Source organism: Miscanthus floridulus, chromosome 13, assembly GCF_019320115.1.
Source record: "Miscanthus floridulus cultivar M001 chromosome 13, ASM1932011v1, whole genome shotgun sequence".
NCBI classification, from domain to species: Eukaryota; Viridiplantae; Streptophyta; class Magnoliopsida; order Poales; family Poaceae; genus Miscanthus; species Miscanthus floridulus.
This window is the reverse complement of record NC_089592.1, coordinates 2,796,053-2,868,141: the sequence shown is the minus strand read 5'-3', so window position 1 is coordinate 2,868,141 and position 72,089 is coordinate 2,796,053. Positions and strand designations below refer to the sequence as shown.

Below are 72,089 nucleotides of genomic sequence, written 5' to 3'. Positions count from 1 at the left end.
TTGCAAACTAGTTGTAGCAAGCTCTTTAGTGTAGCTAGAATTGAGAGCTTGCTTTGTAGTTTAAGTTCATCTAGTGGAGCTCTTTAGTGTAGCAAGTGTGAGAGCTCTTAGTGAGTAGTGACATAGCAAATTGTGTGTTTAGTGATCATAACAACTAAAATTGTTGGATAGGTGGCTTGCAACCCTTGTAGAGCTAGAGCAAGTTTGCATTTCGCTATTTGTTATACTAATCAAATTGCTCTAGTTGGTTTGTAGATTTTTAAATAGGCTATTCACCCTCCCCTCTAGCCATATTAGGACCTTTCAAGTGGTATCGGAGCCATGGTCACCGTTTGATTGAAGGCTTAACAACCTCGGTGTCAAATTATGGCTCAAGTTGTGTTCAACCATGTGGGGGGCAAACCACCGTTCTTTGATGGCACAAGCTATGATTATTGGAAAAGAAAGATGAGGATGTATCTTGGTTCAATCAATGATCAAGTATGGGATGTGACCAAAAATGACTATGCTATCATTGATCCCGACAATCTCACCAACCAAGACAAGACCAACAAGCAATGCAATACAATGGCTCTCAACACCATATACAATGCCATTGATTCTAAGGTGTTTGAGCAAATCAATGATTGTGAGAGTGCTAATGAGGTGTGGAAGAGATTGGAGGAAACATATGAGGGCACACCAGAGGTGAAGAGTGCCAAGTTGTATATTCTCAAGGACAAGTTGACAAGCTTCAAGATGAAAGAAGATGAGAGCATTCCGGAGATGTTCCATCGATTGCAAGTGATTGTCAATGATTTGAAGGCATTGGGAGAGAGGATCAAGAATGATGATGTCTCTTATCGGTTCTTGATGTGCTTACCTCCAAGATTTGAGATGTTGAGATTGCTTATCATAAGAGGAGGATTGAAGGAGACTACCCCTAACCAAGTACTAGGTGAGGTCATAACACAAGAAACATACCATGTGGAAAGGGAAGGGGTTGACAAGGATGATAAGAAGGAAGATGATGATGATAAGAAGAAGAGTGTAGCATTCAAGGCTAGCTCATCATCCAAGAACAAGGGCAAGTCCAAGAAAGAATCAAGTGATGATGATGATCTTAGTGATATTGATGATGAAGCCATGGCTCTCTTTGTGCGTAAGATGGGCAAATTCATGAAGAAGAAGGGGTATGGTGCAAGAAAGAGAAGAGATCACACCAAAATCAAAGAATATGTGAGAAGATGCTACAATTGCAAGAGCCCCGATCATATTGTAGCGGATTGTCCCTACAATAGTGACAATGATGAGGATGAAAAGAAGAAGCACAAGAAGGACAAGAAGGAAAAGAAGGAGAAGAGGATGACCTTCCAAAAGAAGAAGGGTGGAGGATATGTGGTCACTTGGGATAGTGATGGCTCTTCGAATAGTGATGACTTTAGTGATGATGGCAAGAAATCTATCAAGAAAGCACTAGCAAGCATCGCCATCAACAACAAGCCCTCCATCTTCGACACTCCATCGACATGCCTCATGGCAAAGCCTACCAAGGTAAAATATGATGTGAGTGATGATGATGAATGTGAAAGTGATGCTTGTAGGAGTTATGATGATGAGGAGGAGGAGTACACCAAGGAGGAGATCTTGGACATGTGTGAGCAAGTGCACACTTGCGTTGAGATGAAGAGAAAGGAGTGCAAAGAATTACGCAAGAAAGTCAAATTTCTTGAGCAATCCTTTGATGAGCTCAATGCCACTCATGAGAGGCTAATAGAAGCCCATGAGAAGCTTGGCAAAGCTCACTCTAAGCTTGAAAAAGCTCACTCCTCTCTCATTGAGCAAGTCAAGAAGGAGGAAGCCAAGAAGGAGCAAGTGATTATGTCTTGTGATGTGGGACTAACATGTGATATTATTAATGAATCTTTTTATAAGCCCATTGTAGTTGCTCCCACTAACCCTTCTTGTAGCACTTCAACTTCAACTTCACCTTTGAGTGATGGTCTCACTTGTGATGCCTCACTAATGGTGGAAAATAAGACCCTCAAGAAGGAGGTGAATGAGCTCACTCGTGCCTTAGGCAATGCCTATGGTGGAGATGCCCGCTTGCTAAAGTGCTTGGGTAGCCAAAGATTTTCTCTCAACAAAGAGGGATTAGGCTATACCCCCAAGAAAGGCAAGGCGGCCTTTGTCACTCCCAAAGTTAGCTTTGTGAAGGGCAATGGTCGGTTTTGCAATAGATGTAAGCAAGTTAGGCATATAGAGCAATATTGCAAGACTAACAAGAATAAGCAATCTATTGTATCCTCAATTAAATTTGAGTCTTGTTATATGCTTGTTAAGGGTGCCAATGGTGTGAAGGCTAAGTTCATTGGTACACCAATTGTGGGCCCAAAGAAGAAGGCCATTTGGGTACCAAAGACCTTGGTAACTAACTTTTAAGGACCCAAGCAAGTTTGGGTACCTAAAAAGAATTGATCTTCTTTTGTAGGTCAATTATAAAGCCAGAGGAATGCATTGGGTGCTTGATAGTGGGTGCACAGAACACATGACCGGTGATCCAAGAATGTTCAATTTAGTCAATGAAAACAAGAGCAATGTGATTGATAGTATCACATTTGGTGACAATGGCAAAGGCAAGGTCAAAGGTCTTGGTAAGATTGCAATATCCAATGACTTGAGCATTTCCAATCTGCTAGTAGTAGAGAGCTTGAACTTCAACCTATTATCGGTAGCTCAATTTTGTGATCTTGGTTTCAAGTGCATATTTGGTGTGGATGATGTAGAGATCATAAGTGTAGATGGCTCTAACTTGATATTCAAAGGATTTAGCTATGAAAATCTATACTTAGTTGATTTCAATGCTAGAGAAGCACAATTGTCAACATGTTTGATTGTGAGGGGTCTTGTGCCTTCCCCGACGGAGCGCCGAAAGGTAACTCTAGTGGATTGCTAGTGTCATTGAGTTACCTCACTTGTGGGTAGGTTCTTGCGGTGTCCAATTATGTGGACGAGGTTCGTGCAACACCTCTTAGCCGCCGAACCACCAAGTGTTGGTCGACACAACGGGGACTAGCGTGCCGGCAGGCACGTGAACCTCGGGAGAAAAATTGGTTGTCTCTTGCCCTTTGGTATTCTCCCGGTGATTGATTTAGTATTCATCTTGTGATTGGTTCACTCCTCTACACTGCGGTATAATCACCCTACTCACTCATTTATATTCTTGCAAACTAGTTGTAGCAAGTTCTTTAGTGTAGCTAGAATTGAGAGCTTGCTTTGTAGTTTAAGTTCATCTAGTGGAGCTCTTTAGTGTAGCAAGTGTGAGAGCTCTTAGTGAGTAGTGACATAGCAAATTATGTGTTTAGTGATCATAGCAACTAAAATTGTTGGATAGGTGGCTTGCAACCCTTGTAGAGCTAGAGCAAGTTTGCATTTCGCTATTTGTTATACTAATCAAATTGCTCTAGTTGGTTTGTAGATTTTTAAATAGGCTATTCACCCCCCCTCAAGCCATATTAGGACCTTTCACGCACTCCATCCCCCGCCATGCACGCTCCACCTCGCTGCGCCCCATCCCACACTACGCCATGCCCTGTCCCTGCCCCTATGCACCTTGCTCTATGCCCCGCAACTGAGCACCATGCCTCATCCCCTCCACGCCAAGGTGGTGCCAAGGTGCTACCGACGCTACCATTCCCCACCAGAAGGTCATGGCCGCTTCGACGCCGGCACCGCTGCAACGCTCGTCCTCACTTCGTGACATCAGAGATCCAGAGTGGCCAAGCCATGCCAGGCGTAGGCGCAGCTGGCTGCCGCCATGCTGTGCCACCATCCTTGGCCATCGGCTATTCCCCGCTCTGCTCTGCATCATCCGAAAGAAGAAGGGTGAAAAACTAATGTTGCAAGTGTATGTTTGAAGTGTTTTAGATGTTTCAAGTGTATGTTGTAAGTGTATATTTTAAGTGTTTTAGATGTTTCATAAGTATATTGCAAGTGCTTCATATGGATGTTGCAAAATTAGATCGGAATGTTGCATACGTTGCAATGGTTGTACACGTATGTTGTAAGCGTCTGTTCTAAATGTTTCATCTATTTTTCAAGCGTATGTTTGCAAGTGTGTTTATTTGGATGTTGCATGCATTTAATCTGGATGGTGCATATATTTTGCAATGGCTTTTTCAACCATTTTTATGTATTTTTACAAGTGCTTTAGATGTATGTTGTAAATGTTTTATTTAGATATTTCAAAAGTAGATTAGGTGTTGCATCTCTCTCCTCGCCTTCTGCTGTCTCGCCTTGGTGTTTCCTTCTCTTCTCAATGCCGATAATGTTTGGGTGGTGTGGGCCCGCATGGGAGCGGGCAGCTTGGGTGGAGCGAGTCGTTCGAGTGGCGTAGAACCTGAGCAGGTGGGGCGTGTGGCACGAAGCAGGCGCGGGGAGCTACGTCCGGACATGGGCCTAGGGCTGGACGTCCGTGCGTTATCTTGTCCCGGGCCTGGCTAGCGCTAGGACATCGGGATGCCCACGCCTGCCCCGCTGCGCAAGCTGCTGTGGCTGTCCGCGCATGCTGTGCTTCCCGCCCGCCCTACGTCTGCTACTGCATCTACCCGATGTTCATGCGCTTGTTAGGTAGAGTTTCCGCGCCAAGCTCGAATTGCCACGGTGAGATGGAGGGAAATAAAGGGAATGGAAGGGAGGGGATGTAGAGGAAAGGAAAGGCCAAGGGGTGCCGTGTGAGAAAAGCGCGAGGTAGGAGCTGAATCCCTGTGGCATGCCGCTGTCCGCCAGCCACCGACACCATTGCAACATGTGCAACACTAGATCTACTTTTAAAACATCTATATGAAACATTTGCAACATAAGTCTAAAATAGATGAAACACTTGAAATACGCTCTTCAAACATACGGGTGTAGCCATTGCAACATGTGCAACACCAAGTCTACTTTTGAAACATTCAGATAAAACATTTGCAACATATATCAGAAAACACTGAAACACTTAAAACATAAGCTTGCACACATGCGTATTTTATCATTGGAACATATGCAGCATCCTAGATATACTGTTGCAACATCCAAATGAAACATTTAAAACAAAAGTTTGAAACTCCTGAAACAATTGAAACACAGCGTTCGCCTGCGAGGCCATGGCCTACCTATAGTGGGGAACTGCTGTAGATCAGCGAGGAGTATAGGAAGCGGATGGAGGCCACCCTGGGGGGCGCTGGAGTGGCAATAGCGAGCCCCAGTCAAGCAGGGAGGCCGAGCCGGGCCGCTGCCTAGAGGGGCCCGTGAGGAGAACCATCTCCTAGGCCACCCTCGACGTCATGGCTCGTGGGCTGCTCTAGCACCCTTGCCACCGCCGATAGCACATATCCCATCGAAGCCGCCTGGATGGACAGTGACGACATGGGGGGGGGGGGACGCGGCAGTGCGTGTGTGGATGGAGTGCAGCACGGGAATAGGGAGCCGTGCGTCGCCGGCGGGCGCGCGCATAGCGGGCAGGAGCGAGTCACGAGGCGGGTGTGTGAGTGCACGGCATCCGGATAAGGACCATGGGTAGGAGCGAGTCACGGGGAAAGACAGCCGCAAGACGGGTGTGTGGGCGTGCGGCGCCTGGATAAGGACGGACGCCTGTGTCAGAGTATTACTGTAATATAAAATATTTGTAATTTACTAAATATAATTTTATTTTTATAATAAAGGAAGTGGTAATGTTTATATGCAAATTTAAAGGGTTACTTAGATATATTATCTATCAGAATGGTAGTGAGTAAATTTGATATAAATTTTGAGGTTTACATTAAATTATATTTCGTAATGATAGAGTTGGGTAATTTAGATGTAAGTTTATGGGTTATCGGAGACATAAGCATTATAAGTTAATGTTTAATACCCTTAAAGTATAAAAAATAGTTATATTGATTATCTCGTTTTATTATTTTTCTAACACATACACATATATATACTATAATATTTTAAATTACGTATTCTCTATGTTGTTCTTGCACGGGTTAGAATATTAAGACACATAAGCACTAGAAGGTCATGTTTAATATCTACAACTGATAAAACTTAGTTTATTATTGTGTTATTTATCTTATCTAAGAATTACATGTGTAGTGGTAGGCCTTATTAACAAAAATAGTGTTTACAATATGTTGTCAGTATAGATATATCACAATATTTTTGTTAAATGAATACACTATATATCACTACGGGAAACACGTGATTTGCCGAGTACAAAAATATTTGCCGAGTGCCAAATTTCGGGCACTCGGTAAAGACCTGCTTTGCCGAGCGCCGCACTCGGCAAAATATGACACTCGGCAAAGAGGCCTTTGCCGAGTGCCTGGCACTCGGCAAATACCTGCACTCGACAAAGGCTGTCTTTGCTGAGTGCCTGGCACTCGGCAAAGGCAGACACTCGGCAAAGTTTGGTAGGGCTTAACGGCATCCAGCGGCGTCATCTTTGCCGGGTGCCCCCCATTTGGCACTCGGCAAAGAATTTATTTTGCCGAGTGCCAAAACTTGGCACTCGGCAAAATAATTTTTTTTGGTTTTTTGCCACCAATTTTTTTGAAGCTTTAGTACACTACCACAAACAACATGTTTAAATTTGGGACATTTTCATTGCCTTTTGGCATATTTCTATAGTTTATTTTGTTTTGTTGAATTTTTCCAGAAAATGCAAGTTTGAACTGCAGGTGCATCGAATAATGGATTACATTCGTTCAAAAAATGTTATCCTTGTTTCTTAGTGTACATTTAGGCTAAATCCAGGAACTGTCTCAAAATTTCGATCAACGTGCTCATGGGGCAACGCCGCCAACTTGCGTGGGAGTGATTTTTTAATTGTATAAAATGCGAACGAATTCCGAAAATCATGAAACTTGTCGAGTTGTCGCTATATCGTATGCGTATGCCGTGGAAAAAAATTTGAAAAAGTTTCGAGCACGTTGTCACGTACGATGCTCACAAACCGCCCCAGCCACCACGCCTCCCCGCCCCGGCCACCGCGCCTCCCCATCCCGGCCACCGCGCCTCCCCGCCCTGGCCACCGCGCCACTGCAGAAGAGAGGAGGAGGAGGTAGGGGAGAAGAGAGGAGAAGGGGAGAAGAGAGGAGGAGAAGGAGAAGGAGAGGAGAAGGAAGGTGCCGGCCTAGGCCCGTCGACCCTCACGCCGCTGCGGTCGTCCCCGCCGTCGTCGCCGACCCTCGTTGTTGCCATTCTCATCGCGAAGGTATGCCCTACACCTGTAGTAGTTAGTAGTAGTACTTAGTAGTGTTAGTAGTAGTTAGTAAGTAGTAGTAGTTAGTAGTTAGTAGTGTTAGTAGTATTGTTAGTAGTAAGTAGTGATAGTAGTAGTGTTAGTAGTAGTAGTGTTAGTGTTAGTGTTAGTAGTAGTTGTAGTTGTAGTAGTACTTGTTGTACTACTTTGATACTTTCATCTGTATGGAAAGAGAACTAAAGTACATGGCTCGTCTTGGTATATATATGTTTGTTGGCCTTCATGCCTATGTTTGGTATATATGTGGCTGTTGGTCATCGCGCCTACGTTTCTTGCAGGTTTTGGAAACCTCCCCGTGCAGGGGAGGTGCTGCCGAAATTTTCAATGGATTCTAACCTATTGCCTTTTTATGTAGGAGAAGGACCCGTGGGAGGGACTCGGCGACCCCGATCGTCTTCGTCGGCGCTGCTGGTCTGCCTGCACCGCATCGCCTCGCCACTGCACCGACATGCCACTGCCCCGCTAGCCTGACTCCACCGCCACCCTAGGTATAACCCCCTCCTCCTTTGCATGCATGTTTTATATGGTCACGTAGCCCAGTTAGGCGTCTCCTATTCGAAAGAGATACGGTCGGAGGTATGCAGATCTTTGCATATCTACGACCGTATCTCTTTCGGAGGCCATTGTGGATAGGTGGCTCTCGGAGAAGTGGGCGGAGAAGCACAACATCCGTTGGGACTGCCGCCTGCAGATGGGTGGGGGCGCCACACCACCAAGGCAACCGGAGCCTCAACGCGTACGCCCAGACATGGGTAATCTTCTTTGTGTTTTCATCTTTATTTATTTATTTTAACGCTCAATTCTCATTACTTGTAATCATCTTTGTGTTTTCCTCGCAGTCCCAGGCGCACCAAGGCCAGGAATGCAATGAGTTCATGGCGTACGCCCTGGCACACAAGGGCAAGGCGATGGCCCCGGAAGTCACCTACAACCTAGCGGATGGGCCCGAGGCATACACCAGCGCGAGCGTCCACAACAAGCTTAGCGAGTACACCTCGGTGGCCCGCGAGCGCCATGGGGAGGACTTTGATCCGGCCACCCAGCCCCTGGACACAGACCTTCTGATGAGGCTGGGAGGAGGGAAGCAGCACAGCCGGTACTGGATGGCGGACAGCACAGTCGACTCCGCCTCTATTCCCAACCTCGCCGACATTCGAGCAAGGACCACGAGGTCCTCCCTCCCCATACGCTCTCGGTAGCAGAGATCACAGCAGCAGATGGCGGAACTCCAGGTTAGTACTGTTTTATTCGTCGTTCATTGCTTTTACACATCTACCTTGCCTTTGCATTGTTTAAATATTGCGGGTGGAATGTTGCAGGCCGACTTGCGGAGGTTGGAGGCCCAGCAGGCGGCCCAGGCGGAGGCCCATCGGCTGGAGATGGAGGCTGTACAAGCCTAGAGGGCGGCTGAGACGCAGAGGCTGTAGGACATGTTCAGCTTCATGGCGAGCCTTCATGCCTTGCCAGGTGTGGTCGTGCCCCAGTCGCTGCTCGCTCTAGTTGTGGCTCCTCCTCCTCTTGTAGGGACTCCGGTGAGTATATATGGTTGTTTATTCCTTTTAGCTTGTGCGGCCCTCCTGTAGATACTCATGAATTCGCTTCTCCTTTGTGCAGCAATAGTCAACGGGTTCGAACCTGACTCCTCAAGGTGGCCCTTCTCCACAGGCCGGGTGGACAACTGGCCCTCCTCAAGGTGGCAGTTCACACTCCGGGTGGGGAGGCTGGTAGTAGGTACCGTTTATTTGTTTCTTTTCATGTTGCATGGACTTGTGTTAGACTTAGCCTTATGTTGGACTACTACTAAAGACATATATATATATATATATATATATATTGTGATGGATATTGTCATGGATGATGCGAATGTATGTGATGGATTATGGACAATGGATTTGTATGTGATGTATTATGGATGGTGGATGTGTATGTGATGGGTTATGGATGTGTATGTGATGGAATATGGATGTGTATGTGATATATCATGTGCTGTGTGTTGATATATATGTGATTTCTTTGTTTGCGCTGATGGAAAGCAAAAAACAAAAAAAATTGCAATTTTCTCCTCTTTGCCGAGTGCCACACTCGGCAAAGAGGGCTTTGCCGAGTGCCGTGACCATGGCACTTGACAAAGCTGGGAAGCAGAGACCCAATTTCTCAGCTTTGCTGAGTGCCAGAGCCATGGCACTCGGCAAAGATTTTTTTTTTAAAAAGAAAAAATTTCTTTGCCTAGTGCAAGAGTATGGCACTCGGCAAAGAATTTTCAAAAAAGAAAAAAAAATTCTTTGCCGAGTGCCGCTGAGGTGGCACTCGGCAAAGAGGCCGTCAGAGTTGACGTCGTTTTTTTTTGCCGAGTGCCGACGTGACACTCGGCAAAGGCTTTACCGAGTGCCCGATATGTGGCACTCGGCAAAGAAACCTTTGCCGACGGGTTCTTTGCCGACTGCTCTTTGCCGAGTGCGGCACTTGGCAAATTGCCGGTTTCTAGTAGTGTATGTTTACTTTGAGTTAGTTTTATATATATTAATAATAAGTTGATTTTTCTATATATTAATTATAACCTTTTTATTAATGATATTACAGAAAAACTACAGCTTTTATATAAGTTGTTCTCTCTTAACATATATAACGACAATATGGAACTCGGTCTAATCTAACTACGTAATTAAGCATGAGTGATCTTTTTGGGGATTTACTTCTTTTCATCAATGTTATGTGCGGAACGGATCTAGATCAACTCGCTATACCAACGAGGCAACGCTACCTACGTACACGGGAGCTCTATCATGTTCCCCACTATTAATTTAACCTGACAAGATATACATCATCTTTTTTTTGGTGGGGGGGGGGGGGGGGGGGGGGGGTGTGAGGGGGGGAGGACAGACAAGATATACATCATCTTGACTAGAAACACTGCAAGAACTGAAAATATGGTTGTTTTTTATACTATAACCACTTAATAATAAAATAACAAATAATAGAAACGTCTGAAACGAGTCATCTCAATTCATGCTTGCAGCCGGTACCACCAACCGCCAATAATTTTTATGGTGCTCTTTTTGTTCCTCTGCTCTTTCTGGATTCAAGATACAAACTGAAGAAAGCATGAGTTGCACCTAATCTGTGGATCACGATGAGATCATTCTTCACCCACTTGCAGTTTTACCAATAAACAACAATAACAAGAACCCAATGGTTTGTTTCTTAGCGTTTAATCTTTAATGTGTCTTGCTCAAAGCTGCAAGACGTACGTTTTTCCTCATGGAGTATAATATAATAAATAACTGGAGTCACTACGCTAGATTCTCACACTAGGAACATGGGCATTTTTACTGTAGGGGCGGCTGGGGTTGGGGGCGCCCCTACAGTGGACGTCCTCAGGCCCTAGCAGCCCAGCCGCCCCTACAGATGGCACTGTAGGGGCGGCTGGTAACCTGAGCCGCCCCTAAAGTTGAGGTTGATCTGTAGGGGCGGCTCAATCACCAGCCGCCCCTGCTGTTCGACTGTAGGGGCGGCTGAATCATCAGCCGCCCCTACTGATGGCGCACGAATAAATAGCAGCCACCCCCTTCTTCCACCTTGGGACACACTCTTCTACAAAAAAAAGGTTGGGAGGCCTTAGGCTCCTCCTAAAAATTGCTCTACTAAGGGGGAGGTTTTGATCTCAAATCCTTTGATGGGGAGGCTATAAAAGGTAAGGAAATGCTTCTCCAACTCTTTATTTGAAGTTTAATTCGTTGGTTAGTGAGTAATTTGATTTTTGGTTTTCTCTCTCTTCCATGGAGCTTGAGCTAGTTATGAGTGAAATTGGACCCTAATTTTCACTATACTAGGGTAAATTAGGTAGAGAAGTAAGATTGCACCCTTTGTTAGTACATCTTTGTTGATTTTAGTATAGTATTAGTGAAGTTTGGTGCATGTGTCATGAAACCCTATATCTAGATCTAGATCTAGGATTTTGTTTTTTTTTTCTTTTTCAATTTTTTCTTTATGTGACTAGGGTTTGCATGTAGGTGAATGTGTAAGATTTTAATTGTTGCTAATGTGTAAAATATTCTCTACCATGACTACTAATTATCATTTAATATTTATTTTGATTCCTTTCTATAATGTGTGTTTTTAATTAGTTATGGATAAATAGGCCATTAATTAATTATCCGCACTGATGACATGGTGGGATGATGAGCGCAAGGTGGGTGATGATACGATCGCACACCTGGCCGATTGTAGCCAGTGGCAAGCATTCGATGCCAAGTACAAAGCAGAATTCAGTGATGACCCACGGAATGTACGGTTCGGCTTGAGCACCGATGGAATGAATCCCTTCAATGAGAGTATGACCGACCACAGCACATGGCCAGTCATCTTGACCATGTACAACCTCCCAACGTATTTGTGTCAGAAGAGGAAGTACCTTCTCCTCACCATTTTTATCTTCGGCCCCAAACAACCAGACATTGATATAGACGTGTTCTTGGAGCCTCTGATGCAAGAAATGGAGAGGCTATGGAGGTATGGGGAGCCGATGTACGATGTGTTCCGGTGGGAGGACTTCATATGCAAAGCAATAATATTTGTTACTACCAATGATTACCCCGCGCTGTTTGCCCTGTCTGGACAGTTCAAAGGCAAGACTGGATGCTTAGTCTGTTTGGATGGTACTAAATGGGTGTTCCTAGATGGATCCAGGAAGATAGTTTACATAAGGAACCGGCGCTTCTTAAAGATAGGTCACAAGTACCGCGACAAATTGTACTAAGATACTATGGCAACATCTCAGAGGATGAACCCCCTCCAGAGAGACGTCGTAATGGAGAACATGTGTTCAGAATGGTCCAAAACATACACGTCGTCTATGGAAAGAAGAATCCGGATGGAACGATCAGAGATAGAAGCACACCTCCCATCGAAGGCGTACCATTCAAGAAGCAATCGATCTTCTTTCAGTACCAGCCTTATTGGCCAGACTTGGAGGTCCCCCATGCCATTGATGCGATGCACGTGCAGAAGAATGTCTTTGAGAGTCTCATGGCTACCTTGATGGACACGGGCAAGTCAAAGGATGGTCTCAGATCACGGAAAGACATGGTGCAGCTGAACGTGATGCGGGAGCTTTGGCCGGTACAGCAGGATAATGGCAAGTACAGTCTTCCCGTGGCTAGCTTCAACCTAACCCTAGAGGAGAGGAGAGCTATATGCAATTTCCTTAGGGGGGTCAGAGTGCCGACTGGGTTTTTGGCGAACCCGAAGAAGCTAGTGTCGATGAAGGACCTATCATTAACATACTGCAAGGCTCATGATTGTCATGTGATGCTGACAGTGTTCCTACCAATTGCAATCAGGGCTATAAAGCCAGAGTTCCTAAAGATGGCCATCACCCGCATGTGCTACTTCTTTTCGAAGATCTCACAGAAGACGATTCGTAGGCAAGAGCTGAGTGACCTACATGAATTCATGGTCACTACAAGAAATTTGATATTTTATGACAAAAGTCTTCATGATGAGGCATAATATTGTCATATATCATATCATTATATGACGACAAAATCAGTGGCGTCATAATTTCAGAAGCCCTAGAATTATTTATGACGACTCTCTCAAATGTGTCACATAAATGTGCCGAGCGTCGTCACAAAATGTCGACCGCCAGTAGCCAATCGTCGGTTATGCTTTTATGACAACATGAATTGGTTTGTTGTGACCCTATTTTTGCGTCACTATTTGTTTAATCTAACGTGATGCTACACAACGTCATTATTGAGCGTTGGTGTTTTAAAAAAATAAAAAATCATCAATATACGCCCAACAGAAGGAGATGGACTGGGAGACGATTTTGAATCGTTCCCCAAAATCCCCCACTCCCACACAGCGGTGGGCGGCGTCTTGGCTGCGTGGAGCGACGGCGGAGCATGGTTCGGGGCTGCCGACGGCTAGTGGGCGGTGTAGCGTGGCGTGCTTGGCGGCGGAGCTTGGCGGGTGGCCTGGTGGCGCACGGCTGGCAGCGGATCTCGGTGGGAGGCCAGTGCTGGCGTTGTTCGGTTGGGGCACCGGCTTGCTGGTGGAGCGGAGCATGGTTTGGGCAGCGTAGCAGAGTCTAGTTGGGCGGCGGAGCACGCGCTGTGGGCTGGCGGGTTGAGTGGCACACTGTGGCGGGCGGAGCTCGTTGGGCAGGGTTAGCTCGGTGGGCGGGCTGAGCACGGCGTGTGGGCAGGCGGAGCTTTGGAGGGGATTTGGTCGGGCTATGCTCGGTGGTCGGCGGCGGATGTCTTGGCGGTGGCTGGTCCCCATCGCGCTAGGTGGCTATGCCCCTCCCTTTCCCCCACTCGATCTGTTGCCTTTGACTATTGCTCACCTTCCCTCTTTCAGTTCTCATGTCGCAGGCATCGTCCTCGGCCGCTCTGACTCGGCGATCAAGTGCAGCTAGGTTTGGCCGGCAACCAAAAGCCCTTGCTGTTGTTGCTGCAGCGCCAACACCCACTGCTATCGATGTGCAGGCGCCCCTTGACGATGTGATTGGGTTGCCATTGATCATGTGCCCTGATTGCAAGGATGTGAGGTTGTTTGCTGCTACTACCACGAAGTCTCAGTATAACATTGGAAGGAGGTTTTTCAAGTGCCCCCGGAAGAACTATAGCAATGTCAGTGCCATGGTTCTATTCCTCAAATTTCAATCTTGTTTGAATTCATTTCCCTGAGAATGATATTGTTAGCTATTAGCATTCAGTGCGCGCACTATTGGTGTTAAAATGCATGTGTTTGTCATTTGGATGCAGGGGACATGTTCCAGGTATTGGTTCGAGGAAGAATATGTGGTGTACCTTGAAGATCATGGTTATCTACTTCCACCTTCCTCAACCATTGCAGCAGCTTCGACCAGTGAAGTTCCTGAGCTGGTGGGAAAAATTGATAGCTTGGAGCAAAATCTGAACGAGGTGAAGGAAATGGTTGGCAAGAAGAGGGAAGGCATGGGAAGCTGCATTTGTCTTGTGTGTGGATGCTTGAATGTAACAATATTCCTGGTGTTGGCCATCTTGTTGGTTGTAGCTTTAGTGTTGAAGTAGGCAATGCTTTTGGATTTTATGATCAAGTAGGCTGGGACATGTTGTACTGAACCTCTTGTGGTGTATGTTTGTGCACTTGGTATGAAATGTGGGCCTTTGTGCTCTTGGACATCTCTTGTGTAAGCTATGCATTGCTGCTATATGTTGGAAATAAAGATCCCTTTTGCTTATGATGATTTACTGTTGTTGGATGAAATTTTGGCAGCATCTATATATATGACTTGCAGCCTATACATTTTGTGACGAATTCTATACATTACATGACAGTTCTAGGCATTACTGTTGTTGGATGAAATTTAGATGCAAATGTAGTAGCCTAATTCAAATACAACATAATAAAAAATAGAAAAGTTCATGGTTCACAAATCTCTAAAAAATGCAAAGTTCAGTCATCATCACTGTCTTCTCCTGAAGTATTCCCTCCTTCTTCTGGACTATGGTACTCAAGATAGGTTTCATCTTCATCTTCATTTCCGTCGTCTGCTTCATCACCTTGAGCTGTATGTGGCTGTCGCCGGATGGTCTCCACAAGGTCTCTACTTATAGGGCTGCCTGGTTCATTCTCCATGTGCAACAAATCCAAATCAGGATGGATGTCTCCCACTGCACCTTCTCTCGATGAAATGTGCTCCTCTTAGTATGCCTCTAGACATCTAATTTGTTGCTGTTCTTGAATTGCTTGGTTTGTGTCAGACTCTTCGACATCAAATATATGTCGGTGGCCAAATTCTTGTAGCACTCGCCAACTTGGACCTAACTTTGTATCTTCCAAGAGAAATGCTTGTGAAGCATCTATGGCTATAATGAAAGGATCATCCTTATACCATCGGCCTTGGATGTTTATGCTCTTGAAGTAACCATCATCTTTCATCTAGTATGTCCTTCCCTCTAGATTGTACCACTCACACCATAATAAGACAACAGTTCTTTGGCCTTTGCTGTTCTTATTGTAACTCAACTCAATAATGTCTTTGATTGTCCCGTAGAAGTCAATTGTGTCATCACTGTGAGTACCTGCACTTTTGATGGTGGAGTTCTGTGTCTTCCTATGTTTGTCACGAGCCAAAGTGTGGTACCGTACCCCATTGATTATATAGGATGTGTAAGAACGCACTCACGGATCCAGCCGACATGCTAGTGAGTACAGGTCTTCATCAACATGTGTACTGCCTTGGTATTTCAATGTGGTAATCTACAGGTTGAAAACATACAGAATAAGTGAGTTTCAAAATTTACTGTTTCATAAATTATTAAGTCATGTTGTAGAAGTTGCACACACATGATCCTCGAACCATGCAGCGAATTGTGTTGACATCATTTTTTCAACATCGTTGACCCCTTGTTGTTGTAATTCTGCCCTATAGATGCTGCAAAGGAAGAGAATAATTAGTTATCTTGTGACACTAGTATTGAATAAACATGGGTGAAATGAAATGACTTGAATTACTCACTCTTTGTATTCATCAACCTCTTCGCAGTTATTTAGAACAAACCAAACCATGGAGTCATAGTCTTTGTCTTCGTAATGAAGTTTTGAAGCACCCAACAGGTTAGTACCATGACCAAAAATAGAGTAACCATTGGGTGAGATGTTCTCTTCTCCATCTAAGTTTCTTTTAGGCCTAGTGAACCTACTAATGATGTCACTGAAATATGTTGAGCATTGGGTCATACACTCATAGGCACTGTATGCCTCTGCAATAGATCCTTCAGGTCTTGCTTGATTGCGGACGAAACGCTTAAAGGTGCCCAACCTTCTCTCAATGGGATACATCCATCCATACTGCACCGGTCCCCTAAGGAGTGCCTCATCAGGTAAGTGTACTGCTAGGTGAACCATAACATCGAAGAATGCTGGAGGATAAATTTTCTCTAGCTTGCAAAGGATAAGCACAATATCTTCCTTCATCTGGTGTAGTGCATCAACCTTTAGAGTTTTGGAGCAAAGTTGTCTAAAGAACCTACCCAATTCAGCAATCACTTCATATACGTCTTTGCGCACCAAACCACGAAGGGCAGCTAGTAAGATACGCTGCAGCATTATATGGCAGTCATGTGTTTTCAGCCCATGCATTGATCCTCCTCCCTCCATATTGACACATCTTGATATATTGGAGGCATAGCCATCTGGAAACTTAACATTGCTCACAAATTACAAGAACTTCTTCCTATTTTCTGTATTTAGAACGTAACAAGCTCTTGGCTTTGATGATGAACTACCACTGTCATCTAGCAAATGAAGCTCCTTTCTTATACCTCTGTCCTCCAAATCTAGTCTAGCAGCGACGGTGTCCTTTGTCTTGTTTGGAATATTAAGTAGAGTTGACAAAATGTTTTCACATATGTTTTTCTCTATGTGCATAACATCAAGGTTGTACTGTAGCTTCAATTTTGGCCAGTATTCCAAATCATACAAGCTAACCTTGAGATGCTATACTAGTTCATCTTCATTACGTCGTCATTTTCTTGATTTTGGCTTATCTGGATTCTTGCCTGGAACATAGCAAACTTCATTCAACCTTGCCATAACCTCATCTGCACTAAATTTCCTTGGCTTCTCTCTTTTTTCATGCCTACCATTGAAAGATTTGTTTTTCCTCCAAGTATGGTCGTTAGGGAGGAAACGTCTATGGTCTAAGAAACCAATCTTGTTTCTAAGACCGCAGGAGCATGGATTCTCATCACAGTGCACACATGCGAAGTAACCCCTAGTGGTTCTGCCTGACATGGTGCCTAATGCAGGGTAGTCATGGATTCCCCACAGAATCGCTGCACGCAGGCTGAAGTCTTTGCCTTCAACTGCATCATAAGTTTTCACACCCTTCCAAAGCTCTATCATGTCTGCTATCAAAGGCTGCATGAACACATGGAAATCTTTGCCTGGTGATTTTTTGCCTGGAATTAGTAAAGCAAGCATATAATTGGATTGGTCCATACACATCCATGGTGGAAAATTGTATGGTACCACTATCACTGGCCATATGCTATATGAATTGCTCATCTGACCAAATGGGTTAAATCCATCACTAGCAATGGCTAACCTCAGACTACGGGGATCATCTACAAAAGACTTGAAAGTGTCATCAAAATCTTTCCAAGCTTCCCCATCAGCAGGATGTCTCATTTCATTCTCAACTGGCACCCTCTTTTCCTTGTGCCATCTTGCATACTGTGCTCGCTGCTTTGACATGAAAAGCCTTTGAAGGTGAGGAATTATTGGAAAGTAACGGAGGACCTTGTGAGCAACTTTCTTTCTGCCCTCCTTGTTCACTTTCCATCTTGTGAATCCACAAACTGGGCAATGATCATCAGCTTCATGGTCCTTCCAAAATAAGGCACAATCAAACTTGCACACATCAATAGAAACATAACCAAAACCAAGCTTCCGAAGCAAAGCTTTCATTTCTTTATAGGACTTAGGAAGTCCGGGCACATTCTTCAAAGATGAAGAAAGCAACTCAAGCATAGTATCGAACCCAGATGTTGTTATCCGATTGTACACTTTGATATGCAGTAGTTCAATAATAAAAGATAGCCTAGACTCCTCGGTGCAACCTAGATAAAGTTCACGCTTTGCCTCTTCCATAATTTCTTTATATAAGTTACCACCGAAGCCATGGCTTGCTGCGTCGCACAAATCTTGAATCAACCCCTGAACTCCCCTTGCACCGTCATCTAAGACATCTTTAGCTTGTCCTTCCTCATCAAGTGGTGCCTGGTCATTTCCATCCCATGACATATCTTCTGGTACAACAAGTTCTCCATCTTCATCTTGTCCAACATCAGTTTCTTCCTCTCCATGGTAAACCCACCTAGTATAGCACCTAGACATACCATTGAGTTCGATATCCTCGTGTACATCATCTAGGCTTTTGTCTATGTGGTTCAGGCATTTTCGGCATGGGCACTTGATCTTCTCATCTGCACTAAATCTAGCTCTGACATGTTCCATGAATTGCTGAACACCACACAAAAATGCCGGCAAAAATGGTTCACTGTTATAAATCCAACTTCTGTCCATCTCGACCTAGATAAATAAAAGACAGTAATTAGCATTGTTTATTTTCATGACCAAGATAACATAAAATGGTTCACTGTTTTCTTCAAGGCAATACACAATATTTCATTTGAACACTGGTTCTTCCTATGAGATGAAGTATCAGGAAAAGGTTAGTTCAGCCTTGTTTTTTTAGATCGGTAGTAGCTCACCTTGTGGGGGTGGTTGTCGTGGCTGCAGGTGGACGGTGAGGGAGCAGATCGGGCCGGTCAAGCTCCACCACGGCTTGGACGGCCAGGCTACACCACGGTGCCTGCAGGTCCTCGTCGCCATTGAAGTCGGGGGAGGTGAGGGTCGGTGCGGTTGGAGGAGAGGGCCTGCAGCTGCTCGTCGCCGGTGGCCCTGCCGGTGCTCGTCGCCGGTGAGGTGGGGGGAGGTGAGGTGAGGGGCGCGGTTGGAGGGGAGGGCCTGAAGCTGCAGTGCTAGTCGTCGGCGGGCCTGCAGGTCCTCATCGCCGGCGAGGCTGCAGGTCGGGGCGGCGGGGAGAGGCTGCAGGCCAGAGACAGTGGCCGAGCGGGCCACTGAGCATGTTAGCTGGTCCGAGCACCAGGGAGCAAGTGTACATACCCCTTCTTTATATGACATGTGGGCCCGGTGTTTCAATGACATGTGGGCCATAAGATGTTCTTCAGCATTTCTTGCTCCCTGTGAATTGTTGGTGAATTTGTTTTTTTAATCCATGGCAAAATCTTATAACAAGTCTTTCTCCTACATGCAATCTCCAAATCTATTTTTTCTCCTAAAAATTTCTAAAATCATGATCTATCAATGTGTTGTGATGATTTATACCATATAGTCAGGTACCATGTTTTGAACAGTTCAAAAGTCCAATTTATAAAAATATACAATTTGAATCCAAAATTTGAAACTCAAAATGACTTCAGCTATAAAATTCATGAATAAGAAAGTTGTTCAACTCATGAAGACCAACAAGTGTTAGCTTGGCCATTTTCCCATTTGACAAAGTGGTAAAAAAGTAGTTCACAAATTTTACATTCACTCTTATAGTTTCATGAACATTGAGTGAGATGTATGATTTCTGTGAACAAAGTTATTGTCACTTCCTTGGATGAACAAACTCCCAAAACAAGAAGTGTACATCTTCATGAGATGTGCAATCTTTGTGTTCATCACTTTTAAATCTGAAATTATTTAGTACCCCTAATTTTAGTTCCAAGCTCAAATTTTTTGAAATTCAAATTTGAAACTATCAAAAAGTGTCAAATGAAAAAATACCCAAAACCAACATTGTAGATTTCGACGAGTTGTACAATTTTGTTTCAGACATTATTTCCATTTTCTATCGTTTAATACCCCAAACATTCATTTCAAATCCTAATAACAATAAAAGGGTCACTGACTAGTGGACCCTCTGCACCAGTAAAAAAATTCGGCCAGCCCAGGTCCGGCCGCCGACAAATCGGGCCCAGTCGTCAGGCCAAAATTTTCGCTGCCGCCGGACGCTCTCTCCCGCGCTCTCCCGCTTGTCGACATATGGGGCCCACCCCGCTTCCCGCTCAAGCCACCCAAGCCCCAGCGCCTTATCCTCTTGCTCGGTCACACTTAGGGGAAAAATCCCCAATCTCGTGCGCTCGACTCCACCGCCCACCGCCGCCACCACCCCTTGCCGCCGCACCGACCACCGCCAAAACGCCTGCCTCCACTGCCATCTAACCCTCGCGCCGCCTCCTCCCTAACCCTAGCGCCGCCTCCTCCCTAACACTAGCGTCGCCGAGCATGGCCATTTCGTCCTCCCTCCCCGCAACATAGCGGCGCCAAGCGCCGACGACGTGCAACCCAACGCCGGAGGCCAGAACAGTAGATCACACCGCCGGCATCCATGGATCGACCCCAAGCCACGGATCCACCACCAAGCCGGCATCCCGAACTTCGTCACCTCCGCCTCGACGTAAGCCGGATCCACCACCAAGCCGGAACTTGCACAAAGTCATATGCTGGCTATGCTTAATAGATGTTGGACCATGGATAGATTTTCAAGCATGGCTGTAGTTGGGCATGGGATGTTTTCTCCAGAACGTGTTGCTGCATGACCAATCTGATCTATCTATAGTGCTTGTTATTCTTGATTTTGTGCCTTCAAAACTACAGAAAGAGAACTGGCTGGCTGACATAACTAGGGAAACTGAGTAGCTTTTGTAGGCTTTTGAGTAATGATTTGTTATGCAATATGGATTTGTTATTTTGCCTTCTTTCTACCTTTTATTGTTATTTTGCCTTCTATCTACCATTTTCTAAAATCATACTGATCTGTGAGTATTTCTTTTCAACTCCTCTACAGAAACTGTTTCCAGTTTCTGATCTTTCTGCAATTGCTCGTACTAAGTAATACAACAAATGACGAAAAGCAAGTACGAGCAGCAGAGGGATGAGAATGTATAGAATATTCAGGATGTTTTTAAGTCTCTAGGCATTGAGGTCTTAGCTCAGACAGTTAGTGATGTTTTTTTAGAAAAGAAAAAGGGGAAAGCGAAGACTGTAGTCACTGACAAACAGGGCTCTGACATTGATTATGATCCATGCTCTGAAATTGATAACGAATCTGACAGCGATGATGAATCTGATGATGACCTCACTAATGAGGTCTGTCTATTTGAAACATGTAGCTCATTGTATCATTTAATCTACTAGGTCACTTGTTTCTACATTAATAATATGGATGTTTATCTTGGTAGGTAGAAGAGATGGTTCCAGGAACAAGGCCTCAGCAGAAGAAGCAAAAGCTAGCATCAATGACGGCTGACAGCTAGCAGCCACCACGCACGCCAGGAAGAGTCACTAGGCTACAGGCAGCCATGCCTTCGCTAGGAGGGCGTCCACCACCTAAGGAGAGACATCCCTTGCCTCCTAAGAACACTACCAAAGCCAACCCCAAACCTAATGCCGTTTCCAGTGCCACCCAACTGCAAGGCCACCTAAGTACAAGCGGCAGCCAGACTCAAACCACAGAAACTACTACCACAGTTCCTACTACTCCAAAAAGCACCACATCCAGTCCAGCCTTGTCTGCCCCTAATCCAAGGACAGTGCCTAGTCCTACAAAATACACCAGGTTAACTGCGCCCGGTCTGTGACTGGTGCAAACCCTTGCCTAAGGTCTCCACCTAGAGGCAACCAGATCAGTTCAGCCATGTCTCAGCCTATTGCAAACAGTGACCATACTACTCCTAAACAGACTCAGCAACCTACTCGCACAACTAGTGTCACCCAACCAGTTCCTACAGACACCTCGCCAGGTGCACGGAGCTCTAGGCAAAGCAATGAAATCAATGAGTCCGGTGAGCAACTTGATGCTGCAAATTTAGAGGGCCATGTAGAGCAAGGAGAGGGACAGACTAGCTTGGTTCCAGGTAAACAAAATTTCCAAGCATTATTGTCTCTATTGCATATCTACACTTGTTACTGCTATATGAACACATTTTTATTATTGTTTGCCAATTGCAGTGGCCCAAAAGGAAGTCCGTAAGAAAACCATTGGTCTTGGCTTAGAGAGGCTGGTAAAAAGAGGAAACATGATGCCTATTCAAGTTGTTGAAGGGAAGAAGAGACCTGATGTCCCACTTCAGGCAGCAAAGCTGGCATCAGAGACTGGTGTTGCCCTTAGAGACCAGCTCCCTATCTTCACATCTTGGAAGCTTTATGAAAGAGATGAGGGGCCTACACAAGTACAAAAAGTGCTTGACAAAGTGGCGGTGAGAGCTATTTCACTCCAAATACTTTCTTTCCTTAATCTACTTCCATGTACAAAATTGTGTCTAATAACTCATTTGTGTGGCTGCAGACAAGGTTGGATGTGCAAGTTGAGCATGAGGGACCAAGCAGGGCTGCATGCACTGATATCGTTAAGAGGGGAGTACGACAGCAGAGGTATCACCTCAAAAGGAGGTACTTCGACTCATCACTGACAAGAGAACAACTGCTGGCCAAGCAACCTCCACCGAAGATGAAGAAAGACCCAGCTGGTAGACTACTGGTGTGACCCAAAGAATCAGGTCCATGCCCTGCATCATCTGTTTTCGTTAATATGCAATTTCAACTATGTGCATGTGAATGAAAACTTTGTATTGCATTTGTGGTGCAGGAGAAAAGTGAAAAGAATAAAGCAAACCAAGGGCAAGTGTAGCTTCACCAAAGGACTGGATCTAGGTCAGCCTGGTACGAAAACTATATCTTTTGCGCAATTAACTTCAAAGATGGGACGTTTGTACCATAGTAGTTATCGATTGCTTTTGAACTGTCAAGTTAGCACATGCTCTGATTATTTCTGTGGTGACCTATGCTTTTCAATCACAAACTGGTTTTTTGTAAGATTAGCCTCCTGCTGCTGCTGCTTGCATGGGTAGGATGAGCATGATGCTTTTCTAACATGATATCTGCTTGCATTGGTAAGATTAGCCTGCTGCTGCTGCTGCTTAACTGCATGGATAAATAATGTGAAGACAAACTGAGTTTGAATGAATTATGCTTGCACCATGCATGTGTTATAGTACTAGTCTTTGAATGATGGATTTATGGTCATCTTCCTGTTGACTTGTACAAATAATCCCATGTTTCTGCACCCCTCACTTTACCTTCTTGGATATCATTGAAAATTGTGTTTTACATGATGCAGAGGCCTAAGTACAACAACATGGAGCCAGATCCTATTGAATTCTTTGGGGAATGTATGAACAGTCCACAAAATGGTCGTACTCAGCTTACGGATGACATATATGTAAGTTATCAATAATTATTGCATACATGTACTGTACTCAAATTCATGCCTGATTGAACACTGTTGTATGGCCTTGTTAACAAGTGGAATCATTATATGTAGGCACAAATGGTTGCAGAGAAGGCAAGAGAACCAGAAGAAGGAGAAGCACCAAAGTCTCCATCAAAGATTGTTGCTGATAGTCTAAGCCAGATCAGCCGTTCCTCAACATTCCTCCCAAACATTGGTGTCACTAAAGCACAGAGTGCTGCCCGGTCCACAACAGCTGCAGTAGAAGCCCGCTTGCAAGCTCAATTTTAGGCAACACTCCAAGCAGAAAGAGAGGATGCTGCAAGGAAGCAGGAAGAGTTGCAGGAATAGCTTCGAGTTCAGCAGGCCTCTCTTGAAGAACACCAAAGTTTGTTGCGCCAGACCCAAGAAGAGGTGAAGGGGATGAGTACAAGGTTTGATGAGACTAATGCACTGCTGCGAGCGGTGCTGAAACTCCTAAAAGATTGAGGTAGGTCTGGATGCACTCCATGTTCACAATGCCCATGCCTTATCTTCTGCTACCTTGCTTGAACAACAAACTTTCTCTGTTGCCACTTTGAGGACTATGTTTCTATGTTTGTGAACTATGTTGTCAGAACTATGTATGAACCTGTGTGTTGTGGTTGAACAGTTTGAACTTGTATGATGGAATGATGGAACCAGAAACTTTGGTGTTGCTCTTGCTTGCAAGCACTTGTTATATTTCCAGTTGCAATGTGTGTATGATGGTTTGCCTCAGTTCTGTATGACTTATGAGTTCTGATGGCTGTGATGGATGATGCCTACTGATACAATCTTGTGGATGATGGACTCTGAGATGTATGTGTATATCTGTGTGTATGTGACCTGTAATGGAGATCTGTGCTGCAGTCATCATTGAATGCAAGGACATTTCGTGACGATCTGCTAGATATATATATGTATACAAAGCAATACACAAGTTAACTGTCACATAATGCTATATGACGCCTCTGTTTGTCACAAAAGACTACTTCACTTTATCAAACGAGTACAAAACATGACAAAACCTTAATGTCACATAATATTATATGATGACAAATGACATCACAAAAAACTCCTCATTTTCTCCGAAGCCATACCTAACACGACGGAGGAAATTGTCACATAATGATGTATGACGATCAGGAGTCGTCACAAATAGTTCTCCAGTCAACACTGGCTACTTTCAATTTGTGACGGGTCATGTATTATATGATGCGTTGACCACTCTAATGTGACGACAGCTGGCGTCACAAATTATAGGAATATGTGACGAATAAGTTCAACCGTCACAAAAGGTCTTGACATTTTGTGACGGCCTTCCATTTTTTGTCACGCGGTACTTTTTGTGTCGTTCGTTTTGTGACGACAGCGTGACGACCACTTTTTCGTCACAAATTTCTTTTTATGACAATATCTGCCCTTAACATGACGATTACACTTTGTCATACAATCCCAAAATTCTTGTAGTGGGTGGAGACCCAGAACCAGCTAGAGATGTGTTTACCTCCCGCTTTTTTTGATATAATGGTACATCTCATGATTCACCCAGATCGAGGCGCTAGGCCCTAGCTTCTTGCATGAAATGTGGTCCTACGAGGCCCTGTTTCGATGCCGCTGGATCAAGCAACATCAATTGAATGAGAACGGACAGAGAGTCGTCGACCTCCAGAATGTAGGCTACCAGGATGACCCTTGGATGCTCGCTGAATGTGTCGCGCAAGTCTTCTATATGCTCGACCCGCAAAGTAACCTCCCCCAAAGAAGAAGACAAAGCACGTGGTGGCCTCCGGGAAACAACATATCATCGGAGTTGATGGCATGGATGATGTTGAAGCTTACAATAAGTGCGATGAGATGCCGCTATTCATAGACTTTTGTAAGAAGATCGAGGCTGTGGAAAAGAACCTGCCCAAAGATGTATTGCCATAGGAACAAAAAGGTGTCAAGGGGAAAGTTGTCATGGTGGGCTAGCTAGTTTATGTAAGTGTGTTAGTGTTCATAAGACTACATTCATGTATGTGTGTGTGAGACTACATTTATGTATGTGTGTGAGACTACATTCATGTATGTGTGTGAGACTACATTCATGTATGTGAGACTACATTTATGTATGTGTGTTTGAAACTACATTTATGTGTGTGTGTTTGAGACTACATTCACGTATGTTTGTGTGAACAATGTATACTAAGAATTTATCAAATTATGAAATTACCAAAATAAAAGTTGTAGATCTCCATGAGTTATTCAACTTTGGTATTCATTACTTTTTCAGTTGAAATAATTTGGGGGTCCAAATTATAGTTTCAACTTGTCTTTTTTCAAATTTCAAAATTTGAAAGGTTCAAATTTAGTCAAATGACAAGATAACCAAAATAAAAGTTGTAGATCTTGATGAGCTGAACAACTTTTGTATTCATCACTTTTACATCTGAAATCATTTAGGGTTTGAAAATTTGGTTTGAACTTGTCAAATTTCAAATTTTAAAATGTGTAAAACATTGTTACATCCAAGTTTGATCAAACTTAAATGCTGAAGTATGATTTTAGAATTTTTTAGGAAAAAAACCCATCACATTTGGAGTTAGTATGATGGAGAACAACTAGTTACAAAGTTTACCCACAGATTAAAAAGAGAAATCATAGTGAACAGTGTGATTTCTTTTCTTAATCTGTGGGTCAACTTTGTAACTAGTTTTTCTTCCTCATACTAACTCCAAATCTGATGATTTTTTTCCTAAAATTTTCTAAAATCATTCTCTATCAATTTATTTTGTTGGTTTTGTCAATATATACATATGAAAAGTTTGAGCAATTTAAATTTTGAATTTAAAAAAAATGCAACTTCAGACAAGATTTTGGTATCCCAAATGATTTCAGCTGAAAAAGTGATAAATACCAAAGTTGAATAACTCATCAAGATCTACAACTTTTGTATTGGTCATTTCTTCATATGACAAAGTGGTAATGACATTGTTCACAAATGTGACACATCTCTCATAAGGTTTTATAAACTATATGAGACATGTGTAAGATTAGTGAACAATGTGTGCTAAGAATTTGTCAAATGAAGAAATGACCAAAATAAAAGTTGTAGATATTCATGAGTTGAACAACTTTGGTATTCATTACTGTTTATGTTGAAATCAATTTGGGTCTCAAATTTTGGTTTGAACTTGTCGTTTTTCAAAATTTCAAATTTGAAAGGTTCAAATTTTGTCAAATGACAAGATGACTAAAATAAAAGTTGTAGATATTAATGAGTTGAACAACTTTGGTATTCATCACTTTTTATGTTGAAATCATTTTGGGTCTCCAATTTTGGTTCGAACCTGTCATTTTTTGAAATTTCAAATTTGAAAGGTTCAAATTTTGTCAAATGACAAGATGACCAAAAAAAAAGTTGGAGATCTTCATGACCTCTACAACTTTGATGTTTATCAAAATTTCATTTGAGATCATTTGGTGTCTCAAAATTATTTTAGTAGTTTTGATTTTAATTTTTTAAAATTTAAAAATTTTTCCTCATTTTTAAAGGTTCAATTTTGCAATTTTAAACCGTTGTAGTTGTTTTAGTTATTGTATATGTAAATATATCTATAAAAAATTAATTATAAAATTTTGTACTGTATTATTTATTATTTACATGTGAATAATTTATTTTGATTTAGAATTTTGAAAAAAAAATTCAACTGTAGGGGCGGCTTATAAACTCAGCCGCCCCTACAGTGCCCCTGTAGGGGCGGCTTATAACCTCAGCCACCCCTATAGTGCCTCTGAGGTATATTACAGTGATCGTCGCTGTGGGCGCTAAGTGTTGGGCGAAATCGGGCTCCTCCACCGTCAGGCTGCCCAATTTCGCCGCCGGCGCCGCCTGCACCGCCGGCGCCTGCCCCTCCCTGACCCCTCCACCGCCTCCTCCACCATCTCTCTGACCCCAGCCGCCGCCCCTGCCCCATCCACCATCGTTCCACAGGCCGCGACGCCCATCTCGGACCTCGACCTCGACCTCCGTCCTTGCCGGGCCGGCTAGGGTTTGGAAGGGCAGCCCAAATTCAGACCACCGCCGCACCGAGGTCGTTGTCCTCCACCGCTGCAGCCCTCTCCGCATCCGCAAGCCAGGTCCAGCACGCTTGACCACCCACGCCGTCTGTGCCTTGCCGCGCCTTACCCGCCGAACCAGCGCGCATCGACGAGCGCCGCCCGCCTGTGGCCATGACCTGCCTGACGCCAAGCTCCCCCCTAATCCGCTGAGGACCATCCCCTGGATCTCCCTCGCCACCCAGACGTGCTCCCACCTCTCTCTCAGTCAAGCAGGATCGCTTGGATCTTCCTCGCCGCGAAGCCCCTTAACCGATTGCGACCAGGTGCGGCGGCGGTTGTGGACCGACCTCGTCAAGGCGAGGTAATCTCCGAATCCCATCGAGACAATAAATTAGGATGCTCGTCAACTCTATGAATGTCTATAGTATTAGCGTTAGATTTCATACTCTAAGGGGGGAAGAAATTAGTATCATAGCTACTCGAGTTTGTTTATTTCTGAGCTTACAACCAATTATAAGCCATAGCTGGCCAACTCCTTAGAATCAATTACAGATATGATTGCCTATATTCGGCTGATTATTTTTTGTGACTGTACATTTATTCACAAGCATTAAGAAAGCTCTAGCACATCTTAGCTAGATATTTGTGCTTTACTGCTTTTCATTTTTGAAAGACTTGTCCTGTGAGGAAATAAATATATGGACATAATTTACCTGGATGGTACTCACATTAGAGTAAATGCTCTTTGGATGGTAAAGACTAAAAACACATACGAGGAGCTGAATGATTATTTTTGTACCCACTGTAATAGTATTGTGTTGATCTTACAAGGAACATATCATAGCGTTACCTATGCAAATAAGCAGAATATTTCTCAACTATATCTACAGGTTGCTGCAGGCAATGTTGAATTCGAAGGAACTTGCCCAAGTTTCATTTTATAACATATTGAGGTGTCATATCGATTAAATGAAATGGAGTTGCCATTTCATACCACAAATTTTTTTATGGTACCACCACTTAGCACTTTTGCAGTAATTTCTAGAATGTTAGGTCTTTTGGTCGGTGGGGGTAATATACTCGTTTTCAGGGGGATGCCACATGAAGAAACAAAAGAACTCCTTTTAGCTTCATTGTTAGAGATTTTCCAGACCCTTTGAGTTGAACTCTTCAACACGCTGCTTGTGCATTGTTGTGTCGCAAAGCTATTCTATAGTTATGAGGTTGGTAGATGTTCTAAATTTTTATTATTTCTTTTGATCTAGTACTCACCATTATTGTTGATCTAGTACTCACCACAAGAGAAATATAGGAGATAAATTAAACTTTCTGCGTCAGATGCTCCACATAGTTAGGCTTGTTACATGGGCCTAGATGGATGACCCGTCCAGAAGATACCATCTGTGGTATATATCTGCTAGAAATGCATCTTTGCTTCATCACAGTCAGTACTTTGGTCTGCCTCTGTACTTAGTACCAGGAGTTCATATCCTCCCATGCTGGTTCCAAATGAGAAGGGCTGGAGCCTACATACAACAAGTAGGTTTTGGTAGGTTCTTCTACAGGAGTCGAAGTATAAATAGGAGGATCACTGTCTGTTAGGATGTCATTGATTAGAAAACCTTTCTGTACGTAAGCATCATCCATCAATACAACAGATCCTATTTCAAGCCTTAAGGTTTCGTGTGGTTTCACATCAACAGCTGCTTCCTCCTATACTTCGACAATTTCAGGAGAATGGCTTCGCTGTTGGAATCAAAATAAACCGTTACCATTAGCTTGTCTGTCCACCAAATGTCTTTCTGGTCTTCGACTTTGTAGCCTAGAACTATGTTCTGTTGCCAGTTCATCTAGAGAATACTTAGGCTCTCCATAAAATTGGATCATTGAGTGAAATATTGCAATGAGAACCTGAAGGGTCCCAATGTCTCCCTAGTTAGCATTCCCAAGTTTGTTCCAAACTAGATCTATGGAAGAAACTGAAATTTTGGCATGTTTCTTTATCCATTCAGCAGCACAGTCATAAACATTGTTCAGATCAAAATCCAGCTTGTTCAAATCACCTTGCACTTTTACCACTCCTCCAAACTATGAATCAACAAGAAGCAAGTAAACATAGTCTAAATTGCGAAGAACAGTGGAGGGTCTGCTAAGGCTTCGAGATAGTAGGACACGCAAAGCAAAGAACAGTGCCTCCCCTAAGACTGCAGGAGATGGCTCCTAGTCACCCTGTGCAGAAACCATTCCAATATCAGGTCTCAACAAAGCCAACACGACAATATGATCCCATCTTCCTTGTGAATTCTTCAAATTCTTCAGCAGTACAGAAGTTGCACAAACACCATCGAGTTTTCCACTGCTAATAGCCTTCTCAGCAGGATACAACTTGGAACTTGAGCTATGTATACAGGAAACTGAGGAAGGCATTGCCTCATCAGGGCCCCAGAAAGTTTCCCACAATCCTTTAATGCCTGCATGAAGGAAATCCTCCAAAGCAAGATATGCAGTAGCTTCAAAAACATCTGATGTTGACGCATATAGAGCATTTGGCATCCTTACTAGCTGCTGAAAAGTAACACCCTCCAGAGCATAATCAAAATTCTGTAATTCAGTAAGGTCAAAAGGAACATCAAAAGCTAGCTTCCTAAAACCACAATCTTCACTGTGACCAGAGAACCAATCCTCAAGGCTTGAAGTTAAAAGTTCACTGTCCACAAACTTCTGGAGAAAATCTTTGCATGTTGATGATGAGAAATTATGGTGCCGGCCTCGTGAGGAAGTACTAGACTTCTTTGGTGCTGAACTGACTGATATATGGTCAAGCGATTGGTCTGCAAAATTATGTCAAATCCCTTAGTTACCAAGTGTAAAGTTTGTACAGATGGATGATATAATATGAAAGCTTCGAGAAACTCTAGGATCCAAGATGAGCGATGAAACAACAAGTAGCAGATAAACAATAGTGTACTGAAGATAGCAAGTGTACCATAAAACAATACATCACAAGGAAAACTGGCACATAGAAGTTACTCTACAAAGATGTCTACTTGGTTTAATCAATCAATACCTAAACACAATACCAGTACAATCATATATGGGCATGGTTTTCTTAGAGATTTTTCTAGAGGTACCTAACAAATCCATACAAGTCAAAGAAAAAAGCATAGAAACTTAAATATGGACCCCATATTCAGGACGATCAGAGAACAATCACCAATCTACTAACAAAAATGACTTCCCAAGTCAACCTGAATTTACCACAATGATCACTAGAATTAGAAACCCAAGAAACACAGAGAATCAGAGATAACCAAATATGAGCAGTAACTTTATTTACTGGACAATAGAATTCTGAGTAACCAAAAGTAGTCACTCATGCAAGGACACTGTAGATCCCCATTATCTTTTCTTCTGTCCATCTTGTTTGAGTCATATAGCATATGCAGTGGGCTAGTCCTGTTTTCTCTTTGTTTGACTACTACTACTACAAGTACTACTACTACTACTACAAGTACTACTACTACTACTACAAGTACTACTACTACTACTACTAGTACTACTACAAGTACTACTACTACTACTACTAGTACTAGTACTAGTACTACTACTTGTACTACTAGTACTACTACTTCTACCACTAGTACTACTACTTCTACTACTTTTTTTCTTGCATCTCTTAGAACAAGGCACGAAATGTCGCGAACATCAAAGAGTGCATCCCAATGCCCCGTGAATGATGAGCAGCCATCCCATGGAGAGCAAGAACTAGATGACCAGCTTACTTAGGAGCAGCTCGATAATGAGTTAGAAAAGGGTCTAGAAGTGATGCTTACTTAGGAGGACCTTGTCGATGATGAGGATCTAGTGGGGCGAGCCCAAGGAAGAGAAGGCGGAGAGGATGCCCAAGGCGAAGAAGGGGATGATGATGAGGATGACGACACCTCATTAGGGGGATATGTAAGTCCCGAGGATCCTTTCCCACGAGAACCCAGACAGAGGCCAACGAAGGACGAGTTGGACAAGGATTTTGATCCAAACGACGAGGTACGGATAAAGCCTTAGTAGCTTGTAAATTTGGCTAATGCTATGGCTATATGTTACCTCTGCTAACACTTTTGACCCGCCGTATACATAGGTCGTCCCTACTCAACCTCTGAAAAGACGACGTCGGCCTCCGGCTCATCTTGCCGGACAATACGTAGCGGGGCAAAGGAGATCAGAGGAAGGAGCCATAGATACTCACAATGAGGCCTCCGCTCCACAACCTCAGGACACAACCACGACTGAGACTGCCCAGCTAAAGAGGAAATGAGGGGGATTAGAAAGCCAACCCAATATCACGACAAGGCATGCTATGTGATAACGGAGGTCAGGCTAGACGGGCAGATCCTTGAGCCATATACATACAGGGCGAAATTCCGTAATCACATCGGGTTTGTAGTTAGAGATAAGTTGAACCCAGCTATCCGTGGCTAGAATCTTGTACCTATGAGCCAAAAGGTGGACCTATGGGAGAAGTTGAAGCAGAACTTTAGGTTTCTGGAGGGAACGCACGAGTTGGTACAAGAAAATGCTTTTAAGATAATGGGGCAAAGCTTCCGACGTTGGCGGTCAAATCTGAACAAGAACTTTATCCAACAGAAGTTAACTCCTTTCCACGAGTATGGCAACATAACTCCTAGTCAATGGGAGGAGCTCATGGCTGAGAAGACTTTAGAGGCATCATTAGCCCTCAGTGCCCGTAACAGCGAGCAGGCGAAGAAGAACCAACACTACCCTCATCTAGGCCCCGATGGCTACGCTGGCAATCAAGAGGTCTTTAGGAAGATGGACGCAGAGGTCGAAGCTGTCGGGAATACGGAAGTGCTGAAGTTGAAGCCACACCTCAAACAATGGATATACGTGAGGAGTGTGGATTCATCCGGTAGTAGCCTCAAGTTTGCTAAGCCGGAGACCGAAGAGGTGGTATCAAAGATACTGAAACTTGCTGAAGACAAGGAGAAGGGCGCATTCAACCCTTCCAGAGAGAGGGACGAGCTTATCGTTGCCTTGGGAAACCCCGAGCACACAGGACGCACTAGGGGGCTAGGGAAGAGGATGTCCTAGAAGCACGGATTCGTAGAGGAGAGGCACATGTACAAGAAACATGGTAGAGACCGAGAGTCTAATCTTGAGCGCCAAGTGAAGGCTCTAGTTGAAAAGATGTTGGTAGAGAAAGGACTATCTATGATGGAGCCACAGACACTAATGGGGCCACCCGAAGAACTAGCGGTAGTTGGCAGCCCTCCGGATGTTCCCAGCAGTCAAGGTTCCAATGCAACCGGAACCCCCATCGATCGCATACGGGCGCCAACTAGTTGCAAATTGGTGGTTCCGATGGGTAGGCAAAACGTGATCATTGAGGTGGCAACGGGCGTGGCACATCCTCTGGGCGGCACGTGGCACAATAGGGACATCCCGCAGGACTATACTCGGGTCGAGGTGCATACCGTGAAGTCCGAGTTCATGACTTGGAAGATAGAACACCCTACTCCCGAGGGGCTCGTGTTACTCGGAGACGTCATGAACCAGTTCATCCTATGGCACAGACGGGACATTGTATTGACCGAGTCTTCGCCAACTCCGACTGAAGTTCATCCTCTAGAGCGACCTGTCGAGGACGGGGAGGTATACTCACCGGCCCATGACCATGACCACCATACGCTAGAGACTTCTCCACCTCATACCGAGCAAGGGCATGATGACATGCCACATCCTTCTCCACCTTGTACCGAGCATGGGCATGATGACATGCCACGTCCTTCTCCAGCTCATATCGAGTAAAGGCATGATGAGATGCAACATCCTTCTCAACAAGCGCAGCCGATACATGAACAACAAGTGTCTCATGAACAACAATTGCCTCGTGTGGGGGTATTAACCCCTATACCCTTACGGCTAGGTTTGGGCCAGCTCACTAGAAGATGACGCGCGGCCCAGCCGATCTGCTCGGAGTCCCACGCAAGGAATCAAGGCAGATTTAGAGACCAAGCAAGATCCTGGTCGGTTAGAATAGGAATCCTTATCCGGCCACCTATGGTAATTGTAACTGGTTAGGATTAGTTTCCAGATCTGTAACCCTGCCCCCCAGACTATATAAGGCGGGCAGGCGACCCCTCTCAAAATCATCTCATTTTACATAAAACAATACAATCAGACGTAAGACGTAGGTATTACGCCTTCACGGTGGCCGAACCTGGATAAAACCTCGTGTCTGTCTTGCGTCACCATCTCGTTTGTAGCTTGCGCACCTGTCTACCGATAATCTACTACCTTGGGCATACCCCTAGGTAGACTACCGACCATATTTCGTCAACAGTGGTGCGCCAGGTAGGGGGTGTGTGTACTGCTCCCTAGACGAACAAGATGGTCATCATCCCCGGCTCCAAGGCTACACCGAACGACCTCACGTTCACCATCGGCCAGATCACCTGGACCACTGGCTCCGACAACTACATCGCCATGATCACGGAGGAGGTGCAGATCCAATCTACGTCGACCACTGCTTCACCAACATCAGCTATGGCTCCAACCACATTGGATCTGGCTCCGGCCACATCAGCATCATCTTTAGCCACGCCGACAACCCATCGTTCGCTTCCTCGCTACAAAGGGAGGTAGATCAACAACACCGACCTGCTCGACTCCATCGATCGGGTCAGCACCAAGCTTGCTGAAACCCTAGCTCTGGTAGATTCGATTCAAAATCAACCTACCGAGCAGGTAACCACTACCCACAATAGATCTACCCGACCAGCTCAGGCCAGTCATCTCGCACGACTCGGTACGGATCTCGTGGTCACGTCTACTCCTGAAGGGTGCTCCATTCATCGCCGACCAGCCCCTGCAACGGGTCTCCGACTCCCTGAGTGCGAAGCCTTGATGGAGAATTACCAGGCTCAGCCATACGGCCTATGAAACACTGCTTCTGACTACGCGTACAATATACAACGCTGCTCAGATCTATGTTTTATACATCGACCTCGGCCAAAGCCATGCAACTTCATCAACATGGTTTGGATTGAGGAGCATCAAGAAGGATCGGTCCACACAGTTCAAGACGGCGGTTCAAGCTCCCCGTCCAGCATCGCATCTATTGGCTCTGACCATACTGAGCTTCAGCATCATGACAATGAAGAAGTTGAATACGATCTGGATATCCCAGACCACTCCCTGGGGTTCCCACGATTCCCATCCTTCCCACCAAGGCGAGGAGACTTAATCAATGTCGTCAGTAATGACGAACCACCGGCAGTTGGTGAAATAGAACAAGAAAGGCTAGCACGTGAAGCACACAATATTGACCGGTTTAATCGCAGACAAGCCAAAGCTGAGGTAGAAGAGGAGGCATGACGCATAAGGTTCCAGCCACACGATCTCAATAATGCCTTTGATAGGGTAGGGGAAAAGCAGGTCTTCAGGACTCCAAGCGCCAATGTAGCCATTGCTATGGCGACAATGCAATGACTACCCAATACCCCAGAAATCCAGGCAATTCATGATGATGTACAAGCCTACCTGACGGCTGCTATAGCCCAGACCGCAGAGATTGCAAACCAAGCCCGGGCTCCGTCCGTCTCAGTCGAATCAAGCCACAGTCGCCAGTACTCAAGTCGCCCACAGTCACCCAACCAACGTGGCTCGCGCAACAACGACCCACCAGACAACCGTCAAGGCAGAAATAGTGGTCATGATGGTGGTCGGGATAACAACCGCCGCAACAACCGGGATGATAATCGACGAGACAACCACGACAATCGCCGTGATAACCACGATCGCAGGGTCAACCAGGGTGGCAATCGGGATCGCCGTGATGGCAATAACGATCTCCGCCATTCCCTCGGAGAACGCGATCTGCGCGATCGCATTAACCAAAGAGCCAACGATCGTGGATCCCATGAAACCTATCGCCGTATGGAATATGATACTACCCACGGCCCTCTGGGTTTGAAGCAGTTTACTCCTCACCTTCGCCAAGCCATGTGGCCAAAAAACTTCAAGCTCGAAAAACTCCAGAAGTACGACGGCAAGGAGAACCCCGAGTTATGGGTCATGCTCTACGAAACCACGTGCAGATCAGCCATGGCTGATGAGCACATCATGTCTAATTACTTCCCAGTCGTCGTCGGCCATGCAGGCCACCAATGGCTGGTCAGCTTGCCGGCGAACTACTTTGATTCTTGGCAAGAGCTCAAGCAAGCATTCATCGACAACTTCATTGCTACTTGCGAACAACCCAGCAACAAATATGATCTGCAGCGGATTCGAGATCGCAAAGATGAGCCACTGCACGAGTACGTCCGATGCTTCTCGGAGATGCACATCAAGGTCCCATCAATCTCCGACAACGAGGCAATCAAAGCTTTCATCACTGGTCTCTGCTTCCACGATGCCCTAAGGGACAAGCTCCTCCGCAAAAGACCTGAATCAGTCACAGCGCTCCTAGCTACTGCTAAAAAATATGCGGACGCCGATGATGCTAAAAAGATAATCATCGAAGAAGCAGCAAAGGTTCCACGCTCTGACCACCCCCCACACCGCGACGACTACCGCGGCAACCATGGTCGGAACAACAATTTTGATCACCGCAACCAGCGCAATGATTCTCGTGACCACCCCGACCAGCGTAATCAGCGGCGTAATCGCCGTGACGATTACAGGGGCAAGCGTGCTCGGGAAGATGACGGCGAAGTCAACATCATTAAAAAAGGTGGCGGACATCGCAACTACGAAGAAGACTACGCCAAAGCATTGAAAGGACCCTGCCAACTCCATCCCAAGTCAAACCATACCATAGAGAATTGCCGTGTTCTCAAATCCATCTACACACGCCAACAGGCTCCGGATAAATCCAACAAGCCTAATGACGCAGGGGAGCAGCGTAACGAGGACAACGCTGATGAAGACGCGGATCCCTGTCACAAGTACGTCAAGCCAACCGACCGCATCCACACCATCATTGGGGGCAGAGTGCCCATCAAGACCAAACGAGAATGCAAGCTGCTCGCCCGCGCTTGCTTGAACATGGCCAATGCCAACAACCTCATCGCCGATCCGTGGCTCCCTCCTTGGTCTCACCGCGAGATCTCCTTTAGCAAAAAGGACCAATGGGCTGCAATACCTGAGCCAGGGCATTTTCCTCTGGTTCTCGATCCTTGTATCAACAAGGTTTAGTTCGATAGAGTGCTGATTGACGGTGGCAGTTCCATCGATATACTGTTCAAGCATAGTTTGCCAGCCCTGAAGATAACCCAGGCTGATCTCAAGCCATACGAGGCACAGTTTTGGGGTGTTCTCCCTAGACAGAGCTCCACACCTCTCGGGCAGATCACGCTACCTGTGCAATTTGGTACCCTAGACCACTTCCGCATCGACTACGTCAACTTCGTGGTCACCGACTTCAAAGGCACCAACCATGCTATCCTTGGCCGACCAGCGCTCACCAAGTTCATGGCCATACCTCACTACAGCTATTTGGTGCTCAAGATGCCTACTGAGAAGGGGATTCTAACTCTCAGGGGCAACGTATACGTAGCTTACACCTGCGAGGATGACAGCTTCAAAATAGTAGAGGCTCACGACCTCTCTATTCGCATGGCCGAGACCATGCTCGATGCCAAGCAGACCCTAGCCAACCACTTGGAGATCCCAGAGCTCGAGGCCCCATGCAAGAACATCAAGTCCAAAGAGCACAAAGAGATCCAGCTGGTCGACGGCGATCCTAGCAAAATGGCCCTTATCGGGGCCAACCTGGATCTGAAATAGGAAGACGCGCTCATCAGGTTTTTGAGGAGCAACGTGAGTGTGTTTGCATGGAAACCCGCTGACATGCCCGGTGTACCTCGGAACTTGATCGAGCACTCCTTAAATGTCGATGGCAAGGCCAAACCCATCAAGCAGAAGCTACGATGGTTCGCTCGCGACAAAAAGGAGGCTATTAGGGTAGAAGTTACATGGCTTTTAGCGGCCGGATTTATCAAAGAAGTGTATCATCCGGAGTGGTTAGCCAACCCGGTTCTTGTACGCAAAAGAGTAAGGAATGGAGAATGTGCGTTGATTACACTGATCTCAACAAACACTGCCCTAAAGACCCCTTCGGCTTACCTCGCATAGACGAGGTCATAGATTCAACTACCGGTTGCGAGCTGCTTTCCTTTCTCGATTGCTACTCTGGTTATCACCAGATCACTCTAAAAAAGGATGACCAGATCAAGACATCCTTCATCACGCCCTTCGGCGCCTACTGCTACACGACCAAGCCGTTCGGGCTCAAGAACGCTAGGGCTACCTACCAACGCGCCATATAGGCCTGCCTCAAAGACGAGATAAAAGATGACCTTGTCGAGGCTTATGTTGATGACGTAGTTGTCAAAACCAAGGAAGCATATACCCTTGTCGACAACCTAGAACGCACCTTTGCAGCCCTTAACACATTCCAATGGAAATTAAACCCAAAGAAGTGCATCTTTGGTGTTCCATCTGGTATACTGCTCGGCAACATCGTCAGTCATGACGGCATATGCCCTAACCCAGAGAAAGTAAAAGTTGTCTTGGACATGAAGCCACCCAAAAAGGTGAAGGATGTTCAGAAGCTTACCGAATGCATGGCTGCCCTCAGTCGTTTCATATCTAGATTAGGCAAAAAAGGACTACCATTTTTTCCAGCTGTTCAAAGCATCCGAGAAGTTTGAGTGGTCGGAGGAAGCAGACGCTGCCTTTACACAGCTGAAACAATTCCTTACATCACCTCCGGTGCTCACTGCTCCTAGAGAAGACGAAACCCTCCTACTTTACATTGCGGCAACTAATCGAGTGGTCTCCACTGCCATGGTGGTCGAGCGCGACGAGCCCGGCCACGTCTACAAGGTACAGCGACCAATTTATTTCATTAGTGAGGTGCTCAATGAATCCAAGACCAGGTACCCACAGATTTAGAAACCGATCTATGCCATACTAATTACATCCCAAAAGTTGAAACACTACTTCGACGGATATCGTGTGGTGGTCATGACTGAGTACCCTCTGGGAGACATCATTCGCAACAAGGATGCGAACAGGCGCATCGTCAAATGGGCAATGGAGCTATGCCCTTTCTCCTTGGAATTTGCAAGCTGTACTACAATCAAGTCTTAGGCACTTGTTGATTTCATCGTCGAGTGGATAGACTTAAGCACACCTGCCTCTCAGGGGCTCGCTGAGTATTGGAAGATGTACTTCGACGGCTCTCTCAACATCGATGGCACAGGAGCAGGAGTCCTTTTCGTCTCACCATCCAAGGAGCAACTCCGATATGTCCTCAGGATGTATTTCCCGGCTTCTAATAACGCCGCCGAGTACGAAGCATGCCTACACGGTCTGCGCATTGCAGTCGAGCTCGGTGTCAAGCGTCTCTATGTCTATGGAGACTCGGCTCTGGTCATCAACCAACTCAACAAGGACTAGGATACGACCAGTGAAAAGATGGGCACATACTGCAAAGCGATCAGAAAGCTAGAAGGCAAGTTCTATGGCATCGAGTACACACATGTGGTCCGGGACAAAAATCAAGCAGCAGATGCGCTGTCAAAGTTAGGATCATCCTGAGACAAAGTCCCACATGGCGTATTTATTCAAGACCTGCTCACGCCCTCCATCAAAGAAGAAGATCCCACGGTCGACAAGCCTCCAGACCAGCCATTGGTGGCTACGGTTCTAGCGTCAAACACCACCAAACCACTTCCAACCACTAAGGAGCCTGACTGGAGAGTACCTTTCATCAAGTACCTGACAGATGGTAGCGGTTACACCGATCGGACAGAAAACAAATGCTTGATGCGTCGCAGTAAGCAGTATCTGCTCGTCGATGGCAAATTCTGGCGCAAGAACGTGAAGGAGGAAATCTTGATGAAGTGTATAACCTAGGAGGATGGTGAACATCTCCTAGACAAAATCCACTCTGGCTCCTGCGGCAACCACGCGGCCTTGAGAACGCTGGTCGGCAAGGCTTTCCGAGTAGGGTTCTATTGGCCGTCAGCCGTAGCCGATGCAGAGAAGCTAGTCCGTCATTGTGAAGGTTGTCAGTTTTTTGCCAAGAGAATCCACATACTAGCACGCGAGATTCAGACTATACCAGCCTCTTGGCCCTTCGCATGCTGGGGACTGGATATGATCAGGCCTTTCAAACCGGCCCCTGGAAAATTCACATGCGTCTTTGTGCTGATCGACAAATTCTCCAAGTGGATAGAGTACATGCCCCTGGTCATGGCATCGTCAGAAAAGGCTGTCACATTCCTCGACCAGGTCATCCACCGCTTTGGCATATCCAACAGCATCATCACTGATCTGGGTACTCAGTTCACCGGGAACGCTTTTTGGGACTTCTGCGATGAAAGGAGCATAGTAGTAAAATACGTCTCGGTGGCACACCCTAGAGCTAATGGATAGGTCGAGTGAGCAAATGGTATAATCCTGGACGCCCTTAAGAAGAGGATGTACAAAGAGAATGACGAAGCTCCTGGAAGATGGCTCAAAGAGTTACCAGCCGTGGTCTGGGGTCTCAAAACCCAGCCCAGTCGCAATACCGGTGTATCACCATACTTTATGGTTTATGGCGCTGAGGCAGTGCTCCCAGCAGATATAGCCTTCAGATCAGCATGGGTAGAGAACTTTGACGAAGACAAGGCCAATGAAGTGCGGGAGCTAGAAGTGAATAGTGTAGAAGAGAAGCAGCTCGATTCTTGCGTACGTACAGCCAAATACCTTACTATTTTGCGCAGGTACTACAACAAGAACGTCAAGGAGCGGTTCTTCGTGGTCGGGGACCTTGTCCTAAAGTGGAAGATGAATCAGGCTGGTGTCCACAAACTTGCAACCCCATGGGAAGGACCCTTCATGATCAAGGAGGTTACACGCCCTACATCTTACAGGTTAGCTCACCTAGACGGCATAGACGTACCCAATTCCTGGCACATCGACAACCTTAGGTGTTTCTATGCTTAGCTACTAAGATATGTACCCCTCTTGTACTTTTGATTTATTTCAATAAAGCTATTATGATTTCTCCGACCACTCTAATGTGTCACTTCGAAGTCTATTGTTATTCTAACTCTACCAGTTAACACCGACCACCATTCCTTCTCGGGTTCTCAGAGCAGGCCCTGTCTCCGGTTCATCCTAACGCGTGCATGGGATCCGCTCTCTACGCTACGGGTGATCGGCAGGTGCTCTCTGGTTTGACTTGTGTGTTTCTATGTGTGCATAAGCTACGCACCTCACACTCTGACCACAAGACAAACCAGGGCCATACAAACCTTTTAGGATGACGTCTCGACTAAACTGGTACAACTAAACAGAATGCCAACACATTCTAACATAGTTACATCAACACGATATTCGAGCTTAAACATGTTTTCTACAAAACAAACAAGCTTATGTTGATATACAATTACGTTATTACAAGCTTGCCTGAAAAGATCCAAGTTTACAATAACCCAACTACATCTTCTTCTATAGCTATAGCCTACACTATTGGCTGGTCGGGGCACACGATGCCTGCTGCTCGCTGGGCCTGACATCGTGCTCGGGTCTTGGGGACTCTGGCATTGATCGAGCTGAAGAAGATGGCCCCGCCAATGCCTGGCTAGTCGAGACCGCAGGCTTCACCGGTTGGCTTGAAGATGACGGCGCTCCCAGCTGACTTGTTGACGGTGTTCCTTGTACGGGTGGTGTCGCACCTCCACACAGGTTAATATCGCCAATTATTTTCACCGACAAGTCCAGCTGGGTCATCCGTAGCTCCTCGGCCTTGTCTGGATCTACCTCCTTCGGGTATCTAGCCTCCAGGCGCTTGAGATCGATCAGGGGACATATGGTTTTTTGCCGCACTTTTTGTGCTTGGGATCAATTAGGGGACATATGGTTTTTTGCCGCACTTTTTGTGCTTGGGGACTGTCCCGACCACCCTCGTGCTCGGGGACTATCGCGACTATCCTTGTGTTCGGGGACTGTCTTGACCACCATCGTGCTCGGGGACTGTTCTGACCACTCTCGTGCGCTGGACTGTCTTGACCGCCCTCGTGCTTGGGGATTGTCCCGATTACCTTTGTGTTTGGGGACTATCCCGACTACGGTTATTCTCGGGGATTCGTCATTTTCCCCATGCTGCGCTCGAGGACTGCCTCGACCACTCTCCGACCATTGCTCGGGGATCTCTCTCCTCGGCTACATGTGATTTGTACTTACATACAGTTGAGAGGCATTTATTTCTTCTCACTTAGACCTTGCTACAAGGCTGATACCCCGCCTTCTAGCAAGCTCGGGAACTACATCAGTACAATGCACCTGCCGGTGCAGCTCGTATCGCTTGTACGATGATTGGATTCTCAACTAAACTAGGAATTCTTTTTAGACCCTGGCACCACGTGCCTACGTCACCTACTACCAGGCTCGGGGACTAAGTGGGCACACTTCACCTTGCGGTGAATGTGCTTATTTTATCGACCCCTACGCTCTGACTGTTGGCCATAACTACTACTATACAAGGGTCACTCACATTTCTTTTCAGAAATATAAGTGGGCACACTTGACCAGGAAAGAAATCTTTTTCTTTTTTCTTTAGAGCACCATGCATTCTTCGGACAACCAGAATCTTTGGCTATAATCGCGGTCTACTGCTCTCTGTGCTGACCAGAATACTGACACATTTGCTTGGTCAATGTTTCAACCAGTTGGAGATGACATGAACACAGACCACATTAGCCGAAGAAGATCAAACGGTATGTCGCAACATAACACATGGTGCTCGGGGACTAGCTGTGGGGGTATTAACCCCTATACCCTTACGGCTAGATTTGGGCCGGCCCACTAGAAGACGACGCGTGGCCCAGCCGATCTGCTCGGAGTCCCGTGCAAGGAATCAAGGCAGATTTGGAGACCAAGCAAGATCCTGGTCAGTTAGAATAGGAATCCTTATCCGGCCACCTATGGCAATTATAACTGGTTAGGATTAGTTTCCAGATCTGTAACCCTGCCCCCCCCAGACTATATAAGGTGGGCAGGGGACCCCTCTCAAAATCATCTCATTTTACATACAACAATACAATCAGACGTAGGACATAGGTATTACGCCTTCACGGCGGCCGAACCTGGATAAAACCTCGTGTCTGTCTTACGTCACCATCTCGTTTGTAGCTTGCGCACCTATCTGCCGATAATCTACTACCTTGGGCATACCCCTAGGTAGACTGCCGACCATATTTCGTCGACACCTCGTGAACAGCCGATATGTGAAGAACAAGTGGCCCCTGGAGCAGGTGATGCACAAGTTGACAAGGACGTGCCTGAATGGGAAGCTCGAAACAAAATCCCAATCAAGATAAGGCCATCGTATGTGGGCATTAATGACGTCTCGTCGGTGCACAAGTGGATGGCCCATGACCAGTTCAAGCCTAAGAACCAAGTAAAAGAATTCAGAGCACCAGCTTCTGAGGAGGGCACCACTAGCAAACTGCACAAAGGGTATAACAAGTATCCACTTGTTGATAACCTCAAATGGTCAAATGATTGCCCGGATAAATATGAAAAAAGCAAGAACTTCCTACCAAACCGAGTCATACAGTGCTTGCCACGTGGAATGAGAAAGTTCCACGATTGGTACTTGCGTGCTCAGATAACAGAACTAGAAATCTTACAAGCATGGATCCCTGCCGGCACATTTGGAGCCCCAGGTGGGCAAATTGCCGTTGAGTTTAAGGATATCCAGGCATGCTTCCACCTCGGACGAATGGAAATGGATCTAATTCGCATGTGGTGCCTGTAAGTCCTTACCCTCTCGATATGATATGAATGTAATCTTTTGGTTTTGTTGTAACTAACCCGCACCGTGATTTGTAGAATGCAAGCGGACTTTGTGAGAAAGAGGCCAGCTCTGAAACACGGGTATATAGACCCTTCACCTATAGCATCAACAAATTTTAATTACCCTAAAGAGTGGAAACTAGATTGCAAAGAACTAGGAGGTGGAAAGACACTTAAGGAGAAAGAGGACATCAGGAACAAGAAAATATTGGAAGAGTCCCTCAAGGTTGCGGCATACATTACCCTATGTTTTAAAAATCTCCAACAACACGATAATATATGGATACCATACCACTTCAAGTAAGTTCGACTGTATACTTAGCTTTGTTCAATATACTTTGTTCGATGCAAAAGAGCTTATGTGTTCCTTCTATGACAAAATTCATGCAGCGATCACTAGATTTGCATAGGCGTCTGGCTCTCACATAGCATGGCATGGGTCTTTGATTCAGCGGATTTCCCAGTCGAGACATACGAAGACTTCATAGCGATTGTCAAGACATATACATATCGACAATCCTCATTTTAGCTACTATGTTTGTATACATACTTGTAAGGTTCAATGTGGGATACTAACAAGTTGCATTTGCTAAAACCATTGGAACAGGGCATTCAGGCACTATGTCCAGGAACATAAGGGGAGGCATCATCCAAATAGGAAGGAAAAGTTGTATGTCAAAACTCTATGTGCGGTAAGTGTCATTTACTTTGGTACTCCATATATTACGTGTCTGTCAATAGCATTACTTAACATCTCCATATGCAAAACACACAGTGCCCCAAGCAGAAGCCTGGGAGTCTACATTGTGGATACTACACATGTATTATGATGAGTACCATCGGTGGCTACACAGAAACCCCAATCTGGTAAGTTTGAACCTCTTCGCTCGTAGTATGAAAAGTTCGCATATGTTGTGATATAGTAAACCTAAACTTGTTCTCTTGTAGTTGGAGAAAGATAAAGACATGAGAAGGAACCCATACAAGGATGACGAGCTCTTAGAGATGGTCGGCGACCTTTGCAACTTCATAATGGACCAGATTGTGTACCATAAAGGCACTTACCATCATCTTCTTTCCGACTTAGGTAGTAATCCTCTATACCAACACCTTCGTGAGACTGATAGGCCAGCCCTAGGCCATTGATGACAATGTGGACTTGTGGTATGGTTTGGATCTTACTTTGGAACGGTTTGGACTTTGTTTTGCATGTGGACTTGTGGATTTCTTAATGGACTATGTTATAATGATGGACTTCATAATGGACTATGTTGTAATGATGGACTTTTGTGAATTATGACTTGTGATGATGTTCTAAATAATGGTCTTGTGTTTGTGGATGTATATATGTATATTTATGGCGGTCAAATTCGAATTTGAATTATATATATATATATATATATATATATATATATATATATATATATATATATATATATATATATATATATATATATATATGGTCAGATTTAAATTTGAATTATTTATTTTCTTTGCTGGAAAATCCACTGTAGGGGCGGTTCTTGATTGAACCGCCCTTACAAATACACACAGCAGGGGCGGCTGGTGATACAGCCGCCCTTACAGAAGTCCACTACAGGGGCGGCTGATATTACCAGCCACCCCTACAGAAGGCACTGTAGGGGCGGCTGAAAACACCAGCCGCCCCTATAGAGGGCACTGCAGGGTCGGTCAGGAAACCGCCCCTACAGAGGCACCCTCTGTAGGAACACCCTGGGAAGGGCAGCTGGCGTAGCCGCCCCTGTAGAGGCTCTAGAGCCGCCCCTACAGTTAACTTCTGTAGTTAACTCTAGAAGGCCGTGGCCGCTTCGACGCCGGCACCGCTGCAACGCTCGTCCTCAGTTTGCGACATCAGAGATCCAGAGTGGCCAGGCCATGCCAGGCGTAGGCGCAGCTGGCTGCTGCCATGCTGTGCCACCATCCTTGGCTACCGGCCGGCCAAAACTGGCCATTCCCCGCTCTGCTCTGCGTCATCCGAAAGAAGAAGGGTGAAAAACTAATGTTGCAAGTGTATGTTTGAAGTGTTTTAGATGTTTCAAGTGTATGTTGCAAGTGTATGTTTTAAGTGTTTTAGATATTTCATAAGTATATTGCAAGTGCTTCATATGTATGTTGCAAAATTAGATCGGGATGTTGCATACGTTGCAATGGTTGTACACGTATGTTGTAAGCGTCTGTTCTAAATGTTTCATCTATTTTTCAGGCGTATGTTTGCAAGTGTGTTTATCTTGATGTTGCATGCGTTTAATCTAGATGGTGCATATATTTTGCAATGGTTTTTTCAACCATTTTTATGTATTTTTACAAGTGCTTTAGACGTATGTTGTAAATATTTTATTTAGATATTTCAAAAGTAGATTGGGTGTTGCATCTCTCTCCTCGCCTTCTGCTGTCTCGCCTCGGTGTTTCCTTCTCTTCTCAATGCCGATAATATTCGGGTGGTGTGGGCCCACGTGGGAGCAGGCAGCTTGGGTGGAGCGAGTCATTCGAGTGGCGTAGAACCCGAGCAGGTGGGGCGTGTGGCACGAAGCAGGCGTGGGGAGCTACGTCCGGACATGGGCCTAGGGCTGGACGTCCGTGCATTATCTTGCCCCGGGCCTGGCTAGCGCTAGGACATCTGGATGCCCACGCCTGCCCCGCTGCGCAAGCTGCTGCGGCTGTCTGCGCATGCTGTGCTTCCCGCCTGCCCTACGTCTTCTACTGCATCTACCCGACGTTCATGCGCTTGTCAGGTAGAGTTTCCGCGCCAAGCTCGAATTGCCACGGTGAGATGGAGGGAAATAAAGGGAATGGAAGGGAGGGGATGTAGAGGAAAGGAAAGGCCAAGGGGCGCCGCGTGAGAAAAGCGCGAGGTAGGAGCTGAATCCCTGCGGCATGCCGCTGTCCGCCAGCCACCGACACCATTGCAACATATGCAACACTAGATCTACTTTTAAAATATCTATATGAAACATTTGCAACATAAGTATAAAATAGATGAAACACTTGAAATACGCTCTTCAAACATACGGGTGTAGCCATTGCAACATGTGCAACACCAAGTCTACTTTTAAAACATTCAGATAAAACATTTGCAACATATATCAGAAAACACTGAAACACTTAAAACATAAGCTTGCACACATGCGTATTTTATCATTGGAACATATGCAGCATCCTAGATATACTGTTGCAACATCCAGATGAAATATTTAAAACAAAAGTTTGAAACTCCTAAAACAATTGAAACACAGCGTTCGCCTGCAAGGCCATGGCCTACCTATAGTGGGGAACTGCTGTAGATCAGCGAGGAGTACAGGAAGCGGATGGAGGCCGCCCTGGGGGCGCTGGAGTGGCAATAGCGAGCCCCAGTCAAGCAGGGAGGCCGTGCCGGGCCGCTGCCTAGAGGGCCCCCCTGAGGAGAACCATCTCCTAGGCCACCCTCGACGTCATGGCTCGTGGGCTGCTCTAGCACCCTCGCCACCGCCGATAGCACATATCCCATCGAAGCCGCCCGGACGGACAGCGACGACATGGGGGGGGGGGGGGGGGGGGCGGACGCGGCAGTGCGTGTGTGGATGGAGCGCAGCACGGGAATAGGGAGCCGTGCGTCGCCGGCGGGCGGGCGCATAGCGGGCAGGAGCGAGTCGCGAGGCGGGTGTGTGAGTGCACGGCTTCCGGGTAAGGACCATGGGTAGGAGCAAGTCACGGGGAAAGACAACCGCAAGACGGGTGTGTGGGCGTGCGGCGTCTGGATAAGGACGGACGCCCGTGTCAGAGTATTACTGTAATATAAAATATTTGTAATTTACTAAATATAATTTTATTTTTATAATAAAGGAAGTGGTAGTGTTTAGATGCAAATTTAAAGGGTTACCTAGATATATTATCTATCAGAATGGTAGTGAGTAAATTTGATATAAATTTAGAGGTTTACATTAAATTATATTTCGTAATGATAGAGTTGGGTAATTTAGATGTAAGTTTATGGGTTATCGGAGACATAAGCATTATAAGTTAATGTTTAATACCTTTAAAGTATAAAAAATAGTTATATTGATTATCTCGTTTTATTATTTTTCTAACACATACACATATATATACTATAATATTTTAAATTACGTATTCTCTATGTTGTTCTTGCACGGGTTAGAATATTAAGACACATAAGCACTAGAAGGTCATGTTTAATATCTACAACTGATAAAAATTAGTTTATTATTGTGTTATTTATCTTATCTAAGAATTACATGTGTAGTGGTAGGCCTTATTAACAAAAATAGTGTTTACAATATGTTGTCAGTATAGATATATCGCAATATTTTAGTTAAATGAATACACTATATATGTTTACTTTGAGTTAGTTTTATATATATTAATAATAAGTTGGTTTTTCTATATATTAATTATACCCTTTTTATTAATGATATTACAGAAAAACTACAGCTTTTATATAAGTTGTTCTCTCTTAACATATATAACGACAATATGGAACTCGGTCTAATCTAACTACGTAATTAAGCATGAGTGATCTTTTTGGGGATTTACTTCTTTTCATCAATGTTATGTGTGGAACGGATCTAGATCAACTCGCTATATCAACGAGCCAACGCTACCTACGTACACGGGAGCTCTATCATGTTCCCCACTATTAATTCAACCTGACAAGATATACATCATCTTTTTTTTTTGGGGGGGGGGGGGGGGGGGGGGGGGGTGGTGAGGGGCGGAGGACAGACAAGATATACATCATCTTGACTAGAAACACTGCAAGAAATGAAAATATGGTTTTTTTTATACTATAACCACACTTAATAATAAAATAACAAGTAATAGAAACGTCTGAAACGAGTCATCTCAATTCATGCTTGCAGCCGGTACCACCAACCGCCAATAATTTTTATGGTGCTCTTTTTGTTCCTCTGCTCTTTCTGGATGCAAGATACAAACTGAAGAAAGCATGAGTTGCACCTAATCTGTGGATCACGATGAGATCATTCTTCACCCACTTGCACTTTTACCAATAAACAACAATAACAAGAACCCAATGGTTTGTTTCTTAGCGTTTAATCTTTAATGTGTCTTGCTCAAAGCTGCAAGACGTACGTTTTTCCTCATGGAGTATAATATAATAAATAACTGGAGTGCAAAATATATTATGTATATTTGCACGTACTAGTCTTATCTAGATGTATATATCTTGCAACTTTGGTCGCTATTTGATGTACGACATGCAAAGCACGCAGAGACGGTAAAATATAACGCAACTTGTGTTGAGACGTCACCCTATACGTCCTCCATTATTTCTTCAATTCAAATTTTGAACATTAATTTGGTAAATTCTGTTGAGTTACAAATTGCAATAATGAATTTGACTGTCTGCGACCGTTCTGCAGGGTCAACTTCATAGGTTGGTTTACATCAACCGTCTTAGGCTCCACACCGTAGTAGTGGACCTTATGGGCTGGCACAGAGATGAAATTGAGACCGGGCCGGGGCTGAGTTTCTCTTTTTGTTTCTTTCTTTTTTTGTTTGATCCTCTTTCCATTTCCTTATTTTTTTTAAAAAAAAGAGAGAGGAGAGGAACCTACATGTTAGATCCTACTATTCCTAAACACTTGTACCTTTTAACTGGCAACAGATACACAGGTTGAATTCCTAATGCAGAATTGCATACTATCATCTGCATGTATGTAAGCACTAGTAACGTACGACAATCCAGCACTACATATGTGCATGGAAATGGTGTGAAAAAAGAAAATAAACGAAGTGCAGATGCACATATCTACTTCAATCTTATTCTGCATGGGTCCAATCCACATAACAATACAGTAACAATGAGACAGCTGAAGATGCATGCACTGACATGCATGTTGCTGCTATTTGTTCTGCTTGCATACTGCTGATTGCTGAAGACGACTGCCGAGAAAGAGGTCTCTGATTGGTTTTGCATCTGAGTGAGAGCAAGGGCTTGTTTAAATCTAGGGAGTAAAGTTTTAGGGTGTTATTTTAGGTGTCACGTGGGTGTGGCATGGGTGTTCGGATATTAATAAAAAAATAAATTATAGAATCTGTCGGTAATCCGCGAGACGAATTTATTAAGCCTAATTAATCTGTCATTAGCACATGTGTTACTGTAGTACCACATTGTCAAATCATGGATTAAGATTCGTCTTCGGAAATTAGTCGTAAACTGTGTAATTAATTATTTTTAGCCTATATTTAATACTTTATACATGTGTTCACATATTCGATAGGAATAAACTTTAGAGAGGGAATTAAACAAGACCTGAGTGGTCTACCCTACCCTGTCCATGGATCAGCATTTAGCAAGCAGGCTGTGGCTGCCTTGTATATATTCTACTCCCTTCGTTGCAAATTGTAAATATATTTGACTTGTCTAGGTACATGACTTTTGTTGCGGACCTAGATAGATATATGCTATATCTAGATACGTTGTAAAAGCTATGTTTCTCGAAAGGCTAGAACCACGTATAATTTGGAATGGAGGGAATACTATTCAGTGTTCAGTATGTATTCAAGTATTATTACTCATTCTACTGCAGTCCTGGCTGGCTAGTACTGGTAGTACTAGTACTTATTAGATAATCTACTACTACTGTCGGTGCAGAATGTGACCAACTAGTGAATATTTGTAGTTTCGCTGTACGTTGTGATCGGAGGTGGCCTAGCACTCAATGACATAGGATTTATACTGGTTCGGGCAACGTGCCCTACGTACAGTCAGGGTCGGTCGGTGACTTTATTCCTGAGCCCAGGTGCTCGAAGTTTACAGTGGGGTTACAAACGAGAAGGAGAAAGATGTGGTGTACAAGAGGTTCGGTCGGCTCCGACCGGAAGGGACGAGAGTGACAGGAACTTCGTTATGAGCTAGGTGTTCAAGCGTGTGCTTGCGGTCAGAACTTGGTGGTTCTATGGTTGTGAGCTATCGATCTAAGGAACTCTGGCCTACTGGAATCGGTCTTCGATCATCCGGTCCCCTCTGTTGGAGGGAGTGCATCACCTTTTATAGATGAAGGGGATGGCTTTACAGGTGAGAGGGAGAGGGTATGGATGTTTTTAAGCCTTGTTGCCCACGCTGATGAGGATCAGATAATGGTAGGCCCCCACAACGCTGTTGATGTCACTTTAGAATGTGAGGTGCACATGAGAGGTGGCGTTGTCTTCTTAAGGAAGGGTTGACGTCAGTACTTGCAAAAAACTATTTGATGCCTACAGGTATGTGAGGAGCCTCGCTATGTTCACCCGGTACGGTAAATCCTGGTGCCCATACCGCTATCGATGTCCAGGGACACGCGGGGGGTTTTACCGTATGGGAGTTTTAGCGGCCCCTACAATACTGTAGTGGGAGATATCGGCGCCTACAATACTGTTTGTGTCAGGGTGGCTGCAGAGTGCTGTTCCGTGTAGGGTATGGTCCCTGGTATAGTGGTTTTGACTTGTGAGCCTTGCCTTGCCTTTCTCCGCATGCCTTCTGGTTCCTTCCGAGCGGGCATCCCCGGTCGGATGGCTCTAGTCGGCTCTGAGTGCGCCGGTCGGAGAAGAGCGGTGAGCAGGGTTCCTACGAGCCCCGGTCGGAGGGACACGGGGTCGGAGTCAGAAGTAGGGCTCGGGGCAGGACTTTCGATCAGAGAGGCCGTCCGGAGGCGGCTAAAGCCCGAATTGAGTGCTCCGGTCGGAGAGGTGAGCCAAAGTAGCTGATGAGCGGGCGTTGCTCTTCTTGGGCCTAGCCTTCCGGTTGGTTGCTGGACCGTTCCTTTGCCCTGTTGTTTTTAGACTCTTGGGCCGAGCCTTGGAGCAGAAGCCGGTCCCCGAGGGACCCTGGGTTTATGAACCCGACAGGAGCCTCCGAGCCCCTGGGTGATTCGGGTAGAATTGTCTGGGGGATTTTTGTCTTTTTGGCGGGTGCGCGCGAATGCACCCGCGGGTGTAGCCCCCGGGCGGTTCAGGCAGAACCGTCTGGGGGGTGTTCTGTGCTATCAGGAGAAGTTTTCTGTTTTATCAGTGGGTGCGCGCGAGCGTACCCGCGGGTGTAGCCCCTGAGCCTCTGGGTGGTTCTGGTGGATCCGTCTAGAGGGTGTTTGTTTTAGCATTCGTGTGTGTGTTTTTTGTTTGAGACGGAATTTAACCAAGGCGTCGTTGTGCAGCCGAGGTGTTTTTTAACTTACTAATCCTGGTGTTGATGCGCGCCGTGGTTTGGGCGAGGAAGTTAGTCCGAGTGTGAGAGAGCTCACTGATCCTGGCGTTGATGTGTGTCGTGGATTGGGTGAGGGAATTAGTTCGGTAGTCAGAGAGCTCACTGATCCTGGCGTTGGTGTGCGCTGTGGTTTTGAAATGGTTAGTTCAGGGGATGGATGAGACCATGCCCGTGGGTCCTGGTGTCATGGATCCCTGGCCTCAGCGCAGCTTGGACAGCTGAGGTAGTTAGTTCAGTTAGTTTTCACGCGAGTTCAGAGTCGTGGTCCCTTGATTTTTGGAGCATAGTTGGAAATGAAGCCGTTACGCAAGTTCGGAGTCACGGTTCCAAGCCATAGACGGATGTCGTAGATCCTGTGGACGCGAGTTCGGGGTCGCGGTCCCTGGATTTCTTTGGAGTGTAGTAAAAAATGAAGCCGTTACGCGAGTTCGGAGTCACGGTCCCAAGCCGTAGCCGGATGTTGTAGATCTTGTCGACGCGAGTTCGGAGTCGCGGTCCTGAGGTTTTTGGCATTTGAGCCCCCGAGCCTTGTTGGGCCTTCGTGGGGGTCGATGTGAGTTGTTTTTGCGTTACCCCATCTGGTTGCTCACAACCGGAGGGGCTAAGTTTCGTCTCTTGCCCCGATCGTTCGGGCTCAAAGACTAGCTCGGTGAATTCGCTAACGGGTGTGATCGAGTGGAATCCGGGTCCGTCGTTCGTGACAGGGTCGGCATAGCCCTCTTGTGATATTCCACTACTCCTTTACCTGTAGCACGGCAGATGCCTAGGTCGTTCCAGAGACTGACCCCGGGTGGCCTAATGGCCTCCCTTTGATGGAGATTCTATGGGCTTGGCGAGAGGTTTAGGATCGAACGAGAAGGTTGAGATGACACAGTTTGCCAGACCGAGCGAAGGCCGCACGGTGCTCATCTACGGTTTTCTCCCCTGGCTCTGTTGTTTGCTCATGTCGAATGAGGCAACTGCCGCTTCGTGATGCAACACGGACTGTTCTGGTGCATTTCGCTACACGTGCGATGCTCAGTTCCCGAGCCCCCAGGCGATTCAGGGCCCGAATCATCCGTGAGGTGTGGGCGTATGGAATGAGATGCGTGTATGGATGTATGAGATGATTGTAATGAAATAGAGGGGGTTTGATAGTGTTTACCTTGATGATTGGAGTGACGGGGTTCGAAGGGCTTTAGTCAGAAATGTCCGACCGGGACCTTGATGGCCTAAGTGATGGGGTTTTGGAAAGCTTCAGTCGGAAATGTCCGACCGGGACCCGTGCTCGTCGTTCGTGACAGAGTCGGCATGGCCTACATGAGGCACCCCTTTGCTTCCTTACCTGGGTAGCTGCCTCGTGTGCATGAGAAGGTCAAGAGCTCCATGTTCTTCTACTGATCATCTATGGGTGCGACGCCCTTGAGGTATCCATTTGTGCTTGCCGAAGCCGAGGGAGCGGAACCGAGCGGATCCCTGGCGGTTGCAGTGGTATTTGCAGTAGTAGAAAATGTAAAGGTTTTGTTTGTGGGTGAGTCCCCGTGTGAACAATTTTTTATATTTAATGAATACATCAGTACTGTCCTTGTGACAGAACCATGACATCCTTTCCCTATTTATATCCTAGCATAACCTTCGTTCTTATCCTTTCTCTCTCATACCTGCCCGTTTGCCCCATAGGTTGCGACCTTAGGAGTCCGGGGCATGGCCCACGAGGCTCGACTGCTTGCGTCCGTAGGGAAAGGCGGGGTGCGTTCGGTTGGGAGTAAGAACAGAGTTATGTAGGGTAATCGAGGACATGGAATGTGTTTCCGTTCAGGAACAAAGTTGTTTATTATGTGATGACAAATGAAAAAAGAGGTAATATACAATATAGTACCCTTATGGAGCCCCCAAGCGACCCGGGCTGAAAGTGTTTCAGGCAGGGGTGCTCTTATGGGAGCATGTTTTAACTAAAAAGTGGTTTAGACCATATTTAGGGGAAAAACGACGTAGCTGTTCAATGTTCCAAGTGTTGGTGAGAGCGTTGCCGTTGTTGTCCTCCAGTCGGTAGGTGCCTGGTCGGATTACTTCGATCACCGTATAGGGCCCTTCCCATGGTGGAGAGAGCTTGTGCTTTTCCTTCATTGATTGGGTCCTCCAGAGCATGAGATCGCCGACTTCGAGTATCCTTCCCCTAATCTTCCTTTCGTGGTACCTGTGGAGGGTTTGTTGGTAGCGAGTGGAGCGGATGACGATCGTTTCATGGGCCTCTTCGAGTAGGTCGACTGCATCTTGTTGAGCCTCCGTGGCTCAGTTGCGGTCAAAAGCCTTCACTCTTGGTGCGCCGTGGTCGAGGTCGGAGGGCAACACTGCCTCAGCCCCGTAGGCCAGGAAGAAGGGTGTGAATCCCGTGGATCAGTTTGGGGCCATTCTTAGGCTCTAGAGGATCGTTGGAACCTCTGCTACCCAATGCCCAGCGTACTTATTGAGTCGGTTGAAGATGCGTGACTTGAGTCCTTGGAGGACCACGCCATTGGCACGTTCGACCTGACCGTTAGTTCATGGATGTCCGACTGAAGCCCAATCAATCCTGATTCCGTATCCGTCGCTGAAGTCTAGGAACTTTGTCCCGGTGAAGTTAGTCCCATGGTCAATGATGATACAGTTAGGAACACCAAACCGGTAGATGATGTTGAGGAAGAATTTGACTGCCTCCTTCGACCGGATCTTGGTGATGGGTTTGGCCTCTATCCACTTGGTGAATTTGTCGACTGCTATGAGTAGGTGAGTGAAACCGCATGGGGACTTTTTGAGGGGTCCTACCATGTTAAGGCCCCAGACCGTGAATGGCCAGGTGACGGGGATGATTTGGAGCTCCTATGCCGGCAAATGGGTTTGCCGAGCGTAGAACTGGCATCCTTCACACCTGCGGACGACCTCCTCCGCATCTCATAGCGCGGTTGGCCAGTAAAAACCTTGGCGGAAGGCTTTTCTGACCAGCGACCTTGGGGCCGCGTGATGCCCGCAAATGTCGGCATGGACCTCGAGGAGGAGCTGCCTCCCTTGGTCGGTGGGGATACACCTCATGAGTACTACTGATGGGCTCATTTGTAGAGCTTGTTATCGAGCGCGATGAAGGTCTTTGCGCGTCGAGCGATCCGTTGGGCTTCAGTCCTTTCGGGTGGGAGAACCTCCTTGAGGAGGTAGGCGAGTAGCGGTACTCGCCAGTTGGTTTGATCAAGTGTCAGTACGGCGATGTTTGCGGGTGGCGTAGAGGTACTAGGGTCAAAGTCCCCGGGCACTGGCTAGGCGTCGGGGTCGGAGCCCCCGAGCGTCGGCGGGGCGTCAGGGTGTGTCTGGGTTGGACCTTCCAGGATGCTGACGGACGGCTCGTGGACGTCGTTGATGAAGACCCCGCTTGGGGATGGATCCCGCCTAGCGGCTAGTTTTGCGAGGAAATCGGCGGCATCGTTGTCCCTTTGAGGGACGTGATGAAGTTCGATCCCCTAGAATTTATCCTTGAGCTTGCGCACCTCTTGGCAGTATGCTGTCATGAGGGGGCTTTTGCAGGAGGACACCTTCATGACCTGATCAACGACTAGTTCTGAGTCACCGTAGATGTAGAGTCACGTAGCTCTAAGCTCGACGGTGATGCGGAGCCCGTTGATAAGGGCCTCGTATTCCGTGGCATTGTTTGAAGCTGAGAAGTGGAGGCGGATGGCGTAGTGGAGCCTACTCCTGTCTAGGGAGATCAGAACCACTCTGACCCCCGAGCCGGGCGCCATCACAAACCCGTCGAAGTACATTGTCGAGTACTCATGGGTGACGTCTGGGGTCAGCAGCTGGAGCTCCGTCCATTCGATGACAAAATTCGTGAGAGCCTGAGACTTAATAGCGGTGCGGGGGCTATATCTGATGTCATGGCCCATGAGCTCGAGTGCCCACTTGGAGATTCATCCCGCGACATCGCGGTTGCGAATGATGTCTTCGAGCGGGTATGCAGTGATGATTATGACTTCGTGGTCGGTGAAGTAGTGTGGGAGTTTCCTGGTCGCCATTAGTACGGCGTATAGGAGTTTCTACACCTAAGGGTACCAGACCTTGGGGTCGGTAAGTACTTCTCCGATGAAGCATACGGGTCGTTGTACCTTGAGCTGGTGTCCCGGTTCCTCCCTCTCGACGACCAGGGCGGCGCTCACCACGTGGTTACTTGCCGTGATGTAAAGGAGGAGGGGTTCTCCCCGTTCGGGAGCGATGAGGATTGGGGCCGACGTCAGGGACGTTTTAAGGCTTTCGAGAGCCTGCTGGGCTTCCTCAGTCCAGACGAAGGCGTTCGTCTTTTTGAGAAGCTTGTAGAGTGGCATCCCCCTTTCGCCGAGCCAGGAGATGAAGCGGCTTAGGGTAGCCAGGCAGCCGATGAGCCTCTACACGCCCTTGACATTGCGTATGGGACCCATGTTGGAGATGGCTGCAATCTTTTTGGGGTTGGCCTCGATGCCACGCTCGGATACGATGTATCTGAGCAGCTTCCCCTTCGGAACCCTGAAAACACATTTTTTGGGATTCAGCTTGATGTTGAACCTTCGGAGGTTCACGAATGTTGTGGCTAAGTTTGCGATCAGATCACATGCTCGAGCCGTTTTGACCACTATGTCATCAACATAGACGGCGATTGTTGGTTTTGACCGTTCGGCCTGATCAGGCTGATCGGGCGGGTCGATTTGGTCGGCGAAGCATTGCTGCATGCACCTTTGGTAGGTGGCGCCATCGTTCTTCAAGTTGAAGGGCATGGTTACATAACAGTATGAACCATATGGGGTGATGAACGAGGTTGCGAGTTGATCGGACTCTTCCATCATGATCTGGTGATAGCCTGAGTAGGCATCTAGAAAGGAGAGGATCTCGCAACCTAAAGTGGAGTCGATTATCTGGTCTATGCGCGGCAAGGCAAAGTGATCCTTTGGACATGCCTTGTTGAGTCCAGTATAGTCAACACACATTCTCCATTTTCTGGTCTTTTTTCTAACAAGGACGGGATTGGCGAGCCAGTCGGAGTGAAAAATCTCCTTGATGAATCCGGCTGCCAGGAGCTTGGCGATCTCTTCGCCTATGGCCTTGCGCCTCTCGTCGTCGAAATGACACAGGCATTGCTTGGCAGGCTTTGGGCCTGGGATAAGGCATAGTGCGTGCTCGGCGACCTCCTGTGGTATCCCCGGCATGTCAGAAGGCTGCCATGCAAAGACATCGTGATTGTCGCGTAGGAAGTCGACGAGCTCGCCCTATTGGGCTGGGAGCTGGGTCCCGATTCGCACCGTCTTGGCTAGGTCGGTGGGGTCAACACCCACTGCCTTGGTTTCCTCGAGTGGGCGAAAGGCCGTCGAGGAGGTCGGTTTGCTGTAGTCTAGGACTGCTGGGGTTGATGACTCCCCGAGTTGCAGGAGCTCGGATGAGTTGATGACCACGGTGGCGAGTTAGTAGTGCTCGTGGTCGCACTTGAAGGCATGCGAGAAGGCGCTACTCACGGTGATGACGCCGTTTGGTCCCAACATCTTTAGCTTGAGGTAAGTGTAGTTGGGGATTGCCATGAACCTTGTGTAGCATGGCCGCCCCAAGATGGCATGGTAGGACCCTGGAAAGTCCATCACCTCGAAGGTGAGGACCTCCGAGCGGAAGTTGGCCCGGCTGCCAAACGTGACGGGTAGATCGATCTGTCCGAGCGGGTATGCCTATGCTCTCGAAATTACCCCGTGGAAGGGGGAGCACGTCAGGCGGAGCTCCAATCAGGGGATGTGCATGGCATCGAGGGTGTCGATGTACAGGATGTTGAGGTCGCTACCCCCGTCCATCAGCACCTTCGTGAGGCGCTTCTTGTGAACGATGGGGTCAACGACAAGCGGGTAGTGTCCCGGTCTTGCGATGTAGGAGGGATGGTCCCTCTGATCAAAAGTGATCGGGGATTCCAAGCAGCTAAGGAAGGAGGGGACGGCCGTCTCGGTGGCGCATGCCTCCCTGTAGCATACCTTATGCTAGCGTTTAGTCCAGATGGCGTCGGACCCACCGAAGATCATGATGCACTCTTCGGGTTTGGGGAAGCTATCTCCGTCCTTGCCTACCGTGCCTCCCCTCTTGGCTGCCGGCTCCTTGCCGTCTCCCTCCTTTGGCCCGCCGGCCTATCGGAGGAAACGTTTGAGGAGCTCGCACTCCTTGTAGAGGTGTTTGATGGGGTAGGCATGGTTGGGGCATGGACCATCCATGAGCTTGTTGAAGTGGTCAGGCAGTCCCTACTGGGGCTGCTTGGCCGCACAATTGGCTGCGGCGACCAGCGTGGGGCTGCCCGACCAGCGTCGATCTTTTTTGTTTTTCTTGCCCCTCTACGTGGAAGGGCCTTCATCCAGGTCCGTGCGCTTGGCTTTGAGCTTGTCCTAGCCTCCGCCAAAGACAGCTCCGACCATCTCCTCGCCAGAGGCGTGGTTGGTGGTGACGTCGAGCAGGTCTCGGGTGGTACGGGGTTTCAAGCAGCCAAGCTTGTGGATTAGGGACTCGTAGTTCATCCCAGAGAGGAACGCGCTGATGACGTCTATGTCGATGACATCGGGGAGGGAGTTGCATCATTGGGAGAACCTATGGATGTAATCCTGTAGGGACTCGTTGGGCTCCTAGTGATAGCTCTTGAGGTCCTAGGAGTTTCCCGGGCGGACGTACGTCCCCTAGAAATTCCCGACAAAGACCCTCTTGAGGTCCGTCCAGTCGCGAATGCTGTCGTGCAGAAGGAATTCGAGCCATGCCCGGACATGTTCCCCCACGCAAATGGGAAGGTATTGGATGATGAAATAGTCATCATCCACTCCTCCACCCCGACAGGTGAGTCGGAAGTCTTTGAGCCAGGCGTCCGTGTCGCCTGCTACTACACGATGGATGTCGCTATCATGTCGAGCCTGATGCCGGTTGTCGATGATGATGTGGGCGTCCTGGTGCGGATTGGGCCGCTCATGTACCAGTGGTAGGCGTGGAGCAGGCGCCAGGTTGGACCGTGATGCGATTGCCGCACCCCGAGCCAGGCCTAACGGCTATGGCGGCAAGTGAATGGAGCGATCCGTCTGGTGCATCCTCGTCCCCCCGATGGGGAGAGAGGGCACGGGTCGGAGGCATGACATGGAGCTTTCTGCCTGTTGGACGGTGGTGGCTTCTGCTAGAACCCGAAGGTTTTGGTAGACTACCCGCTCCTGGGGGTCGGCGGGCTTGGGAAAGCTACGTAGAAGCATCGCTGCAGCGGCGATGTTCTGGCTAGCTTGGGTGAATTGAGGGAGATTGTTTCCCTCGTTCATGATGTCGTGTTGGACCTGACGGGCACGACCCCGGGCGCCACCCATCGGGCCATGCGCATGGGGCGCAACGGGCTGTACTGACGGTGCCGGTGCAGGCGACGGCTGGTTCTATCGTCGTTGTCGTAATTCCTCGACGTCTGCTTGCGCAGATGCGAGGGTCCCCGCACGCGGGTCCAGAGGGGTGTGAGTTTGTGCAGACTCCGCGACCATCGGTGGTTGTCCCAGAGCATCCACCATAGGGCACTCCCAGAACGGACAGTGGCGGGGCGCCACGTCACTGATGCTGGAACCGTCGCTCTCGCCCTCACCATCCGGGAGTTCGTGGGAAATGACAAGAATGCAGCCTACCATTCCCATGAACTCAGACATGAGGGGGGATGGTGCCAGCATCCTTCGGATGATTGGCGAGAGATGGTAAATAAAGAGTGAGTAGTATGCATATTACTTACAGCGGGGTTCGAGCAGAGAGTTTGCTCAGAATGAAGCATAGATGCCGCGCCATCAAAGTCGCGCGTCCCAGAGTCGATGGAGGATGTCTCTTTGACGGGTGCCGGGTCACGAGTCTCCTCACAGAGGTGGAGTACGCCAAGTCGGTCGGCAACGAAGTCCAGGCTTCCGAAGAGGAAGGCCTGGGATGGCTCGAAGATGGGTGGAACCCGCATCCCGGCGGGCGAGAGTGCGGGGAACTCCAATGAGCCGAAGTGAATCATATCGCCCGAGCCCGCCATGGCGAGGTTAGCGAAAAGTGGGTCATTCAATGACCAAAAGGGTTGAACGTACAACGTCTTCCCCACGAACAGCGCCAACTGTCGATGCAAAATGTGACCAACTAGTGAATATTTGTAGTTTTGTTGTACGTTGTGATCGAAGGTGGCCTAGCACTCAAAGACACATGATTTATACTGGTTCGGGCAACATGCCCTACGTCCAGTAGGGGTCGGTCGGTGACTTTATTCCTAAGCCTAGGTGCTCAAAGTTTGCAATGGGGTTACAAACGAGAAGGAGAAAGATGGGGTGTACAGGAGGTTCGGTCGGCTCCGACCGAAAGGGCCGAGAGTGACAGGAACTTCGCTATGAGCTAGGTGTTCAAGGGTGTGCTTGCAGTCGGAACTTGGTGGTTCTGTGGTTGTGAGCTATCGATCTAAGGAACTCTGGCCTACTGGAATCGGTCTTCGATCATCCGGTACCCTCTGTTGGAGGGAGTGCATCCCCTTTTATAGATGAAGGGGATGGCTTTACAGGTGAGAGGGAGAGGGTATGGATGTTTTTAAGTCTTGTTGCCCACGCTGATGAGGATCAGATAATGGTAGGCCAACACAACGCTGTTGATGTCACATTAGAATGTGAGGTGCACGTGGGAGGTGGCGCTGTCTTCTTAAGGAAGGGTTGACGTCAGTACCTGCAAAAAACTATTTGATGCCTACAGGTATGTGAGGAGTCTCGCTATGTTCACCCGGTACGGTAAATCTTGGTGCCCATACCGCTATCGATGTCCAGGGACATGCAGGGGGTTTTATCGTATGAGAGTTTTAGCGGCCCCTATAATACTGTAGTGGGAGATGTCGGCGCCTACAATACTGTTTATGTTAGGGTGGTTGCAGAGTGCTGTTCCATGTAGGGTATGGTCCCTGGTATAGTGGTTTTGACTTGTGAGCCTTGCCTTGCCTTTCTCCGCACGCCTTCTGGTTCCTTCCGAGCGGGCGTCCCCGGTCGGATGGCTCTAGTCGGCTCTGAGTGCGCCGGTCGGAGAAGAGCGGTGAGCAGGGTTCCTACGAGCCCCGGTCGGAGGGACGCGGGGTCGGAGTCGGAAGTAGGGCTCGGGGCAGGACTTTCGATCAGAGAGGCCGTCTGGAGGCGGCTAAAGCCCGAATTGAGTGCTCCGGTCGGAGAGGTGAGCCAAAGTAGCTGATGAGCGGGCGTTGCTCTTCTTGGGCCTAGCCTTCCAGTTGGTTGCTGGACCGTTCCTTTGCCCTGTTGTTTTTAGACTCTTGGGTCGAGCCTTGGCGCAGAAGCCGGTCCCCGAGGGACTGTGAGTTTATGAACCCGACAGCTACTTTGTGTGAACACAGCAAGGGAAGGCAGCGCCGAAAGGCCCCTGTGGTGTTACTGTAGCAGGTGCAGGTGTAGCCGCTGCACGGCTCTCCTGCAGCACTGTAGGCACATGCAGTGGCCGGCACAGAGTCAGCCCTGTATGTTATCTAGTCACTTTTACAGCAGGGCAGCTATGCTGGGACTAGATGGATAATGTTGTATAAATAGACTACCACGACAACTCAGTAAAGAGAGTTTAGATTTGCCATCTCATAGACTGGGCTTCGGCCAACGCTGTTGTCCTGTATTGTGTGTGCTTACTCTGTTCTTCCTTCTTTTTCTAGATCTAGCCATAGTGTGTGGGGATAGACAACGTTTGTTCATGGTCGGCACGGCTAGTGGGTGCTCGGCTACACTAGCGGGTGCTTGGCAAGACTGGTGAGTGGTTCACTCACCTGAGCCAGTGATCATGTGGGCCAACAAGTGGTATCGGAGCCGTACAAGTGCCGTCGCTAGACTAACCACTGGTGATGACGGGCGGTTCAGAGATGGGCGACAGCAGTGGCACTGCTGTGGCTGCCTAGCCATGACCGAAGGTCGTTGTTCGCATGGTGCGGGAGGTCAACGGCACCAGTTGGCCGACACTGACTCGCACCAACTATGGAGAGTGGTCGGTGACCATGAAGGTCAAGCTCAGAGCCCAACGGCTCTGGAATGCTATTGACAAGGGCACCGACAATGAAGAAGATGACATGTCAGCGCTAGAGGCTGTCCTCGCTGCTATACCGGCGGAGTATAGGGAGCCATTGGGGGCAAAGAGCTTAGCTAAGGAGGTGTGGGAGGCTATTGCGGTGATGCGCGTCGGTTCCAACTGCGCAAAGAAGGCAACGGCCCAGCGTCTGAAGCAGGAGTACGCCAACCTCAAGTTCAAGGATGGTGAAACGGTGGAGGACTTCTCCCTCTGCCAGCAGACGCTCATCAACAAGCTAAAGAGCCACGGCGTCACCATTGACGAAGAGGAGGCAGTCTCCAAGTACCTCCACTCTGTGCCAGCAAAGTACATCCAGATCGCTCTCTCCATAGAGATGATGCTGGACTTGTCCACCCTCACCATTAAGGATGTGATAGGTCATCTGTGGGTGGTGGATGAGCGCCTGGAGCAGGCGATAGCAACGAAGGACAGCGGGAAACTCCTACTGATGGAAGAGGAGTGGGCTGCTCGGAGGAACTCTAGGAAGGCAGCCTCCTCTAGCCACGGTGGCGACAGCAAGCGCCGCGGCAAGGCTTCTTCGGAGAAGAAGCAGGTCGACGCCAACGCCTACCGGCGTTGCGGGAAGATGGGCCATTGGGCACGGGAGTGCCCAAACCGCAAGCAGGAGAAGAAGGCTCAGGCTCACTTAGCGCAAGCCGATGATGAGGATGAGGCCACTATCCTGATGGCGATGTTCTGTGCACTGCACAACGTCGAGGCCGAGGAGAGGGAAGAGGGAAGTCCCTGAAGATTATCAACCTCGACGAACCACGCACCCAAGTTCACCTGGACGTGTGGGCGCCGACTAGGAGCAGCGGTGGTATCTGGACTCCGGTGCCAGCAACCACATGATGGGGTCCAAGGCACCCTTCTCTAAGCTCGATGGCGATGTTACCGATACGGTGAAGTTTGGTGACGGCTCAAGGGTGGCTATCCAAGGGCGCGGCACCATTATCTTCAGGTGCCAGAATGGGGAGCACCGCGTGCTAACGGATGTATAATACATCCCACAGCTGCGTTCTAGCATCATCAGCATTGGTCAGCTGGATGAGCGTGGTAGCGAGGTACTGATCAAGGACGGAGTCCTTAGGATCAGGAACCGGGAGCAGCGACTTCTTGCCAAGGTGAAGAGGTCCCTGAACCAGTTGTACCTGCTCGACCTGAAGGTAGAGTAGCTAGTGTGCTTGGCGGCAAGGCACTCCAAGGAACCGTGGATGTGGCATGCCTGGTTCGGACATCTCAGCTTCGACACGCTTGGTCGGCTAGAGAAGATGGTCTGAGGGCTACCCCACATCAAGCACGGAGGCAAGCTATGTGAACGCTGCCTGGCCGGGAAGCAGAGGAGGCTACCTTTCCCAAAGGCGCCAAGTATTGCGCGAAGGAAGCTCTCGAGCTCGTCCACGGTGACCTCTGCGGGCCGATCATGCCTTCTACAAACGGTGGTTGGTGGTACTTCCTCCTGCTTGTGGATGATTATGGTCGCTACATGTGGTTGCAGTTCCTGACGAGCAAGGATGAAGCGGCGGTGGCGATCAAGAAGTTCAAGACGCGCGCGGAGGCCGAGAGCGGCAAGAAGCTCCGTGTGTTGAGGACTGATCGTGGCGGTGAATTCACTTCGGTGGAGTTCGCCGCGTACTACGTGGATCAGGGTGTGGGGCAACACCACACCGCGCCGTACTCACCACAATAGAATGGCGTGGTGGAGCGACGGAACCAGACGGTGGTCGGCATGGCCCGATCCATGATGAAGGCCAAAGGCATGCCGGCAAGGTTTTGGGGGAGGCGGTGACCACAGCGGTGTTCATCCTTAATCGCGCTCCGACCAAGGCCCTGATGGGCAAGACGTCGTTCGAAGCTTGGTATGGGCGCAAGCCAAGCGTGTCCTTCCTCTAGACATTCGGCTGCATTGGCCACGTTAGGAAGACAAAGTCGAACCTCACCAAGATGGAGGACAGGAGCACACCCATGGTGTTCCTAGGCTATGTGGAGGGTACCAAGGCGTACTGGCTCTATGACCCACGTGGAGATAAGGTGCTTGTCTCGCGCGACGTTGTGTTCGATGAGGAGGCGGCTTGGGACTAGAGCAGTTCGAGCACGGGGGAAGCAGGCAGCTTCACCAACACCTTCGTCATCAAGCACTTGGTCATCCATGGTGGTGGAGACGCTGGGGAAGAGGTGCCGAGCACTTCGAGAGGAGTGCCGAGCACTCCGACGGTAGAACCGAGCACTCCTGGGGCAGTGCCGAGCACTTCGGGAGGGATGCCGAGCACTCCAGGAGGAGTGCCAAGCACTTCTAGAGGGATGCCGAGCACGCCAGGAGTGGTGCCAGGAGGTTCTGTAGTGGTGGCGACCACTCCAGGACGGGTGCCAAGCACTCCCATGGCAGAGCCAAGACGTCTTATAGTGGTGTCGACTACTCCAAGACTGAGGCACTCCTACAGTGTGGTCGAACACTGCAGGAGTTATGACGAGCTATCCAGAAGTAGTGCCGAGCACTGCAGCCAGGGTGCCGAGCACTCAAGGTGCTATGCCAAGCACTCCGGCGGAACAGGAACTCCATCGACACCGATCGAGTTTGCCTCACCTCCAAGTGACACCAATGAGTTTGTGGATGCCTTCCACGAAGGTGAGGAGGTACGGTTCCATAGGCTGGATGACATCATCGGCGGCACAGGTCCCTCAGGCTTGGCAGGTAGGCTGCTCAATGACGCAGAGCTGCTACTCGTTAGTGCAGAGGAACCACCCACGTTCGCGCTAGCCGAGCGCGATGGAAACTGGCGACGGGCGATGCTGGAGGAGATAAAGGCGATCGAGGAAAACGAGACTTGGCAGCTCATCGATCCACCTCTAGGATGTCGTCCGATCAGCGTGATGTGGGTGTACAAGGTCAAGCGGGACGAGCTCGGTGCATTGTTAAACACAAGGCGCGCCTCGTTGCCCGAGGCTTTGTTCAGCGTGAGGGCATAGACTTCGAGGAGCTCTTTGCGCCAGTAGCGCGCATGGAGTCGGTCCATTTGCAACTTGCTTTGGCAGCAGCAAAGGACTGACGCATCCATCACTTGGATGTTAAATCGGCCTTCCTCAATGGCGAGCTGGCGGAAACGGTCTTCGTCAGGCAACCTCCAGGTTTCGCCGTCAAGGGAGAGGAGCACAGGGTGCTCCGACTGCGTAAGGCGCTCTACGGGCTGCGGTAGGCCCCTCGAGCATGGAACGCCAAGCTTGACGCCACGCTGGGCGAGCTTGGGTTTCAACGGTGCGCAATTAAGCACGCGCTCTACACGTGGCGACGGGGGAAGGAGGAGCTCATTGTCGGCGTGTATGTGGATGACTTAATCGTCACCGGCGTGCGCACGAAGGACATCAACAGCTTCAAGCGCGAGATGGCGGCTCATTTTCGAATGAGCGATCTCGGCGCACTCTCCTACTACCTCGGCATTGAGGTGGGACAGGGGAAGGAGGAACTCATGCTCGGTCAGAGCGCGTATGCCTCCAAGATGTTGGAGAGAAGCGGCATGGCTGAGTGCAAGCCATGCGTAACTCCAATGGAGGAGCGGCTGAAGCTGACGAAGGCCAGTACCGCGGTGAAGGTGGATTCAACACTCTACCGGAGCATCGTCGGCGGTCTGCGCTACCTAGTCCACATGAGGCCGGACATTGCGTTCGCCGTGGGCTACGTCAGTCGCTTCATGGAGGATCACTGGGCTGCGGTGAAGCGGCTACTGCGCTACGTCAAGGGGACGATAGATCATGGGATCATCATCCTAAAGACCGGCGAGAGTAGGCTGCAGCTCACTATGTTCAGCGATGCAGACATGGTAGGGGACATCGACGGGCGACGGAGCACCTCTGGCGTGCTTGTCTTTCTCTGGTCGGCTCCAATTTCATGGCTGTCGCTGAAGCAGAAGGTGGTGGCGTTGTCTACGTGCGAGACAGAGTATGTAGCGGCGGCCACAGCGGCGTGCCAAGTTGTGTGGCTATGCCGGCTGCTGGACGAGCTGACCGGCGTGGAAGCTCACCCACCAGCACTGATGGTGAACAACCAGCCCGCCATCGCCCTCACGAAGAATCCGGTTCTGCACGACCGGAGTAAACACATCGACGTAAAGTTCCACTTCCTCAAAGACTGTGTCGATGGAGGGCAGATCGTCATCGAGTTCGTCGAAACTGGTCGGCAACTCGCGGACGTCCTCACCAAGCCACTCGGATGTCTTCGACTCACAGAGCTGAAGGAGATGATCGACATGGAGGGGGTACAAGGGTTACAGTAGGATTAGGGGAAGATTGTTAGATAATCTACTGGTACCTTGTGTGAACACAACAAGGGAAGGAGGCGCCGAAAGGCCCCCTACTGTGTTACTGTAGCCGCTGCAGGTGTAGGCGCCGCACGGCTCACCTGCAGCACTGAAGGCACATGCAGTGCCCGGCGCAGAGTCAGCCATATATGTTATCTAGTCACTGTTGCAGCATGGCAGCTATACTGGGACTAGATGGATAGAGTTGTATAAATAGACTACCACAACAACTGAGTAAAGAGAGTTCAGATTTGCCATCTCACAGACTGGGCTTCGGCCAACGCTGATGTTCTGTATTGTGTGTGCTTGCTCTGTTCTCCCTTTTTCTTCTAGCTCTAGCCATAGTGTGTGGGGACGGACAACGCTCGTTCGTGGTCGGCACGGCTAGTGGGTGCTCGGCAGGACTGGTGAGTGATTCACTCACCTGAACCGGTAATCCTGTGGGCCAACAGTACTGTACTTGGCCTGGGCGCATCATCGAGCAGTCGTCCTCCTCTCTTTTTGACATGCGTGGACGACATGATGGCCTCTTCTGCAAGCACCTGCGCTGCACTGAAGTGAAGAATACATACTGCATATATGAGCAGGGTCTTTCATCTGCCTTTTGATATCTACCGGTTTCATGGACAAATATGCCATGCCACCCAGAAAAGGCTAGCTCAGGATCCAGAGATCAACTTGCATACATTATTTGCAGTGGCGCGGCCGGCATGATCACTAGCTGTCTATCCACATCTTTCTCCATCGATCTGCAGGTTAAGTACTGCTAAACATTACTATATATGATTCCTGTTCCGATCCTGGGCAAACTAATTAAACAAAGACTGATGAACGTGCAATTAATAATTAACTCCTGTTCAGACTCAGAGATTCTTCCTCTTCCTTCCTTTGATGCATACTATATGAATGAGGAGCAGCATGGTCCAGCTGATGATGCATCATCGATCACTGATATTACTGATACAATGCAACCTTTGTACTTACGCGAGCTGCAGGACAGCAGGAGTGTTAACTAAATGTTTTCTTTATGAGATGAGATGGATCTGCTGCTGCTTAGTTAGCATGCATGTGCCTGAAAAGCGTAATCACAGAGGTATGATGTATGTATCCAGCCATGGGCCACTCCATGCGTATGCACGAGGGAGAGGAGGGAGAGATGCAGTTGCAGTGGCAATGCTCATGCTCTCAAGAAGCTACTTCGATGCAAGAATGCATGCATGCGCTTTGCTCGCACTCCGATGCAAAAATCCGAAGCGAGAAGCAGGGCGTCGGTCAGGCATTCGATTCAGTGCCGGCTGGACTGCTGGACCCCTTTCTTCCTGCAGAGTCCAGGCTTCAATTCAATTCCACCACCGGCTTGCCTGCAGATGCCCTGCTTCATTTCATCCCCCACACATCGCTATCCTACTCTCGGCTTGGAAATGCCACACCTTTTTCCAACTGCTTGCATATTGCACTGCACTGCATTATACTGTATTCTCTCTATATACCTTTAATCAGATCCATCATCAGTCTTTACACATCTACTAGTAGGATTATCTCTCTCTCTCTCTCTGAATTCTTACACACCATCACTCATAGTGCAGGCAGGACTGCATGCAGGGTACTACTACTGGTGGCTGGTGCAGTGCTGCATACATACATATATGCATGCATGCAATGCATGCTTCTGAGACTGAGAAGGCGCCTAAAGACCAACTTGTTAACAACAGCAAGTACACTTGCCTTGGGACTCGCTACAGCTGCATCAGCAGAAGCAGCAGAGCAAAGCCCCTCCTCCCCGCCTGCTAAAAGCACACTCTGCACTGCACTGCATGTGCATGCATGCTGGATCGATCGAGCTCAGGGCTCAGCCCCAGCCTCATCAGCTCACTTGGACCACCAATAATGCTCAGCTCCGCCTGCAGCAGCGCTAGCATAGCAACAAGAAGAAGAACCTGCTTTCGCAGTTACCCATCTCGATCCATGATCCATGGCCACAATCTGAGCACCAACGATCCCCATGAATACCCTACCGGTACCGGATCATCGCTCCATCGATTCCTTTATAATACTAACTCAGTAGTACTATACATATCATCGTCCACGTACAACACATGAATGAGATATATATGTATGTGATCAATGTCATGATGCATGAGTTGGACAGCAGTTATCACACGACAATTTTAGTTTCTGAGTCATTTCATTATCTGACAGATGTTAATTAGTGTCTTGAGCTAGCTAGACAATTTGGATACATGAGCTAGTTTGTGTTAATTAGGGCATGCAGTCCCAACCCAGACACTACCAAGCGGGAGAATCAGTTTCCACGGATGCCATGTCATAAAGACACTACTAACATATAGTAGGCATCACAGTTGGTCTTAGAACCGACGCCGGCCATTCGATAGTACTACCCAAGATTTTTCCTAAACACAAAAGGGAAAAAGAAGCTTGCCATATATCTTGACACTACATATACTCTAAAACAGCTTGAGCAAAGTTAATCTTTCAGCAATAAAGCTACTTTAAAGATTATGCTTATCACTCACTACTAGGAACAAGCAAAGGGGAGCAATCGAGTACACAATTCCTTTTCCTTTTTACTTGATTTAAAAACCCGAAAGGCGCCTTTCGGGTATGTAGGCAGGAGCCTAGGCATGGACCAAATGTGTATGCGCTCCTAGAGAACATGCTATCTTCTTGGCAAGTCTATGTCTCTCTCCATGAGTGATGGCCTTACCTCATCACATCTTTCTGCAGATCGACTAGTTATTCATTATATTCAGCGCTAGAACTATATATATACATATATGTATATTATTGCTAGTTGTCGACATATATACGTTGATCCTTGCATACTTTGCTTTCCAGACCCCCAATGCATATCGTCATCATGTGTGCACATTATTTCTGCTGATATGCAGCAATGTATATGCATGATCAATTGATCTTTTTTTGTTGAAAGAACCATGATCAATTGATCTGCCCTGCCCTTTTCTTTGCGATCAATTGATCTGCCCTGCCCGTGATGATATATAAATATTTACACGGCGAGTTTTGGATGGATCGATCTGCTGCAATGCAACAAGCACGATTGGATGGATGCATGCAGACAGAGAAGCTAGGCCGAAAGCAAGATTGCATATGAATCCAAGATGCGATTTTTATCCTTGTTGTTTGGTGCCTGTCCTAGTTGCCAAGGCGTATAGCATGTAGAACTGTGAGGCAGATGCAGGCAGGCTTATGATGCTTTTATTTGCAGGCAGGCATGCACACCACCGGCCGGCGGCCAGTGGAGTTGCCTATGTGATGAGAAATTTTGGAGCTTTCCTTGCAGCTTCGGTATGGTCCAGCTTTATTATGCAACAACTAACATTCCCTGTCTTGCTGCTAGCTAGCTCTTACTGAGATAGTTAGGTAACTTCTTCCAGTAACTTGCATTGCTAATGCAGTGCCTGCCTGTGTAAAATAAACTGCATGCATGTGCATCACTTAACGATATTTGTTAACTCTCGCGTGCTTACTAACAGGAGATTAAAATGGTCGGAAAAAGCCTAAATTGCAGGGTTTTCAATTTCGATATTTGAGTTTTATTCAGCCACCCCTGAAGTTACTGAAATTTGGCCGTATTTTCGCAGAAACTTTTTAGAGGGTAAATATTCAGTGCAAACACCTCATTCTGTGCAATCATAAAAACTCTATTGAAACAGAACTTATGAGTTTTCAATTTTTTTGAAATGATGCAGTGCAAAACTTTACGAAATTTTAGAATTTTCTTTCCGCCACTCCTAAAATTTTTCTCATGGCTAACTAATTTCTAGCCATGTTGACTTAGTCAATCACCTCTAAAAATATATTTTAGTTTTCTTAATCGTAGAAAATAAGATTTTTTTCCGTGTTTGAGGGCTATTGCATTGTCATAGCTATCCTAAGCCTTGGTTTTTAAAATATTTTGAACGAGTGCATTAGTGGGCGGGGATTCCAATGACCTCTTGCCTTGTGCGCACCCTCTCCTACCACCACAACTTTGATGTATATTCTTTTGTATTAACATATGAATCTTGTATTGAATAATTTGCCAAATTAAATTATTATAAATGGAAACAATTTTTAACTATAAAGTTTTAGATCTTATCAAGCACTACAACTTTGACATAGGGTGTGCCTCCATATATGAGGCTAAAGAAATTTAAAAATTTGAATTTCAATATATATATATATATATATATATATATATATATATATATATATATATATATATATATATATATATATATATTTATTTATTTATATATATATACCTAGGCTCTTAACCAATCTCAAATGAAAAGGTCTTCAACTACAAAGTTTTAGGTCTCGTTGATCTCTACATTTTTCATATAAATTTTATCTTCTTCCAACTCCATTTGAAAAAAATACGAGTTTATGTTTTCTACAGCTATTTTAAGGGCGGTTGACTGAAAATCAATTTCTAGGGGTGTTTAACTAAGTTAACATGCCCCTAGAAATCGTATTCTCACAGTTATCCTAAGTCAACCACCTTTAAAAATGAATATACTTTTAGAGGTGGTTTACTTAATAGAGCCATCCCTGAAAATGTATTCCCAGGGACGGTTCGTAAGCTACCGCGTGCTTCTAGGACTAGTTAGAAACGACTTGCTAAGTGAATCACCCCTAAAAACGTAGCAGACATCTATAAAAAAGTTATTTCTGTAGTATTATGTACATAAAGGCTTCTGGCCTATTTTTATAGGCGGGTTATATATATACCTAGGCTCTTAACCTATCTCAAATGAAAAGGTCTTCAACTATAAAGTTTTAGGTCTCGTTGATCTCTATAATTTTCATATAAATTTTATCTTCTTCCAACTCCATTTGAAAAAATACGAGTTTATATTTTCTACAACTATTTTAAGGGCGGTTGACTGAAAATCAATTTATAGGGGTGTTTAACTAAGTTAACATGCCCCTATAAATCGTATTCTCACAGTTATCCTAAGTCAATCACCATTTAAAAATGAATATACTTTTAGAGGTGGTTTACTTAATAGAGCCATCCCTGAAAATGTATTCCCAGGGACGGTTCATAAGCTACCGCGTGCTTCTAGGACTAGTTAGAAACGACTTGCTAAGTGAATCGCCCCTAAAAACGTAGCAGACATCTATAAAAGGTTATTTCTGTAGTATTGTGTGCATAAAGGCTTCGGGCCTATTTTTATTGGCAGGTTATATATATACCTAGGCTCTTAACCTATCTGAAAGGATCAAGATGCCCAAGAGGGGGGGTGAATTGGGCTAATTCTAAAATTCTTTGCAATAATTAAACCCTACGGTTAGCCCACTTCACCTCTTGTGCCTAGAAAATATTCCTATTGTTCTACCGCACAAAAGTTTAGCAACTTATGTTCCAATCCTACTCTAGCATGGCAATTCTATGAATGTAAAGACAAGAATTGAATTGCTCACAGTAAATGCTTAAAGTAAATAGAGAAGGAGGAACGCGGTGATGTTTTGTCGAGGTATCGGAGAGTCGCCACTCCCCACTAGTCCTCGTTGGAGCACCCGCACAAGGGTGTAGCTCCCCCTTGATCGGTGCAAGGATCAAGTGCTCTCTACAGGTTGATTCTTCGACACTCCATTGCGGTGAATCACCCACAACCGCTCACAACTTGAGTTGGGTCATCCACAAGCTCCGCCGGATGATCACCAAGCTCCCAATCACCACCAAGCCGTCTAGGTGATGGCGATCACCAAGAGTAACAAGCACGAACTCTCACTTGACCACGACAAGCCTAATGAGAAGGGTGGATGCACACTTTGCTACTCTTGCTTTCACTAATGAGGCCTCTCTCTTGGATTCTCAAATCTCAATCACCTCACTAGGACCTTGCTCTTCTTGGCACTCTCAAGGCTATTTTTCAGCTATTGGAATGAGCAAAAGTAATCCCTTGAGTGAATAGAGGAAGTATTTATAACCCCTCATTCAAAACGAACGGTTATGTGCCTCTACGGGGTGACCGGACGCTCCGGTCAGTTCTCCCGCCACTGAGTAGTTTAAGTTGTGACCGGACACTGACCAGCGTCCGGTCAGCACACAAAAACTGCTCTCTGGAACCTTACTGATATTGACCGAACTCTGGCACCCAGCGTCTGGTCACATTGCCGCTCAGCGTTCGGTCAGTAGCTGGAACCTGACCAGCGTCCGGTCAGCACTGACCGAACACGTTCGATAAGGATTCTCCCTCTCTGGAACCTTACTGGAGTTGACCGGACTCTGGCATCCAGCGTCTGGTCACTCTACTCTCAGCGTCCGGTCGCATCCAGACAACTTGACCTTGATCAAATGAACTGATCAGACTCTGCGTCAGCGTCCGATCACACCGGAACCAGCGGCCGGTTAACATTTGACCCTCCATTCACTTCCAACTCGCAATCATACGTGAATGAAGTTTGCTCTAATTG

At 47.1% G+C, this 72,089-nt stretch overlaps 1 protein-coding gene, 1 long non-coding RNA gene and 1 pseudogene across 2 annotated transcripts; 1 reads left to right on the top strand and 2 right to left on the bottom strand.

Annotated features, from left to right (window-relative positions):
* Nucleotides 1-16,786: 16,786 nt before the first annotated feature.
* LOC136502004 (uncharacterized) lies at nucleotides 16,787-18,349 on the bottom strand. The gene has a single exon (XM_066497496.1). It carries the CDS (start codon nucleotides 18,347-18,349, stop codon nucleotides 16,787-16,789), a length of 1,563 nt encoding a protein of 520 aa, XP_066353593.1.
* A 10,162-nt stretch (nucleotides 18,350-28,511) lies between these two features.
* LOC136502003 (uncharacterized) lies at nucleotides 28,512-30,293 on the bottom strand (annotated as a pseudogene).
* Nucleotides 30,294-42,484: 12,191 nt separating this feature from the next.
* On the top strand, nucleotides 42,485-43,915 carry LOC136499153 (uncharacterized). The gene is made up of 4 exons (XR_010769922.1): nucleotides 42,485-43,022; nucleotides 43,101-43,364; nucleotides 43,455-43,756; nucleotides 43,840-43,915. It is a non-coding gene; the product is annotated as an uncharacterized lncRNA (long non-coding RNA).
* The last annotated feature ends 28,174 nt before the right edge of the window (nucleotides 43,916-72,089 follow it).

Bases quoted from the DNA above. Each gene is read 5' to 3' on its own strand.
- LOC136502004 (XM_066497496.1), bottom strand. From the start codon at position 18,349: ATGGACAGAAGTTGGATTTATAACAGTGAACCATTTTTGCCGGCATTT.